This window comes from Zea mays, chromosome 4, assembly GCF_902167145.1.
Source record: "Zea mays cultivar B73 chromosome 4, Zm-B73-REFERENCE-NAM-5.0, whole genome shotgun sequence".
NCBI lineage: Eukaryota > Viridiplantae > Streptophyta > Magnoliopsida > Poales > Poaceae > Zea > Zea mays.
In genome coordinates this window covers 162435520-162507608 of record NC_050099.1, presented here as the reverse complement: position 1 = coordinate 162507608, position 72089 = coordinate 162435520, and the positions used below count along the sequence as shown (strand labels likewise).

The following is a 72089-nucleotide window of genomic DNA, read 5'->3' as shown; positions in this document are numbered from 1 at the left end:
GACCTTGGTGAGCCTGACATCGCCGACAACGGGGTCGACGACGAGCGGGTATTTCCCCGGGCTCGGCACATGATCGGGGTGGTCGACCTGGTCGAAAGTGATGGGCTTGTCGGACCAGTCTAGGTAGACTGGCGCCGCCACCTTTACCAAGCAGACCTCCCGGCGCTCTTGCTTGCGGTGCCGAGCCGAGGTATTCGCCGCATGCCCTCCATAGATCATGAAGCAGTCGCGGACCTCGGGGAATTCTCCTGCTAGGTGTTCTTCGTTCTTGTCGTCGTCGCGGGCCCTGCCACCCTCGGCGGGTAGCCCGGCCCTGTGGAAGTGACGCCGAAGCATAACGCACTCCTCGAGGGTGTGCTTGACGGGCCCCTGATGGTAGGGGCACGGCTCCTTGAGCATCTTGTCGAAGAGGTTCGCACCTCCGGGGGGCTTCCGAGGGTTCTTATACTCGGCGGCGGCGACAAGGTCCGCGTCAGCGGCGTCGCGTTTCGATTGCGACTTCTTCTTGCCTTTCTTCTTGGCGCCGCGCGGAGCAGACGCCTCGGGAGCCTCTTCCGATGGGCGGCCCTAGGGCTGCTTGTCTTTTCGGAAGATAGCCTCGACCGCCTCCTGGCCAGAGGCGAACTTGGTGGCGATGTCCATTAGCTCGCTCGCCCTGGTGGGGGTTTTGCGACCCGGCTTGCTCACCAGGTCGCGGCAAGTGGTGCCGGCGAGGAACGTGCCGATGACATCCGAGTCGGTGATGTTGGGCAGCTCGGTGCGCTGCTTCGAGAATCGCCGGATATAGTCCCGGAGCGACTCTCCCGGCTGTTGCCGGCAGCTTCAAAGGTCCCAGGAATTCCCGGGGCGCACGTATGTGCCCTGGAAATTGCCAGCGAAGGCTTGGACCAAGTCGTCCCAGTTGGAGATCTGCCCCGGAGGCAGGTGCTCCAACCAGGCGCGAGCAGTGTCGGAGAGGAACAGGGGGAGGTTACGGATGATGAGGTTGTCGTCGTCCGTTCCACCTAGTTGGCAGGCAAGGCGGTAGTCCGCGAGCCACAGTTCCGGTCTCGTTTCCCCCGAGTACTTTGTGATAGTAGTCGGGGGTCGGAACCGGGTCGGGAATGGCGCCCGTCGGATGGCCCGACTGAAGGCCTGCGGACCGGGTGGTTCGGGCGAGGGACTCCGATCCTCCCCGCTGTCGTAGCGCCCCCCACGCCTGGGGTGGTAGCCTCGGCGCACCCTTTCGTCGAGGTGAGCCCGACGGTCGCGTCGATGGTGCTCGTTGCCGAGGTGGCCCGGGGCCGCAGGCGCGGTGTTGCGCGTGCGCCCGGTGTAGACCGAGGCTTCCCGCATGAATCAGGAAGTCGCGGCATGAGGTTCCGAGGGACAACCTTGCCTTCGGGAGGCAGTGCTCTTGGCCCGCCGGGCCGCAGCGCCTTCCAGGAGATTCTTGAGTTCTCCCTGGATTCGCCAACCCTCGGTGGTTGACGGCTCCGGCATCGCGCGGGTGAGCATTGCTGCGGCTGCCAGGTTCTGACCAACCCCGCTGGATGCGGGCGGCGGCCTGATCCTGACATCGTCGGCGACGCGGTGCTGGAGACCTCGGGGCAGGTGACGTATTTCTCCGGCCAGGGGTTGGCCCACCCATGCCTGTCCGACGTCCCGACGGATCGGCTCAAGCGCTCCCGTTCCCTCGTTGAGCCTGGCCTGCGCCTCGCGGACTTGCTCGAGTTGTGGGTCGTAACCCCCCGCCGGAGCGGGGACCACAGCTAGCTCCCGTGGGATGTCGGCGCGAGGCGCTGACCTAGGGAGATCACCGTCCTCCGGCATGCCAAGATGGTTGCCTTCGGAGGGATTCCCTAGCTCGATGTGGAAACATTCGCGGCTTGGGCCGCAGCTCTCGTCGCCAAGGCTGCGGCTTCCATCGGAATGGTCGGATAGGCAGTAGTCACATGCGGTCATGAAGTCCCGCACGGCACTGGGGTTGCCAAGTTCGGAGAAATCCCAACCGATGCTGGGATCGTCATCTTCCTCGGACCCAGAGGGCCCGTAGGTCGAGACGTCTGTCAGTCGGTCCCAAGGCGACCGCATGCGGAACCTCAGTGGGGTTGCACTCGCCTCAATGAGAGCGCCCGCCAAAATGAGGTCGTTTGGCGGGTTGAGGCCGAGTCGAAATGACGCAAGATGGGAGTTATTCGTTACCTTTTGGTCGACGAGGAGCGACGTAGTCACATCGGGGACTGGTTGCACCATCATCTCTGGTCCGAGGGCGACGTCCTGCAGGCTTTCCGCGAGCGCGCCGGCGCCGTCTTCTTGCTCGGGGTCGGCGTGCCGCGGGGGGACGGCGCTTGCCTCCGTCTTGAACGCGAGGTCGACGTCCGGCGTGCCTTCCGTCGGGGTGTCGGGGGCGTCGATTTGCTCGACGGCCGACGAAGCGCGGCCTCCCACCTGGCCTTGACGGCCCCGTCTCCTCCTCTGTTGGCGGGGGAGAGAACGGAGCGAGCCCGAATGTTGCCCTTCCACCACGCGGGGAAGACGTCGTCGATTCCGCCGCCGGCTGGCGGGTTGTCGGCCGCCATTGTCGTAGTCGCGCGGCGGTGGAAGGAGTATCATGTCGTAGCTGCCGTCGAAGGACATGAACTCAAGAGTCCCGAAACGAAGCACCGTCCCGGGGCGGAGAGGTTGCTGGAGACTGCCCATCTGGAGCTTGACGGGGAGCTGTTCGTCAGCACGCAGCAGGCCCCTACCTGGCGCGCCAACTGTCGGTGTTTCGAGACAGGGGGGTCCCTAAGCCGACGAGTGAGTGTGCTGCGTGCCCCAGCCCAGATGGGTCGAGCGCGTGGGCGAGCGCGAAGGGGGGAGAGGCGAGGTGGCCGGAGTCGAGCGTGAGAGAGGTGGAAGTCTCGCGGCCTTCGTGTTCGTCCCGCGCCCAGGTCGGGTGCGCTTGCAGTAGGGGGGTTACAAGCGTCCACGCGGGTGAGGGAAGCGAGCGGCCCCAAGAGAGCGCCTGTCCCGTCCTCGGTCCCGCGCGGCCAACCTTCTCTGAGAAGGCCCTGGTCCTTCCTTTTATAGTCGTAAGGAGAGGATCCAGGTGTACAATGGGGGGTGTAGCAGAGCGCTACGTGTCTAGTGGAGGGAGAGCTAGCGCCCTAGGTACATGCCAATGTGGCAGCCGGAGAGATCTGGGCACCCTGCTGGTGTGATGTCGTGGCTGTCGGAGGTGCGGCGGAGCCTGGCGGAGGGACAGCTGTTGGAGCGGTCGAGTCCCTGCTGACGTCGTTCTGCTTCCGTAAGAGAGCTGGGGGCCGCCGTCGTCATAGAGCTTGTGGAGCGCCATCATTGCCCCTCTGGCGGAGCTGGCCGGATGGGACGCCGGTCTTGTTCTCCGTGACCCGAGTCGATTCGGGGTAGGATGATGATGGCGCTTCCTGTTGACGTGGCGGTCTGTGCCCTAGGCAGGGCGACGTGGGGGTTCCTCCGAAGCCGAGGTCGAGTCCGTCTTCTGTTGCCGTGGCCGAGCCCGAGCCATGGGGTCGGGCGAGGCGGAAGTCGTTCGGCCGAGGCGAAGCCCGAGCCCTGGGGTCGGGCGAGGCGGAGTTTCGTCGTCTTCCGGGTCTTAGCCCGAGTCCGAGCCCTGGGGTCGGGCGGAGCGGAGTTCGTCGTCTTCCGGGTCTTAGCCCGAGTCTGAGCCCTGGGGTCGGGCAGAGCGGAGTTCGCCGTCTTCCAGGTCTTAGCCCGAGTCCGAGCCCTGGGGTCGGGCGGAGCGGAATTCGTCGTCTTCCGGGTCTCAGCCCGAGTCCGAGCCCTGGGGTCGGGCGGAGCGGAGTTCGCCGTCTTCCGGGTCTTAGCCCGAGTCCGAGCCCTGGGGTCGGGCGGAGCGGAGTTCGCCGTCTTCCGGGTCTTAGCCCGAGTCCGAGCCCTGGGGTCGGGCGGAGCGGAGTTCGCCGTCTTCCGGGTCTTAGCCCGAGTCCGAGCCCTGGGGTCGGGCGGAGCGGAGTTCGCCGTCTTCCGGGTCTTAGCCCGAGTCCGAGCCCTGGGGTCGGGCGGAGCGGAGTTCGCCGTGGCGCCTTTGTCAAGACCTGACTGCCGGTCAGACTCACTCTGTCGAGTGGTGCTGCAGTCGGAGTGGCGCAGGCGGCGCTGTCCCTCTGCCAGACTGGTTAGTGGAGCGGTGGAGTGACGGCGGTCACTTCGGCTCTGTCGGGGGCGCGTGTCAGGATAAAGGTGTCAGGCCACCTTTGCGTTAAATGCCCCTACAATTTGGTCAGTCGGTGTGGCGATTTAGTCAAGGTTGCTTCTGGGCGAAGCCAAGGCCTCGGGCGAGCCGGTGATGTGTCCGCCATAAAAAGGGGGCCTCGGGCGAGACGGAAGTCTCTCGAGGTCGGCTGCCCTTGGCCGAGGCTAGGCTTGGGTGAAGCATGATCGAGTCACTCGTGTGGACTGATCCCTGACTTAATCGTACCCATCAGGCCTTTGCAGCTTTATGCTGATGGGGGTTACCAGCTGAGAATTAGGCGTCTTGAGGGTACCCCTAATTATGGTCCCCGACACGGATATTGTCGGTAACGATTTTTTGTCGGATACCATGTAAGACATCATTCCACACATATCAAGTTTGTAATCATGTATCCACTCCTTGAGTCCAAACATTTTAAGCAGTATATGTGTACATATGTCGTGTTTTTGTAAAATTTCATGAATTTTTAAGCTATGTGTGTATTATTAATTTATTTTGCATAAAATCATCAAAATACAAATAAGTCACCAAGACTAATAAGCATTCTATAAGAATATAACCTCAAGTCTCCACATGAAAATGATAAAGTGAACTATTGATTGTGTTGAAACTTGGATACTTAGAGTGATTTCACGTGTAATTCACGCAACAAGTGAAAGTGAAATGAAAGAAAGACTAGCATATTGTGGATTTTATGGTCCAAATATTTTAGAGGATTATATGTACACATATGTTATGCCTCCATAAAATTTCATGAATTTCTGAGGCTATTTCTATATTATTAATTTCTTTCTACAAAAAAATCAATAAAATGCACAGAGCTATCAAGATAAGATATATGGATATCCAAGAAGATTTATCCAAGAAAATATCCAGATATTCGATATCCGACGGATATCAGACATATTGTATTCGAATTCGATATCCGAACAGAATATTCGTATTCGTACCCGTTATCCGGAAAGTCCCGATATCTGAAAATTCCATCTGAACCGGTGTTCACCATCTTTGAATATGGATCCGGACGAATATTTTCTGAACCATATTACATTCGAACGGAATACCCACTTGGTACCTACAACATTTTGGTTAGGACATGACACTAAGTGCCAAACCTCATTCCTCATTCTCTAAGTACGTCTCAATCCTGTAAGGCTCAACAGAAGACACAAAAGAGTAAAGTTTATATAAATGAGCAATACGAGAGCGAGTGGTTACCCCTTTTGAATGCCACCAAGAATGGAGTCGACGGGGTGGTCTCATTGAATTGCTTGATGAACCCTTAGGTGAGGTAGTCTTTGTGCCTGAATCTCTTGCTCATCCTTCTTCTCTTGCTCAACTTCATCTCCCCCTTGATCAATGCCATTATCTTGAGGTGGCTCGTTGTCTTGGATTTGATCCTCTTCTTCCTGAGCGTGTTCATTATCTTGTGTTGGTGGAGATGCTTGAATGGAGGATGGAGGTTGATCTTGAGTTGGTGTAGGCTCATCAGGCACTTGTTGGCACACATCTCTAATGGACATGTTACTTAGCATGGTGCACGGGGCCAAAGATGCATAATTCCTGTCCCGCCTAGGTCTGTAGGAAGAGACCACAAATTTCCCCTGAATGCAGGCACCAAGAACAACACTAGAGCGTACATGCATTGAGAAGAGACACAAGAATGAGATCCCTCACCTTCGTATCACTCTGCCTGCTCGGAAAGATACGCGACCTTCTTTCGCTTCTCCATCTCCTTTGCCATTGATCCCCCTCCCGTTGGCTCCTTCTCTCCCAACTTCTCGGCCCCCTCTCCTGACCTCGACTTCCTAAAACAGAATGACATTGGGGCATCGCACGCGGCGCCCTCGAATCCCACAGACGGGTGATAGTGTTTGAGGAGAGGGAGGAAGGTGGGGCGGGGATGGTGGGCGACGACGTTTGAGCGGAGTGGGGTTGGATCTCCCGGTGGGATGCCTCAAGGCATGTCTGGAAAGTTTCGGGAGGGGGAGCGATTTTGACGCTGGAAGCATCATGGTGCCTGGTGCGTCGCGTAATCATTGATGCGAGATCCGACGACCTATTTTTTTGCTGACATGCCACCCTAATCGAACGTCGGGGTGCCGTTTTTTTGCAATTTGGCCCCTTTATCGAAAAATTTCACATTTAGACCTTTGAACGACTTAATGTCGTTTTTAGACCCTTTGCTCGGCGCTATAAGTCATGGCGCCGAGGTAACACGACTCGGCGCCATAGCTTATGGCACCGAGATACCTCGTGCGCTGGCGTCTCGAGACATACTGACGGATGACGTGGTCTAGCTCGGCGCCATAGATCACGGCGCCGCCGAGCTAGACAATATCCGTGTAAGCTGTAGCAGAAGCCGCACTTGTCGCAGCACGCAACACGTCCATGAGTCTTTGTGCGAGCGCTGCTCCTTTTTGCTCCTTGCCTGCGACCACCAAAGATTGGTCATCCGTCATCCCACCCGGTTGAGCCAAACATCTCGCCTTTGATGAGTGGCAGAGCTCTCAGGACGGTTATAACGGAAACAATTGGCTGCAGCGGTCTGCAAAGCAACGTTTGTACAGGCTCGTTGGCTTCCTTCTGGCTTCGACATGGCGGTATGGAAGATAAGGCTAGGCAGTTGTCGTATTATGCGCCTGTGCGGTAAAACACAAAAAAGAAAGAAAAAACAAAAGGAAGTGGGCGGTTGGGTCTTACGCCCGTGAAAAATAAGAAAAGTTGAGAAAGATAAAGACAAAAAAGAGAAGGCGCTGGACCGCTGGTACTCCACGGCGCCTGCGAGGATGGGCGTGCATGATGCCTGATACGACGACTCGACGAGGCCTCGAGCAAACACCTTGGAGACGGCCTGGTGGACGTCGGTCGGAGATAACCCAGTCCCCGCCTGGAACCGTGTGATCGGTCGGAGACCACCTCTTGAAAACACTCTAGCTCATATAACGCTGGGAGCACATGGATATTTACTAGCTCCGCGCCGTGATATGTGGCATCGAGCTAGCCCACGTCAGCCGCCAGCATGTCCTAAGACACCAGTGCACTAGGTATCTCGGCACCATAAGCTATGGCGGCAAGCCGTGTTACCTCGGCGCCATGACTTATGTCGCCGAGAAAAGAATCCAAAAACGACATTAAATTGTTTAGGTGTGTAAACGTGATATTTTTTTAGAAAAGGGCTAAATTAAAAAAATTGCGTTGTGGTGCAGAGCTTTTACATATTTCCTATTTAACAAAGGCGGTTCAAACCAGGGACAACCACGGTGTCCACGTCAGCTAGTACATTTTCAGTCGTTGGATCTGTAATCAATGGTCAATACTTAGTCTTGGACTCTTGGCTTTTCCTGTATTGGTTTGACTGCATTTCTGGATCCTTCTGCCGACAGTACGCACCCCTGGTTTCTTTTGGGCCTAGCACGGGGCTGCTGCTCGCCATTGCTCCCTTCACCGCCTCAGTCCTCAGCCGGCCGTCTCCTTCACGTAAGCTCTTTGCTACTCGCCATTCCTCCCTCCGCTTCCTCATTCCTTTGCTGCTCTGTGCAATAGGTTTGTTCCGTCCGCTATTTCGTCATCGTGGTTCTAGGGTTCGTGTCCGCTGTCTCCGATTCGACGCTAAGGTTTGTTCCGTCCGCTTTTCCTCCGCTATTTTGTCATCGTGGTTCTAGGGTTCGTGTTCGCTGTCTCCGATTCGACGCCATTCTGCTCCTCAGTATGTGCACCCTGTCCGACTTAGTCATCCTAGGGTTTAGGGTTTCTACCGACAGCTGCGTGTTGTGCTCCATTGGTGTCCTCCGTTTGTGCAATCTTTGTCCGACTTCGTCGTCCTATGGTTTGGGGTTTGTACTGGCAGCTGCGTGATGTGCTCCATCGGTGAGTTCCGGTAGCGTTAATATGTGTTCAAATGTGTCCCCTTGTAGTGTTAAGATATGTTCCAACCTATAGATCAAGGCGTTGGCTGCCTCATAATCTTCAAGTACAGCTTGACTTATGAGATCTTTCCTGTCACACTTGAAACGACCAGATTGAATGGACTGAGAGATGTAGTGGAAGGCCTATGTGCTGTCAGTTGTTTTTCTTTGTCTAGTGTCAGTTCATTTAGCCAGATTCTAGCTCTCCTAAAGACATCTGTTTTTTGGTGACAGACTGTTTGATATTTTTAGTTGAGCTTAGAACAAGATACAATGGTTTCGTTGGATGACCGTATAGTCTAGTGTCAGTTCATTTAGCCAGGTTCTATCTCTCCTAAAGACAGCTTTTTTTGGTGGCAGACTGTTTGATATTTTTAGTTGAGCTTGGAACAAGATACAATGGTTTCATTGGATGACCGTATATATTTTTTGGAACTGAAAATGTCTCTTTCATATATATGTTGTCTAGTAACAATCTAGTAACAGCTTGACATTTCTTTGGGCAGATTGTTACTAGATTGATGATGTACTGTCCCTATTCCAGAACAGCTTGACTTATGAGATCTTTCATGTCACACTCGGTTATGGACAACATATACATAAGATGATTTAGTACCATGACCCGAAAGATGTAGTGGAATGCCTATGTGTTGTCAGTTTTTTTCTTTGTCTAGTGTCAGTTGATTTAGCCAAAATCTAGCTCTCCTAAAGACATTTTTTTGGGTGGCAGACTGTTTGATATTTTAATTAAGCTTGGAACAATAGACAATGACTTCATTGGATGATCGTACATTTTTTTGTAACTGATAGAGACATTCCTCTGGGCGTGTTATGCGTACAAAAGAAATAGATTGTTACTAGATTGAGAATATGTGATGTCTGTACATTAAACATATGTGCATTGTTTATGATCACAAATAAACTGGTTCCGACGCCGTGATTTTTTTTTTCATCGTCGATTTACATGTTATTTGGTTTGTAATTCAGTTTCTCTTCTTCACCTCAGTGAGGTTTTATTTATGGTTACAAATAAACTGGTTCCGACAACGTGTTTTTTTCGGTTTCACTTATTTACCTCAGTGAGGTTCGGAGACTCCGGAGAAACCCCTTAACACTGTCTGCCTTCAGGTGCCAAATGGCGATGCCTTCCACTATATACATATAGTGTTCATTATGTGTTGTAGGATATAAAGGTGTTCATTATTTGTCATAAGATATAAATGTTTTTGCCTGAACCTGGAATAAGTTTTTGGCTTTCATTTTTTCAAATCGAACAACATTGATCAAAGTTGCATTTGTTTCCTGCCTTTATAGAAAAAAAAGAATTTGCCCAGCTTCTAAATTCTCAATTTTCATCATGTAGATCATATTCGTCCTCCGCTGAAGACAAAGTTCGTGAGGAAGAAACGAGCTGTTGGAATTTCTCCATACATGGACGTAAGTCTTTTTATACCTTCTGCTTCGAAGTGCCTTGTATTCTATTACACTGCTGCGTGAATTATTCCATTTTATAGCATTTCATCCCAACCCACTTGGTTGATGTACTACTTTTGCTATGTACTGTGATCCCTTTCTAACAACAAATTTAATAGTTTTGTTCATACACTTTTTCTTAATTAGCGACGAAGGCATCAACCTATTCATACACTTTTTCTTAATTAGTGACCAAGGCATCTGATGTGTATATGATTTCTCTCTACTTCATCCTCTACCGAATTGACTAATTAGATGTGTACACCAAAAGCACCATGAATAGTTCGTTCGAAAAAAGGTACAGTTAACAATCAACATAGATGTATACATACGTATGTATGTGTCCAAATTAATCTTGCTTGGTTTGCATTTACCCTCGTGCTTTGTAAACTGTTAACACAACCATGTGGTTATACCTGTCTGATGATCACTATATAATTGATCTGTACAGACATGTACATATTATATATATATATATGTGTGTGTATAGAGAGAGATCATACGAACTATATATATATAGATGCATGTATGATCTTGGAGATCTATATAATACTATCCTATTCTCCATCTACAAGTTGCAGTGATATTGATTGACATATATAATTAAGAAAAATAGGTGCGAATTTATGGGAACTACTTTGACATGGACCCCTTAAATCCAAATAGCTACAGAAAGCGGAGTAAGTCCTTTAGTACAATCCTTAATAAACAACAACAGCCTAGCTTTTGATATGCTCATGACAAGTTTGTCGTGACAGATTATAACAATGCATGCTACGCCCCATCAACTTTATCTCATGCAGAAGCAAGGCGTATACGTAAGCGAGTGTTAGATCAGCGAAAACTAGCATCAGCAGGTAAGACAATGAACACACCTTTTTCCCCAATAGTTTTATCCAATATTGAGGAATGAGTACAACTGTACCAGGATCAAGCATGCCCTCTCATCATACTCCCACATTGCAATGCGGACACTTCGATCCAGATTTCGTAAAAACGATCAAAGGTAAATTGCAAACATTAATCAGTCCATTAATTACTTAAAGTTGCTAAGAAGATAATTACATAACAGATAATAATACTACTTAAGAATCGTAAGGTTAGAACGAAAGATTTTTTGTTAATAAATTCTTACTAACCTTTTCTAAATTTCCTTCATTATTTCTATACATGGTGACGAAATTTGCAGCTTCATACCATGATCGATCGTATTATGGAAGACCATCATACCAATGTATTCATTGCTCTGCACTTTTTTGGTACAATGAGAGAATAAGGTCATCTGTGGGAACACGATCCGTCATCTACAATAATTGTTGTAAGGGTGGTAAAGTCCGCATACCTGCTTATAGACCCAGGCCTGAACCATTATTGTCATTAGCAAGGTTTGATGGTGATGTGGTTTCAAAGACCTTCATGCAAAATATAAGGCAATACAATTGCTTATTTGCATTTACATCTATGGGCGCTCATATTGATAGATCATTGAATGATGGTCGCGGCCCACCAGTCTTCAAGGTATGTGGTCAGATCCATCATCGAATAGGCTCACTACTACCAATGACCGACCAGCCCCCCAAATTCCTTCAGCTTTATGTATATGATACATCACATGAGGTAAACAATCGAATACGGTCTTTATCAAGTGACGATGCTCCTGATTCTCCTATACAGCCACAGATTGTTCATGAACTATTACAAATGTTGGACACCCATAATCCTTTTGCTAAAAAATTTAGAATTGCTAAGGAAAGACTTACTGAACACGCAGATGAGGAATTTATCATCAGAATAATTGGAGCTAAAGAAGGAGATCCTGTGCAATATGACATGCCAACAACTGATGATTTAGCCATGCTTCTTATCGGTGATTTCTCCCTCGAAACCTTCAAACGGGACATTATCATAGAAACCAGAAATTCTGAATTGAAACGTATTTCAGCGTTACATCCGGCTTATATGGCCCTTCAATATCCACTCCTATTTCCATATGGAGAACGAGGTTTCCAAATTGGTGTTATGTATAGCGGGATACAAAATAGACAGGCAAATTCAAGAGTCCATATGACAATGCAAGACTACTATTGCTATCAATTTCATTATAAGCCTGGGCAACCCAATCAGTTTCTCTCTTATGGGATATTATCAAATCAGGCTAAGGTCGATGCTCGTGCCTGCATTGATGAAAATAGGCTTACTTACATTCTGAATAATCAGGACAAATTAAGGATAGAAAATTTACAAGGTATATCAGATGCTGTTAGTAAAGGTTGCATAAACAGTGAAGAGATGGGGAAAACAATTGTGCTTCCAGCATCACATATCGGTGGAAGACGATACATGATACAAAACTATCACGACAGCATAGTTATCTGCAGAGTTCATGGCCCACCTGACTTCTTCGTAACCTTCACATGTAATGCAAAGTGGCCTGAAATTATTGAGAGTCTTTACCACTGTGGACAAAAAAATTCTGACGCACCTGATATTGCGATAAGAATATTCCATATGAAATTACAAGAATTGTTACAAGATATAAAATCTGGAAACTTATTTGGACCATGCAAAGCAGGTGCGAATATTTTTTTGTTTCCAATTTTATAAAAAAATAAACTTCGCTTTAATTGTTGATTTAAAATTATTCGTAAACAAACTTTCCTGTACTCATTCGTTTTTTCTATTTTATCTACAGTAAAAAAACACATTACAAATCTTTATTCCAATATTGCTACTTTACCATCTATACTGCCAACCCACAATTTGAGTATAAAGGCTAAATTTACTTATTCATCGTTTATACACTAAGTTTAGATCACCTTGTCTAATATAACCTTCTTAGCTTCAGTACGAAGGTTAGATTTACTTATTAATCCATGATCCACTAAACATATATCACCTTGTCCAGTCCTTTTTTAAGAATACAATCCTCTGACCGAAAACATTTACATAATACATATTAAAACCTTGATTGTCCAAACATTTAATACAAATGCACAGAAATGTTGACAAGACCGTTAATAACATTGACCTAATACAAACGCAAAATTACTTACCAAGAGTTTTCCTACTATTTTCGTGCTTTCCCCGTATGCAACCTTCCGTACAATGCAATCCTATAAACAATGTTGCCATGTCTACTAATACCCTTGCTATATTATACATAGTCAACCTTATTTACCGAAAGTTTTGTGCTCCTTGTCTCTTTGCTCCATTTGCCATTTGTGTGAATAATATTTTTCATGGTTGTCAACATGAGTTGCACTATACACACTTTAACTTAATAAACAGAAAAAATTAGTAACCCCTTCTTTGTTTGGTTTGTTCTTTTCTTAGTAGACCTATCAGTGACACGAATCCATACATAATAGTGATAAGTCTGTTAATACCATTACTACAACAAATGTCAGAACTTAACTACTATAGTTTTTTTCTAATCATTTTATCTCTTTTTTACGCGGTGCAGTTCTATATACAGTACGATTCCAGAATCATAGAATACTTCATGCGTTTTTCTAATACTTTCATCTCTTTTTTTTACGCGATGCAGTCCTATATACAGTAGAATTCCAAAAACGTGGATTACCTCATGCACATATCATTCTCTGGGTGTCAACTGATACCTCACAGCCAAGTGCTAACCTTATAGACTCTTACATAACTGCTGAGATACCAGATCCAGCTACTGATCCATTAGGATATGCCTTACTTGCAGAACATATGGTCCATGGACCATGTGGATATCACAATCAAAATTCGCCTTGCATGAAAAGAAATCAATGCTCCAAGCACTATCCTAAGCTCTTTAACATTGAAACTGTAGTTGATATGAATGGATTTGCAGTTTACAAACGATCAAAGAATGATAGATTCGTCATGAAATCTAACATTAAGCTAGACAATAGATGGGTTGTTCCCTACAACATGACATTACTCAAAAAATATCAGGCCCACATCAATGTAGAATGGTGTAACAAAAGCATATTCATTAAGTACCTTTTCAAATATGTTACAAAGGGTCCAGATCGCAGCAAGTTGTATTTGAAACAGATTATAGATGGTCAGGACACTCCTATTGATGAGGAGACAAATACAAGGAATGAGGTCAAGGAATATTTAGATGCTAGATTTATATGTCCATATGATTCATGTTGGAGGATTTTTGGTTTTGAAATCCATCGGCATTTTCCTCCCGTGGAGAGATTGCCAGTTCACTTACCTAATGAAAATTACATTACATACCATGCTAATGCCAACATGTCGCAAATCCTATCACAAGAATTCTTACGTCGAACCATGTTGACTGAGTGGTTTGTTGCTAATCAAAGACATGAGAACGCTAGATCCCTAACTTACCCTGACTTCCCATCCGAGTGGAGATGGGATGAAAAGAAAAGATTATGGGAGCACAGGCAACGCCATGGTAAAATAGGCCGCATACATTTTGTGCATCCATCTGCAGGAGAAAGATATTATGTCAGAATGCTTCTAATGGTTGTAAAGGGAGCTCAGAGCTATGAATCATTACGAACATACAATCATATTTTACATCCAACATTCAAAGAAGCTTGTAGAGCACATGGACTCCTAGAAGATGACCAGGAATGGTACAACGCCTTCGATGAGGCCGCGTCTTGGGCCACATCAAATCAGCTTCGCCAACTTTTTGTCACGATGCTTCTTTTCTGTGAAGTAGGTGATGAATTGTCTTTCTTTGAGAAAGTTTGGAGATTATTAGCTGACGATATTCAATATAACACTCGACAAACGCTTAATCACCCAGAGTACCAGATGCCTGATGAAACACTTAAAAATCAGCTCATAGAGGAACTTGAAACTTTATTTAGCAAAAGAGGAAGTCGAATTCAGGATTTCAACTTACCATCTAGAACAAATTCTTCTTTTCAAGTGCCTACAAATCGCCTAATTGATGATGAACTTATATATGATATTAATGCTATGCAATCTGAATCAGAAATGCTTATCTCAAGGCTAAACAATGATCAGCTACATGCTTTCAAAACTATTACAGAAACTGTTCTAACAAAGAGACTAGGCTTCTACTTTGTCTCTGGTTACAGTGGTACAAGCAAAACGTATCTATGGAACTCCATCATAACATTTTTACGCAGCCGCAAACACATAGTGTTATCTGTCGCTTCTTCAGGTGTGGCTTCTTTACTCCTACCAGGTGGTCGAACAGCACATTCTCGTTTCAAAATACCATGTGAATTAGATGAAGGAACAATATGTGACATCAAACGTGGCATAATGTTGTGTGAACTAATTCAATCTACATCTTTAATAATATGGGATGAAGCTTTGATGACACATAAATTTGCATTTGAAGCATTAGACAGATCTTTACGAGATATCTTATCATCTTCATCTCCTATGGCTACCAATTTACCCTTTGGTGGAAAGGTTGTTGTTCTTGGAGGAGATTTACGGCAAATTTTGCCAGTAATTGAAGGGGGTAATCGTTCACAGATTGTAAATTCAGCAATAATCAACTCTTCTCTTTGGTCTCATGTTCATATCCTACGTCTTACCCATAATATGAGGCTTTCGTCAACATCATTGTCACAAGAAGATCAAGAAGAATTGTCTCAATTTAGTAAATGGATGCTCAACATTGGAGAGGGGAAGATACATGCTACATCACGAGAAGGCGAAGATGAGCCAACATGGATACAAATACCCGAAGAATTTCTTCTAATGCCTCAAGGTGACAAAACTGCATGTATTGTTGAAAAGGTCTATGAAGACCTGCAAACTAATTACATGGACCTTCAATATCTAAAAGCTCGTGCCATATTAACACCCACAAATGATGTTGTTGATTCCATAAATGATTATATTGTTTCCCTTATCCCTGAGCAAACAAAGGAGTACTTAAGCTGCGACAAAGTAATCAAAGCACCTAATACACATGACTCTTATGATCTTTTGTACCCCGTAGAATTTTTGAATACATTGAATGGAAATAATTTTCCACAACATCGGATAGTCTTGAAAAAGGGTACACCAGTAATGCTACTTCGAAATCTGAACCAATCTGAAGGCCTTTGTAATGGAACAAGATTGCTTCTAACTTCTTTAGGTGACAAGGTTATTGAAGGCCAGATAATGACAGGCACTCACAAGTCAAAAAATGTGCTCATTCCTCGTGTATCATTGACATTGAAAAATACAAAATGGCCATTTGTCCTTCAAAGACGCCAATACCCGATAAAAGTGTGCTATGCAATGACAATCAACAAGAGCCAAGGACAAACACTTTCAAAGGTTGGCATATATCTCAAAAAACCAATTTTTACACATGGTCAGCTCTACGTTGCCATATCAAGAGTTACATCAAAAAAGGGTCTTTCTATTCTCATTGAAGATGAATCAGGCAATTGCAGTTCTATAACCCGAAACATAGTATACAAAGAGGTTTTTGAACGTATTGCCGAACAAGATCCTCATGAATAGCGTTATGTATTTGCTCTCATGCTTATATACAAGAACATCAAACATGATATATAATATATATATATATATATATATATATATATATATATATATATATATATATATATATATATATAAAGCATACAAACTACCTCATATATGATAGGTAAGACATATATATTATATATTATTACTAATCTCCTTGTTCGTTTTGTACAATAAAACTTTATATTCGTTTTTTTGGTACCTTACCAACAACTTATTAAAATATCATGTTTCTTTATGTGCAGGTATAATAACTTTCAATAATGTTGTTCACGCCTATTGCAGAATTGGATCCTAAAAGTACAAATGCTGCAATAAGAGTGCGTATCATTAGAAAATGGGAATTCCGAGGCGCAACAAATGATGGGCCTTTGCGCCATGTCAACCTCATCTTAGCTGATGAACAGGTACTACATTAAACAATGTACACTGCACCACAACTTATTCTATACAATACAATTCTTTACATGTTTAACAACATTGTTTTCACCATAGAAATTATTTTCCACATGTAACAATAACACATGCACGCAGATAACATTCATAGTTCTAAGATGGTATGTGTATCACACCATGCGCATTTGTGAACTAAAATTCATATAACAATGCTTAAAAAAAATTAACCATCAGTCATACAATGTAATTATAAACATTGACTTCATATCATTTCCAGGTACTAAGTTGATTACACAAACTACAGATTTATAAATAAATATATTCAATTCACATTTAGCACACTATAGACTTCATGCATTATAGCTTTTTTTGTTAGTGTAGCTGCATTACTTACTATACTGGAACATCTTACATACTTATCCTAGCCTATTTTAATACCAGGGCACAGCCATCCACGCTGAGATTCAAGCCGCCCTAGTAGATGACAAAGGCTCACTAATCCAAATTGACAAAGTCTATGAGCTCAAACGCTTTCGTGTTACTCCATCCAGAAACTATTACAAACCTGTTGACAACAGTATGATGATACAATTCACTCTTTACACTCAAGCAAAGGTAGTCGAAGATCCGCCACCCACCTTTCCAAGATACGCCTACAAACTCACATCTTTCGAAAATATAGGCAACAATGTTGACAATAAAACATACTTGATTGGTAAGACACAATTCATAAATTTTTATGCCATTGTTCCCTATGCAAAGTTGTTTACTCTGTTAAATTCATATATTGCTTCTTTGGCAACTGAGCAGATGTTCTAGGAATCTTGACAGAAATTGGCTCTCTACACCATGTTGGTTACAACAACTCAAACATCATTAGAGACATATTTCTCAAGGACATAAAGTAAGAATAGCTTCACTGTATTCTTGCATTATTATCAAATCATGCAAAAAATAATTCTTTCATAGTAACGTTTTCATCAATGTGTTTTTTTGTTGCACAAACACTTTTTAATTTTATTGCACCAGCAATACCTCTACAAAAGTGACGCTTTGGGGACACCAAGCATCTAGCTTCTCTGTCGACAACATCTACGATGACAATGACAACAAACCTGTTGTCGTACTATTTGTTGGATGCCTTGCTAAGCGATTCAAAGGTAGTGTACTAAACACTTCTAAATTACAGTTACACTATCTACATTTACAGACACAATACAAGTGTGTTACTCCCAATGTAGGAGAAGCATATCTAAGTGCCACGGCAGCATGTACATGGTACTTCAACCCAGACATTCCTGAAGCCCAGGTGTATTACAGCAAGTAAGAGGAAAAAAAATCAAACATTACCTATCTTTGTAGCTATATTTTTATTCATAAACAGTTTCCACACCATTGCTCCTCGTATAAAAAATTATTGGTACGCCAAGACCTTGTAAGCTTTGACCTTTTTTATATTTTTTAATACACAACTGGTTGCATGCTCATTAAATACCCTTTAAATAGCATATAATACATGCAATTATTTATTAGTAGCTTCAAAACTGAACTATAACAACTCTTTAGTCTGAAGTTGTTAAAACATTTTTGTTGCTCAAAACACATACTTCAAATTAAATTATTCAAAATATGCTCATAATTTAAACAACAAAATGGATACTCATTAAATGATTATTTATCTTTACATTTAGTTTCACAAACCTTTTATAAAAAAAGGCTGGTAACATAGTATAAAACAAGTAATGTGTACTACAACCTAGTTAATTTTGCCAAAGCCATTCTCTTTTGTTATAAAACTCCATTATTTACTACCACAATTTTCTAGACAATTCTTCAAACTCTGTCTCTTCTCAGTACATATTTTAAAACTGGTGTACATTTCAGAATTATCTTAATTTTTCTTTCATCTTTTATAGACAATACACACTTTGCTGCTACATTATTCCAAGAAAAATAACAATGCTTCTCTAATCCATTCAATACCATTACAACAACAAATTTCTACACAATTCGTAAATAAAAACATAAATGTTTACTTTCCTTCCTAATTACACAATTCTTTGATAATATCTCATCATTCTTACTATATCCTTTAAAGGTTGCTAAACACTAAGCTTCAAATGATACGCCCTCAAGCAACTGAGAAAGAATTGCAGGCTTCTCAAACACTCAACATCGAAGACAAGACCATTGAAGAACTACTTCAGCTAGATCCGGATATGTTCCCTGTAATAACCACATATTTCTCTATTATTATATTTCATCAGTATATAAAGTGCAATATAATTATTGACAGCAGACTTCTTTTCCAAAATGCAGGAACACGGTTTCAAATGCACCGTCACTATATCACGCCTCGTACAAGATGGTAGATGGTGGTTCCCATCCTGTATCAAGTGCAACAAGTCTTCATCCCAGACATCTACTGGGTACCAATGCACATCGTGCAATGGGACAGAAACTGGGTTCAGGTAACCGTATGCACAGACACCAAACCAGTTATAATTTTGCGTGTAGACTTAGTTATCTAATAACTGCTATACAACACTAACAATTCCTAGCTCACAGATATAAACTCAACTTCATTGCCACTGATGGAACATCCGAAGCAGAATTCTTTTGCTTTGATAGTATAGCTAAACGAATAGTAGGAAAATCTTGTCAAACCCTTTTTAGCACATCAGATGTTTCTCGTGGTCCTCCTCCAGACCTAGCTGCCATTATCTCCCTCAAATTCACATTTGTTGTTACCATCAACATGTCTGCATTCTCTGTCACAAATCGAGTCTTTTCTATCCTTTCTGTCCTAACAAGTCATGGAAGACAAGCATCGATACCATGTGCCACACAAAACCTTTCCCAACAACAGATGTTAACACAAGACAACATAATTGATGTCACAACCACACAAGAATCTCCAGCAACATCGATTGCCAAACTATCCACATCTACCAAACAAGAAAGTGTGGTAAGATATTTCTTAATATTAACTACAATTATTCTGTATCAACTTATATATACCTATATGAACTCATCAACTGTATTTTGGCAGCCACGACGCAGACTTACGTATTCTGAGATGCTACAGGACACAAATGTAAGTATGTTATTTTCATACATTTGAATTGCACATATTCCTACAAACTCTCAAATAAAACATGTTTAAGCATTAGGATTACATATGTTCTTACACTAAAACAATTGTCTATTCTTATTGCAATAAAAACACATGTTACAATCCACTCTTGCTTAATACATATCTTTGAGGTTGCATATGATTCTTAATTTGAAATGAATGAATCTGTTCATAAGATTTGGATCGAAGAAATTGCCCTACCTTCTTCTTAACCTCGCCTTCGAAAGAAAGCGAGTTTCTACTTTCTCTATCCATACTCTATCCATATCTGCCACTAACATAACATTGTAACATAGCTGGATCCTTAGTAAGAAAAAACAAACTAGAAAACAGGACTAGATCCTAATGGCCAATCACCCTGGCAACACTTCTATTTTAGTTACCAATGCTGAATAAAGGAATATCTCCTCAGGATGGGAGGATATCCTCTTCTAAAAATAGTTTAGTTCCATCTGTTATTTATATGCACATGCTTCCTGCTATAAATTTGGTTTCCAAGAAACACTAAATACTTTAAAAATATGCTTGTGTAATTATACATGAATTAGGACCAATTTATCTAAGTCTGCAAAATAAATCCAGTGCTTTATATCCACCGCCATTTAGTTTCAAAAGGTATAACACAACAGGAAGTATTTTAAACACAACTTTTCTTGTCTTATCTTATCTTGCTACCTGAACTTTCAAGATAGCTTTTCTTATCTTATCTTGCTACTTGGACTCAACACAATCATTCATGAATGTGGGACTACATTCTAAAAAATTATTACAAATATTTTTGATGTGACCTTCATCTCTATTTTACATTTATTAGTCTCCCCGTGTTCTATCATACTCTCCAGAATTGTTGCCAAATATTTTTGATGTGACCTTCATCTCTATTTTACATTTATTAGTCTCCCCATGTTCTATCATGCTCTCCAGAATTGTTGCAGCTCAACAAATACCTTGATCTTGGCCATGTAACAAATAGGCAGACGACTGGGCCGCTGAAAGCCCCAGTCCGTCACCCCCCTCAGCGAATGCCACGAAATGAGGTTGCAAGCGCGATAGTATGTTTCCGACCACACAAAGAAATATGCTTCCGATCACACAAAGCCAAGAATCTAGACCAACAGTCTGACCAGAACCACAACAGCCAATGCAAAAAAAAAGGAACCGCCACCAGCCAATGCCAAAAAATAAAGAAATAGAGGAACAACAATCAAAGAACACGGATAACGAAATTCCAACCGGAACGGTGTTTTGAATTAAAGCAAATTAACTCTAGTACTGGTACATTCAACTCGAATATAATCCAAAAATACTCACGGCAATATCACTGCCCACACAAAGCAGACATATAGCTATGGTGTTTTTTGTTTGATGTCATCATATGAGTGGTCACTATCAATAGGAGTCCAGTACACTGTTTATTGGTAATTCATCTAGACTTTGTATAATACTTTGTATGATAACTCAGAGTTGCGATGCATCAGCCTTAAAGAATATTACCAAACATATGGGTGACTTTGATAGATAATCATCAAATAGACCAAAATGGACTCAGTGATCCGTTCGCTAAATCTGTTTAGTACACTATATGATTCCAAAGCAACTGTGTGACCCACCAATATATGCAAATTAATATCCTGTGTTTCTTAACCTATGGCAATCTTTTCCCTTTTTTAACTATCAAATATATGTATGTTATTCCATGTCAGTTTAGTGATGTACGACTGAAATAGGTTATGACAAAATACGCCATATAATAAGAAAGACAGTTTCATGCTGACACTTATTTTTTTGAAAGGTTACTTGACACTTCTTAGCCCTGAAAATAGAAAAGGTTATTTTCCGTAATCACCTACACATGTTGTATGGCCTTTTTGACAATGTTGTATGGCAATACCATAAAATAAGAAAGGCAAAGTATGCCATACAATAATAGTTTGAAAAACATTGCCAAAAAGGCCCCCAAAAAAGATTTCTTCACTTTTATTTTATACAGACAATATTACTTAACAATTCTTATCCACTTATTTACAGGTTGATGAACAGGTTTCAGCTGAGCTCAATGAAGACAGCCTCGCATCACCTCCTAAGAAGTATGTATCTACAAAAAAATTGAAGCCAAATCATAAACACTATTTAAATTCTGCAGGTATCAATCCTGATTTATACTAACGCTAACAAACATGTAGGATCAAGAGTACACAGCTAGGTTCTACATACCCTGACAACCTTAATCATTAGATCATCAACGATCTGATGATGTTCTCATGAAGGTATTACATCATCTACTCTCCTGTTGTATACATAATTTCTAATCAATATAATCAAAGTATTCTTCTCCTAGCCATACAAAAAAGACACAACAACTTAAAGACTCTTTAACAGCTTAAAGACTCTTTAACAACTGACGCTAACCTTTTTTTTTGCACAGGTACTATGACGAGAATAGTCACTTTTGGGCGAATCATGACTTTTGGAGCATGAATGCTTTTGTGTATATATAACCAAACTGCTAAAACTTTAGCGGCGTTGTATATATTTAACATATCTCTAGTCATCGAACCGCTAATGATGTAATATATAAGTTTGTACAAACCTACGAACAAGTCGGTTGACTATGCAACTACCATACCTGCTATAATTATCACCTCTGCACAATGTGCAACTCTTTTATACATTGATCCTGGTTTCCTTTGTCTTTACTCTTATATCCTAATTTACTTACTGTCAATCATATAATCATCAGATATTATACAATAACGCTAAACGGTTTGCCATGCGCGCATGTGCGCGCTTCATACACTAGTGTAAATGTAAATACGAGCAACTAATTCACCTATTCGGGTCCAAAAGATCTTGTGCTTTGCTTCCTGGGCCTCTGGTCCTCTTGACGCAGCCCATGTGGCACTGTTTCACTTCCGGCACGCCTGTGCTCCATCCGAGAATCGCCAACAAGCTGGTCCGGTCCATTAGCCCCAGGTAATACCCGGCCCATCCTTCCTGGTCCTCACTCCTCAGCCAATCTCCCATCCTCCCCGATGCGTCCTGCGACTCTGTCCCCCGAGGCCCCGGCGCTCGTCCGCCCGTCGCGTCGCTTCGATGCCCCCCTCGCAGTCGCGACTCACCTCCTCCTCCGTGTTCCCCATTCATCCTAAAAGGCCTAAACCCTAGCCTCCTTGCTCCCGCGCTCCGGCCGCTGGCGCCGGTGCAACCACGCGCCGCCGCCAGTGCATCTCGTCCAGGGCTGCACGTCCACCTGTAGTGGGTTGTGCGGCCCCAACGCGAGTTCGGCGCCGACCACCACCGAACCGAAGTGATCTGCCCGTCCCAACGCGCGGCAGCGCCGCCGGACGGTGCCCGCCACTTCGGCAGTGCGTGCTGCCTCCGGTATAGCGGCTGCCAGATCCCGCCGCGGGACCTGCAGGTTGGTACTTTGACTGGTACATAGTTTAATGCTTTAATTTCAACCTAGCTGGACTCTTAGACTGCCATACTTAGCTCCATTTCTGGGACCACCACTGCTGGACGTCATGACGTGGAGTGGAGATCTGATCCATCGGACTTGAGATGCTTCTTGTTTGGGCTATAGGGCCCCTAACTTGCTTGGTCGGATTTCCAATTTTGCTTTGAATAGTCACTTTCCCTTCCTTATGGCAATCCTTGAAATCTTTTTTCTTCTTCCCAGCCCGTCCAGACTGCTTGTGCAGTGCACGTGATTTGCTTTATTTCCCAAGCCTTTGGGCAAGTGAACCTCCACAACCCACGTGATGTCAGCTGCTGGCTGTAGACTGGAGCTCCTCCCCGTGGCTGTTTATCTCTGCTGCTCTACCTTGGGGTTCTATTATCCATTCCAGATGGGTTTGCATATGGGGATTGAAGTTTGCAATGTTTGGGTTTTGAGGTCCCCTTGTGTGTGATTGCAATGCTGTAGGCATTTGGAGTTTGAACAATGCTAATGTGGCTACAATGCATGATTTTAGGCGAACATAACATCAGTACATTTGACTAGTTCTGTCACAACAACAAAACCTTTTAGTCCCAAGCAAGTTGGGCTAGGCTAGAGTTGAAACGCAACAGAAACTACAAGTCAAGGTTCAGACATATAGATAGCTGTTTTCCATGCACTTCTATTGAAGGCTAAATCTTTGGGTATATTCTATTATTTTAAATCTTGTTTTACTGTCTCTTCACATGTCACCATTGTATCTCTTCCCATTGCTATCGTGCCTTACAATCCCACTACATACTACTGTCTTTGAAGGTCTATATTGGACATGTCTAAACTATCTCAATCGGTGTTAGACAAGCTTTTCTTCAATTGGTGATACCCTTAACTTATCGCATATCTCATTGTTCATGACTCGACCCCGTCTTGTATGGCTACACATCCAACATAATATACACATTTCCGCAACACTTACGTGTTGAACATGATGTCTTTTTGTAGGCCAACATTCTGCATTATACAACATAGCAAGTCTAATCACCGTACTATAAAATTTGCCTTTTAGCTTCTGTGGTACCCTCTTGTTACACAGAATGCCAGATGCTTGACACTACCATCCACACTGCTTCGATTCTATGGCTAACATCTTCATCAATATCCCTGTCTCTCTTTGTAGCATTGATCTTAAATAGTAAATACTGAAAGGTATCCTTTCTAGGCACTACTTGACCTTCTAAATTAATGTCTCCTTCCTCATGTGTAGTTGTCAAGGTTATTAAAGCGATAAAACGCTGAAGCGCTCATGAGAACTTTTTAACTTTAAAATGTTTAAGCGAGCTTTAAAACGTCTTTTTAAACAACATGGACAAAATATGAATATAACATAATTTCACATAATAATGTAACATGTCCATAACCACACTACCACAAATCCACAATAACACAAGTTCAAGTGTTCAACCAGGGCCGGGCCAGAGAAATTTGAGGCCCTGTGCCAAATCTAAAGCAGTGTAATGTATGTTTTTATTAAAAATCAGTAATAACAATCGGCAAGTTACAGTAATATATATTGCAATAGAATATCTAAAGAAACATTTCTATTTTATTTGAATAACATCGTTCTTTTGGTGGGTTTTAAAGAAAATATTGTACAATATGCTTATATTCGATCTTATCCAAAGCTTCACTCTGCTATTGTGGCTAAACAAGGTTCAGCTAGGCGCTAGGCGGAATCTAGGCGGTGACCCATTGCCTAGCGCCTAGTCGGGAGTACTCGGTCTTAGGCGCTTCTAGGCGCTTTTCTAGGCGTTTTGGCAATATAGCCATAAATTATATATATTATGTATATAACTATATATACGTATATAACTACTATATATGACTATATGAGTCACAGACTCACAGTAAGTATAAAAAGAAGGCCAGTAGACATATCTGATTCCTAGCTGAGCTTACTCTTGCTGTCTTGCATGTTCCTAGCTCCTGCAAGGCTGCAACACATTTTGACAGCTAGTAGTTAGTAAATTAGTCAATAGACAGCTAGCTGTTCCTGTTCATAAAAAATAGAAAACACTAAATTGTGACTTATCTGGATGATTTCAGCAGCCTCCCATTCATGAGCAGTTGAGCACACTGCACACCATATCAGCAGCTGGTAATTACAACACAAGTGGATAGGACAGTAATACAAGTGCAGAACACAATTTATAAATAAAGGACAACACAAGCACATAGTTCTTAGTTCAGGTCTCACACAAAAGAAGACACACAGACACAAAGTGACACAGCTGCAGTTCATAAGACCAGGGCATCACAAAAGGCTTCACTACTACATGGAGATGGTCCAGATCATATTTCATCTTCACTGTAGCACAAATCTTCATCTTCATACTCTTCTTCTTCAGACTCAAACTCTTCTCCTTCATAGAGCTCTCTCACTCTTGCACTTCTACGAGGCTCAAGCTGTTCTTCTGCCCCCACTGCCTCTCCAATAACAGACCAAGGTATCCCTGTACCTTCCATCTCATCTTCCTCCTCATCTCTAAAGACAACTTGTGCACAATCATCTCCACCGTCTTGGAGAAAACCTTGAGCTTCAGTTGTATCACTAGACAAGAGAACATCAGTGATTTTCTTTGACTTAATCTTTTCTCTGTTATTCATCAGCCTGTTATTGAACTGAATATAGACCAACTTGTTGAGGCGGGTTGTAGTCAGCCTATTTCTCTTCTTAGTGTGTATCTTTCCAACATGGGCAAGATGTTCCTTCAACCTATAAATCCCTCCCCTCATCTCCTTGTCACAGAACTTACACTTCACCTTGTCTTTGTTGTTAGCATCAACAAGAACACCATATTCCCATCCAACATCATCTGAATTTCTTTTTAGGAGATTCGCTCTAGCTGCTTCAGTTTCAGAAGGTGTAGCTGCATTTTCTGATGACATCCTTAAACCTTAATCCTTTGATTTCTTTCACTTGTACACTGCACAGGGGAGGAAAGCAGTTTCAGCAGGGGAGGAAAGCAGGGGAGGAAAGCAGGAAAGCAGGAAAGCAGGGGAGGAAAGCAGGGGAGGGGGATGAGCAGGGAGGGGAGCAGCCGACGGGGGAGGAGAACTCACCGGCGGGGGAGCAGGGCGCCGGCGGCGGAGCCGGGCGGTGGAGCAGGGAGCCGGGCGGTGGAGCAGGGGGCAGGGAGACTGCGCTAAAACTGCCCTGCGCGCTAAAACTCACGCGCGCTAAAAACTAACGCGCGCTGCGCGCGCTAAAACGCGCGCTCTCCCGCCTGCGCGCCCGCATGCGCGCCCGCGCGCCCGTCCTGCGCGCCCGTCCTGCGACGCCCGCCTGCGCGCCCGCTTAGGCGCTGCGCGCCGCCCACTCGCCGCCTAGGCGCGGCTGAGCGCCGCCTAGGCGCCGCGGCCGCCTAGAAGACGCACAGGGCGCTAGTCTACGCGGCAGGCTGCCGACTAGCGCCTAGGCGGGCCTAATCGCCGCCTAGGCGGCGCCTAGCTGAACACAGTGGCTAAATAATACGTCTTTTTTTTATCATAGTAGAACACAAATATGAATTTAGTAGCTTTAATTTAGAGAACTTTGTTCACGCGGACAGATATGTTAAGATTCTATGAAGATTTATTCTTTAGTGCAGCGCTCGGTAGTTTCGTTTCAGCGCAGAGGTATGGTAGAAAGAAAAATATGTGCTACATATTAACATGTGTAGAAGATCATAAAACTAGAATATATACATCTGCTAAATTTTGGGGCCCTCAATTTTTGAGGCCCTGTGCGAGCGCACGGCTTGCACATGCCCTAGGCCCGGCCCTGTGTTCAACTAATAGCAACTAGCAAGTAAACACTCACAAACAAAGTGGAATGAAATGTGCAATAGTCCACAAGCACAAGCATAACACAAAAACAACTAAAGTGAAATGCAATGTCCACAACCACAAAGGCACAAACATAGCACAAAAGCAACTAAAGTAGAATACAATGTCCACAATTGCAAGCACACAAGCGTTATTCAATCTCCCTCTATCATATCTCAATAACCATCATCCAAATCATCTATACCACCATCATTCTTGACTTTGTCTTGCTCATCATCATAGCCAACACTATTGTTTGTTGCTTCATCATCATAACCAAAATCAGAGGAGAATGTGAGCAGATCAATCGGGAAGGGGAGAAGGATGAGAGCAGGGGCAGGGGAAGCAAAGGGAGGCAGTGGCGAGCGTGAACGGCAAAGGGACAACGAGCAGAGACAACAAGCTAGAGCACTGGAGTGGCGAGCACGAGCGCTGAGCAGGGCTGTTAGCCAGATACGGAGCGATGGTGGCGAGCGCCGAGCAGCATAGGGAGGTAGCGGCGACGCCGAGCCTGAGCAGGACAAGAAGCGAGCATGGCCAACGCAGGGAGCAACGCAGGGAGGAGGGGAGGGAGGCAGCGAAGCCCAGGGACGCTTGAGGACGGAGCAAACTCGTGGTCCGTGATGGCTGGGGCGCGTCCGTGACGTTTGGAGAAGGACGTCATTGTTTTAGGTTAGGAGAAATTGGCTGGGTTGGAAATCTGAAAAGCGACAAAACGTGGCCTTTTTACGGTCTAGAGCGTTTTAACGCTAAAAAGTGGCGCTTTAGCGCTTAAAACGAGCGCTTTACGTCGATTCGTGAAACGTTACAACGCTTTACCACCTCAGTAGCGCTTTAGCACTTAAGCGCCTTTTTAATAACACTGGTAGTTGTGTCGAAGTCAACAACAACAAAGCCTCTTAGTCCCGAGCAAGTTGGGGGAGGGATGACAATGGGGAATTTCTCGTCGAGGAATACCTCCCCATCCCCGTCCTCGTGACGAAAAAAATTCCCACGGGGATCCCCACGAACACTTGCGGGGGAGGTTTCTTCCCCATCCCCGTTCCCCGCGGGGATAAATCTCCGGCGGGGATCCCCGTTCCCGCTTAAATTATAATTAGGATGTACATTCTTTGTTATCAATGTAAAACATTGTCACTTATACACATTGTCAGATAAATCATTATATGTACATCAAAATGAACACATCTGTACAATGAGTAATCTCTTGACAAGATAATTATTTATTTTTATCAATAACTATTTCATGAAAACATCGTCACATGCAAATTTAATGGGTCCTCATCCCCGTCCCCTATTAGATGAATTCTTCGCGGGGCATCGGGGATCGGGTCCCCATTGCCATCCCTAGCTGGGGCAGACTATAGTTAAAACCCAATGAAACCCACATGTCAATATTCAGGCACATGTATAGTTATTTTCCGCGCACTCCTATTCAAAGTTAAATTTTTGGGTGTAGTCCATCCTTTTAGGTCTCCTTTTATTACCTCTTCTCATGTCAACTTTGGTCTTCCACTTCCTCTCTTCCTATTGCTACCACGTCTTAGGATTCCACTACGCAACTGGTGTTTCTAGAGGTCTCTATTGGACATGTCCAAACCATATCGACCGATGTTGGACAAGCTTTTCTTCATGGTGCTACCCCTGTCCTTCCAAACTCGATCCCTTCTTATATGGCCACAAATCTAACACAACATACACATTTCCCCAATGCTTATTTGCTGAACATGTTGTCTTTTTGTAGGTCAACATTTTGCACCATACAATATAACACGTCTAATCGCCGTCATATAAAACTTGTCTTTTAGCTTCTGTGGTACCCTCTTGTCATATAGAATGTCAGATGCTTCATGCTTGATACCACTTCATCCACCCTGCTTGATTGTATGCCTAACATCTTCATCAAATCCCCTCTCTATAGCATTGATCCTAAATACTTAAAGGTTTCCTTCCTAGGCACTACTTGACCTTCCAAACTAATATCTTCTTCCTCATTTGTAGTAGTATCGAAATCATATCTCATATTTAGTTTGAGTTCCATTGAGTCTAAAACCTTTGGACTCTAGAGTCTCTCGCCACAACTCTAGTTTCCTATTTATTTTTGCCTGGCTTTCATCAATAAGCACTACATCATTCGAAAAAAGCATACACCAATGGATATCCTCTTGTATTTCTCTTGTGACCTTATTCATCACCAACGCAAAAGGTAGAGGCTCAAAGCTGACCCTTTGATGTAGTCCTATTCTAACGGGAAAGTCATCTGTATGCCCATTATTTGTTCAAATACTAGTCACAACGTTGTTGTACATGTTCTTAATGGGTCCAACGTACTTTGTTGGAACTCCAAAGTTCACGACATAACATCCCTTGGTATTTTGTCATAATCCTTCTCTAAGTCAATGAAAACCATGCGTAGATCCTTCTTCTGCTCCCTATACTACTCCATCACTTGTCTTATTAAGAGAATGGCTTCCATGGTTGACCTTTCGGGAACGAAACCAATTTGGGTTCAAAAGAGTTCGTCGTTATTCCTCTCAGATGATGCTGGATAACTCTGTCCCATAACCTCATATTATGGCTCATCAACTTAATTCTTGGGTAATTAGTATAACTTTGAATATGTCCCTTATTCTTATAGATTGGTACCAATATACTTCTCCACTCATCATGCATCTTGTTCGACCAGAATATATGGTTGAACAAATTGGTTAGCCATACTATTCTATGTCCTTGAGGCGTTTTCACACATCAATTGGGATACCATCAGGGACCATCACCTTACCCCTTTTCATTCTTCTCAATGCTTCTCTAACCCTAGATTCTTGGATCCTACACTTAGTGTCATCAAAAGAGTCATCCAACTGAAAGGTTGTGTCCCCATTTTTCCCATTGAACAATTTGTCAAAATACTATCGCCACCTATGTCTGATCTCACCCTCTTTCATCAAGAGGTGCTTCGTTCCATCTCTAATACACTTAACTTGGTTGACGCCCTACCCTTTCTCTCATGGACCCTAACCACCCTATATACGTCCTTCTCTTTTTTCTTCTTACTCAAACATTGGTAAAGATACGCCCTACCCTTTGCCACACTTATTGCTTGCTTCACAGTCTTCTTTGTTACCTTGTACTTCTCTATGTTGTCCACACTCCTATCATGGTACAAACGTATGTAACATTCTTTCTTCTTAGTAGTCATTTGGACTTTCTCATTCCACCACCAAATATCTTTAGCTTTGCCTTCGCTCCTTTTAATTGCTTCACGCACCTCTAAGGCCACCTTTTGAATGTCTCTCACATGTTGTTTGCATCTTCTTCCTTCTAAGGCTGAGTCCAATGGATGTCGCATGCGCCAACGCAACCACCGCACCGGAGCTCCAAATGTGCAGGCGAAAAAGCAAACCGTCCAATAGCTTGCGGATGCGAGTGCACATCCTCTCTTGCAGAGGAGATAGAAAGCGTGGATATGCACGATCATGTGGCTGACTACACATTTTATGCAACAACATCCGTGACGTGTTGGAAGTGTGAATAGTGCGTCTCGGCCGTGCAAAATGCGCATGCGAGAGCCGATTCACACTCCGCTGGACATAGCCTAAGTGTTCTCTTCGATGGCTCTTTCCTTAAAGACTCCTATGTTATTCCCTTTCAGTTTCCACCACTTTGTTCTCGCAATCTTGGTTTGTTTATCTCTACAGACACACATGAAATGGAAAGATCGCCACCACAAGCTTATGTTGAGAGACAACACACTCCCCATGTATCACCTTACAAACCAAGCTTACTAGTCTATCCTCTCTTCTTGTGAGGATAAAGTCAATCTAACTGGATTATTGACCACTACTGTAGGTTACTAAATGGGATTCTCTTCGTAAAGAAAGTGTTGGCTATCAACATGACAAAAGATGACGCGAAGTCCAAGACTTCTTATTCCTCTTGATTCCTACTACCATACCCAAAACCTCTATGAACCGCCTCGAAGTTTGCACTTGTTGTGTCTACATGCCATTGAGATCTTCTTTGAAAAGCTTCTCACTAATAGGTATAGTTCTAACCATGTCATCTACATCTTTCTAGAAAAGTCTCTTAGCACTCTTATTATGACCTACTAGGGGGATACATGCTAATTACACTCAAGACCAAATCACCGCCACCAAGATTGACTAAGACAATCCTATCTCCTTGCCTTCACACATCCACCACATCATTCTTAAGGCTCTTATCAATCAAAACTTCTACTTCATTTCTATTTGCAGTTGTCCCCGTGTACGGAGGCTTGAATCCTGTCTTGTCCACCTTCTTGGCCTTCTGACCTTTCTATTTAGTCTTTTGGACACATAAGATTTTTACACGTCTCCTAGTTGTCGTCTCAACAAACTCTATTAACTTACCTGTAAGCGACCCTCCATTCCAACTATCTAGACGAATCCTTGTTGGTTCGACTAGCTTCCTTACCATTCACACCCGTTGATGATGTGAAGGCCCTTGCACATTTTTTCACTACACCTGGGCGTCAATGTAGTGCGCCACTAAGTAGCGGCTTGATCCTTGCTCACTTGACACCATACCCAGATCGTGACACGACGTGTCACCAAGGGAGTGTCGATCGATCCTTACCCATTAACACCATACTTGGGTTCTGATACGGTACGTCGATAAGAGGGTTACGTCCTAACGAATTTCTTTTAGGTTTTATCTCCATTAGAATGGCTAGGTTTAATGTTGGCTCACCAACCCTATCACAACTCTCCTTTACCAGAGCTTAGGGCCTGCTATGTCAAGACAACATAGGCATAATAGTGTTGAAGTCACATCTCATATATCCGATCTTAGTTCTACTGAGTCTAAAACCTTTGGACTCGTCTTCCGCCACAACTCTATTTTCCTATTTAGTCTTGCCCGACTTTCATCAATAAGCACTACATCGTCTGCAAAAAGCATACACCAAGGGATATCCCCTTGTATGTCCCTTGTGACCTTATCCATCACCAAGGAAAAAAGGTAAATGTTCAAAGCCGATCCTTTGATATAGTCCTATTTTAGCTGGGAAGTCATTTGTATGCCCATCACTTGTTCAAACACTAGCCACAACATTTTGTAGATGTCCTTAATGAGTCCAACATACTTTGTTGGAACTTTATGTTGTCCAAAACCCACCACATAACATTTCTTGATATTTTTATATAAGCCCTCTCCAAGTCAATGAAGATCATGTATAATTCCTTCTTCTGCTCCCTATATTGCTCTATTAACTGTCTTATTAAGAAATTGGCTTCCATGGTTGACCTTCCTAACATGAAACCAAATTGGTTCATGGAGATCCTCGTTATTTTTCTCAGGCTGATATACTAGTTAAGGGTCAAAACTGATGTGCAATCAAGCTTACCGTGCAATTGTTGTGCAATGAAACTATCAAAATTATTGAAAAATCCTAAAAAAAGTCATAGTTGTACTTCGTCATATACCCTACCAATATATCAAATTTTAAGTTCTAATTCATCCTATGCTAAGAGAGATAAAAAAGAGAATCCTATGTCGCAGAGTAAACTCCAACCGGGTGGCGGAATGCACCCACCTAATCCTAGGAACAGGGGCAACCTAGGGTTTGCCTGATGAGATGGACGGACACGAAAACACACAAGGGTTTAGAGTGGTCCAGGCCACCGGAGCGTAATACCCTACTCCACTCTGAGTTGTATTGTTGAGAGCTTGAGAAAGCCTGTGTCTGGATGAAGATGTTCCCGAGGGAGTTCAAGTGAGCTTGTCCCGTCCCCGAGTCCTTGGATGGGCTCGAGAGCGGTCTCCTTGTAGCGTATGTGCCATCCCTTTTTTTAGCTCAAGGGTGGCACAATACAAGGGTACTGGGCCCCGACAGGTGGGCCCAGGAATATAATAATATGAAGCGTGGAGCAACAGATAGACCTGGGTGGACCAAGGTCTTCTCTTGCGGTGGGCAGATATTTTCACTTGGTCACCGTGTGGATTCTCTAACCAGATTCACCTTCGTCTTGTCTTGTTATCGTGTGGGCGAAGGCTCTAGTGTAGTTTTTTTTCGGAAAACGTAGGAGAACTGCGTCTCATTATATTAAGGAGAAAAGGTCTAAGAAGACCAGGTACAACAAGGTAGACTTCCTTACGGAGGACGAAAAACCAGAAAACCAAAATAATCCATCCGAGAACAGCAACCTACTACTGGTCTAAACCCCCTTCGAGACTAGCCCTCAAGGAGAGGGGCATATAGGTAGGAAAGGCCTTTAGCCCCGGCCATTTCCCACATTCATCTTTCCTCCAAAGCCATCCTAATGGATAAAGACACATTAGGGTTCCAGTTATCGAAGACACATTTGTTGCGATGGTTCCAAATAATGTATGCCCCCAAAGCAATCAGAGAATTGAGCCCCTTTCTAACAAGACTTCTGACCGAAGAAGAGGCTTCTTCCCACCAGCTCATGAAGAAGGACAAACCAAGTTGAGGGGCTCTGGTGTAGGTTGCGACGTAGATTGGTACATCGTCTTGTGTAGAGGGGTACATGGACGGTGTCGTCCTGTCCCCTCCGCCTGTCTTGCAGCGGGAATAGTAGAAGTCATGATGAGGGTTGTCCATGCGCGGCGCAGAGAGTCAATGGTCTCGCCTCGGTAACACGCCGGTTACTGGCGCGACCCATGCCTTGCGTACCGCACACGACTGTTGGAATATAATATAAGTAAATTGTCCACCTCTTCTTATCGGCTTAAGCTTTTGGTTTGAATTGGTTGGTGCATGCAACTTAATATGGTATCATAGCCAGAGGTCACGAGTTCGAATCCTGGTTAGCGCAATTAAAATAAAATAATTGTTGCTCGCTCCTATTCCACGTCTGAGACCCAAGAGAGGCTCGATGTGAGGGAGAGTGTTGGAATATAATATAAGTGACTTGTCCACCTCTTCCTATCGGCTTAAGCTTTTGGTTTGAATTGGTTGGTGCATGCAACTTAATAACACCTGTCACTTGTGTGAATAGGCGCGCATCTTGCCCGCATTTAATGTGGATGGCCCCTACGCTTGTGGCACGCGTCGGGCCATGCCTGGCGGCTTTCGCCATGCGCCACATGCCACGTGCCAGCACCGGATCTCTGCCTGAGCAGAGAGCAGAGGCTGGGAACGTATGCAGACGTGGCACCCCTGGACCTCCTCTGGCTAGGGTTTTGGAGGACACTTGTGGAGGCCCGAGTCCCATCCGTAACGGTCTGGACACGTGGCGCCACCAGACCTCCCCTGGTCGGAGTCCCGAATGTCACACGTAGGGATCCGGGACCGTCCCATGGGGGTCGGGCCCCAGGCTGTAATTGCTGAGCAATTATACCGACGAGACCCGTGGTGACACCGTTCCGGTGGCCTTGTTAGACGGGCTCAGGCTCTGAGTCGTGGTAGATTGCCCGTCACCCCGTGGCTATGGATAGCCACACGGGTCTCGCCTTGACCCAGCAAGAGTGGGTACCCTAGTTTAGGGGTACCGACATCCTATCCAACAAAAAATGATAGATTTTTTTGTATCTCTTAACATATGATGAATTAGAACTTGAATTTTGATATATTGTTAGAGTATATAATGAAGTACAACTATATTTTTTTGAGATTTTTTCATGACGTTTGGTAGTTTGATTGCACGATGATTGCACAATAAGTTCACAGCAGTTTGACCCACTACTTAATCCTTGTGCCCAGGTGTTTATGAGTAGCTCTTATGTTATATGTTACTATGGGTTTGGTACCTGCTTTTAACATTCAATTTTTCTTTGGCTCATTGCAACAATCTGAAGGCATAGTCCACCGTCTACTCTTCAACACATTGGCGCATATTTTCCTGGGTCATTGATTTTTTTACCCAAAACTATGGGTAAAACCCTCCAGCATGATCAAAATTGACAAATCTAAAGCTCCGTTTGGATGTCGATATTGGAGAGCAAGAATTGAATTGGGTTCAATACCAAATCAGCCATAGAATTGAAATGAAATATAATTCTAATTCTATTGTTTGGATGTCTCTGAATTGGAGTTTAGAATTGTGCGGTCTAATTCCACGCAATTCAAAGGGGTGACACTTTGTATTGGGAGAAAGAGTTTCTAGTTATAGTCCAATTTCAGGAAATTGGGTCTCGGATTCCAAATCTCAATTCTATCTGCAACCAAACAACAGAATTCAGAAAAGCTGGTTCCAATTCTCAATTCGGTGCTCCAATATCTACATCCAAACGGGGTATAAAAGGATTTTATGTACAAGCAGGCTACAAAGAACTAGGGGGATTACGGAAAGTGAAATAAGTTTTTTTTTCCCATGCTACTCGCTACATATTGCTAGACTTATGCAGTTACTAATCAGTAATCACTAACAGTTTTTGCATTGTTGGTGTGCCAGTACCAGTTCGGTGCTCATGCTCTAAGATATGATATAGGATTGGAAAGATGGCGTCAAAAGGTCCCCGGTCAAAGTTAGACCATGAGACAAGAGCTAGGCGTCAGAAGGTTAGCTCATAGATTTGATGTTGCATGAATCCATCCACTGTATATTTTTCTTCATCTCTGAGCCAGTTTACTTGACATATTGTACCTGCACACTGCCATTTTTATGTTGTCATGATCTGTAGTTTGAGAGAGGAAACATAACAGAAATTTGTTATTCTTTGTGCATTTTCTCTTATATTGTTTAATGTCAGTAAAATAACTACATTTTCTTTAATGTCAGTAAAATCACTACATTTTCTGTTTTGTTCTGATTATGTTACCTTAAACTGTATCTTATTGGTGCAGGCTCTTGAAGCTCCAAGGGAGCCTCGACGACCAAAAGTTCACTGGGACCATGTCCTTGCTGAGATGATGTGGCTGTCAAAGGTTGCTTTATTATTATATTATAATCGGCTTATTGCAATCCTTCTCATTGGAAAGCCCCCACTTAAATTTATCGTCAATTTGTAATTATTTTTTCTTTTTGCAAGCTTAAAATTGTGTATGCTGCAGGAGTTTGATTCTGAGAGAAAATGGAAGTTGTCCATGGCCAAAAAGATTGCTCAAAGAGCAAATAAGAGCATAGTTGACCAAGCAACAAAGGGCGAGAGAAAACAGAAGGTTCGATTCTTCTGTCACAATGTTTATAAATCACATAATTGAACCTAGCGGCCATCTGACTGACAAGGAAACTACTCATGATTAGTTGTGGACCAGACTGATTAGTCGAGACTAGTCAGTCTTAGTTGTCTTATATATTCTGGACATACATACTATATATATACACAATAAACTAAGCATCAAGACTACATTCAAGGTCATGCATGATCACTTCCACCACTGCATGCCGCTGTTCCACATCTTCACATGTACGCAACAGCTGTACAGCACCTCAGGATGGAGATACTCACCATTTGAGGAGTACATCACGAAGAGGGGTGATGTCTTGAGAGTGTGGCGGTGCCTTGATGGCTTTACAAGAGGAGGAACAACACATGGGAAACGTGGAATATCATGAGAGAGGAGGATAGGCACGCGGGAGACGAAGAATAGCGCGGGGGAAGAGAGGAATCATGCACGAAAGGACTTGCGGTGGTGTGGGATAAAAAATTCAAGCACGACTCCGTCCTCTGCGTTTTGCTTGAGTTGGGGCACAATTATGTTAACCGTAAGAGGCCAAATTGGCAGTCCATAGCCCACCTCTAAGCAACTAAGCCCAGTTGAGCAGGACTGTGAAAGGACAAGCCGTCACAGCATCCAGCCAGGGGGCGTCTCCCTCCTAGTCAGATGACTGGAAATCAAGTCAGGTTTCTAGTCAAGCTAATTGCCTCGGTGTCCCTAGTTGACTTCAAGGGTCCGATTAGGCTGATTAATCAGATGACTTGTAAACACTGTTCTGTCATATATCTTATCTATGGAATGTTAGCTACGATTATTTTCTGTAATGCCTTTGAATGAAGATATGGTTCTCCAGTAATAAACCCAAAGTCGAATTATGTAAATAATGAATTAAGAGAATTATTCCAGTATATGATGATTCTTCTTCTGCAGGAGAAAGAACATAGAATGCGAAAAGTTGCCCTTAATATTTCAAAGGATGTGAAGAAGTTCTGGATCAAAATAGAAAAGCTGGCAAGTTCATTTTTGACTTCTAATGTCATGGTTAACTGTGACACTACTTAAGGACATTCCTTTTTGGAAGAAAACTGAGCTATGTTTTTGTATTTGAGAGAAAGCAGGTTGTTTATAAGCACCAGCTGGAGCTTGAGGAGAGAAAGAAGAAGGCACTTGATAAGCAACTTGATTTTCTTTTAGGTCAGACTGAAAGGTATGTCAGTCTCATTATGGTTCATCTGACCTGTAGCCTCTTTAATTTTGTTCCTAGTTGTATATTAACCTTCTGTTCTTCAGGTATTCGACAATGTTGGCGGAAAATCTTGTGGATATGCCCTATCCCGAAAACCTAGAAAACAGGACTTCACAGATAAACCAACGATCCCATCAAGAGGAAGTACCAGAAAAGAACTTAAATGCAACCATTTCTGATGATTTTGGTTTGTAGCATAGTGATATATTTTGCATGTGTCAAGATTTTATTTTTGTTCTCTTAGTTTAAACAATTTTTCTTTGCAGATAATATGGAAGTCGATGATGATTATGAGAGCTCCTTGGACGAAGAGCCAGTAAGCCATTTCAGTTACCTGGTTTAGTTTTTCTTTTGTCACTCAGAAAGTAAATGTAAGGAATTCTATGTATCAGGGTGCATTATGTTCTTCGTTAATTTGAGAAGGATCCTTTTCTTTGAGGCTGTTACTATCCATAGTATATACTTAATATTGTACTGTTACATGGCAGTAAATATATTTTCCTTTATCAATTATTGTTTAGACCAGCAAAAGTTGGTGATAGATTTTTTGACATACTGTTAACTGTAATCAATTTGTAGTAGACTGCATAAAAGTATTGGAATGGAATATTTATAGTCTTTTTTGATACCGTTATTCACATGAATCATACTTTTATGTGTGAATGCTGCAGGAAGATGATGAGCACACAATTGATGAGGATGAAGCTCAGATCACTGAAGCTGAGCGCAACGAAGAACTAGCTGCTTTAGAGGCAGAAGCTGATCTACCACTTGATGTTATTCTCAAGATGTACACAAAAACTAAAGGTGATCTCCAACAACAATTCTCTCTTATCCACTTCCATACATAGGTCAGCTTATTTTCATTGTTTGACATTGTTTGACACTCAATTGATAATTTGATCAGTTCAATATGTCTCAGTTAGCAGGGAAGGCAGTCCAGATAGCAAAGACATGCTAAGTAACTTAGGTTCGAAGATTTTGATTGTAGGTGAGATCATGTAGAGTATTAGGAAGTTAATCAGACTATTTGATGGCATTTCTTATGATTGATGTGGATCTTGCCCTTCTATTTTCAGATTCTTTGAAGCAGGCTAATGGGCGTGATCATGAACCTGCTCACTCTTCAAGTGAAGATGGCAATTCTTCTGAGGAAGTGGATGATGGCCATTCTTATGCTGAGTTTGTGAAGAAGAATCATGTACGCTTGTTTTCTTTATCTTATCTGTGCTCAATGTGTTGCCTTTATTCTTTATTCTTTGGATGAAATCCTCGACATTGCACATTATCTGATTGTAATGCAAAACCTTTTTTTTATTTTTCCAGGGTAAAAGTAACGGAAATATTTCTTCTATCAATGACCAGGCATGTTCTAGTCGTCTATGCTGTTTATGGTTTTCTTCATCCTTTATCCCACTGTTATATACTTATATTTTTTCTTTCCTATCGCTGCCTGTGGGTGATGTCTCTGGGAACAATCCTTATGGGTAGGAAATGAGAGTTTGTGGTGGTCATGGATCAATAATAATTTTAACAGTCGCTATTCGTGGACTACTACTTCACTTGATAGTACCTGCATAACTAAGCTTCTTTTGTAGACCAATTAGCTATTGCATTTAGAAAATGATACCCCTATCACATGAGAGTTTATCTTTTCAAAATTCAACCTCCACTAACAACCTTTAAAAGTAGAGGAATAGTTGTGAAAGAAATGCAATACATTATTGGTTACTGAATGTGGAAAATTTAAACTGCAATTTCAGTAAATATAGCTATAATCAGCATTTGACATCGATGTATAATTGCAAAAATTAGGAAGGCTGTGGAATCTTCAAACAAATTGTTTCATCAGTTTTGATGTTGACTGCTCAGTTAGCATGTGTTTGTTTCCTAGGATGAAATGGGGTGGGATGGAACGAGCACATTTGGATGTGATGCAGGGGAAAGTGTCATCGTTGCTGGAGGGATATTCCTCTGATATTCAGGACTAAGTCGTCCTTCCTAATTGAGGGGACGGACTTGTCCCATCTGGACGACATCATGCTCTGTCACCGATTAGCGCTGTTCCTGCCTGTTTCAGTCTTCCTCTTTGGCAGTCCTCACCAAGCACCGCCGCCCTCTGGTCCTCCTGGTTCTTCCGGCTCCCCCCCCCCTCGCTGTAGTCCTCTGATGTGCCCATCCTGGCAGGCAGCACCTGACATGGCTTGCATTGCATCACCGGCTTCTCGTCTGCCTGCAGTGCCCAACATCATGAGTGTCACTGGCACAGTGCTGTGTACCTTCCTGGTGCGGCGCCTTCGCAGTTAGGCTCATGGCTCTATCCTTGGCTGCAGCTATCGTAAGTCAAGCCTCACACCACCATCTGTCCTCTGATCTCCGCGTCTCCGTGCTCAAATCAAGTGTGGCCTGGGAAAGCTCAAGGCAAAGGGCACTCTGCACCTTCCTGCTGCTGTACGATCCACCTTTTCTCGCGTGTGAGGCGCCCTGCACCTTTTTGGCGCAACCATGGTCATCTCCTCTGCTTCTCAGTGGTCGACACCTGTGTCCCACTGCTAACACAGTGGTTGACGGGATGAGAATCACCGTCCATCCTCATCCTTTCTACCAAACGCAAAACTGGAATTGTCACATCCTCGTAACCAAACAGGTTAGGCCTTGTTCGGTTATTCTCATTCCACATGGTTTGGAGTGGATCACTGGATTGAGTAGGATTGAGATGTATTTTGACTTACTATGGATTTAAACCGACTCAATCTCATCCAATCCACTTGGATTGACGTTAAAACAAACAAGCCCTTTGTGGGATCATCCCATATTCCCATCCCAAAAAAACAGGGACCATCCCATCCCATCATAGGCTGTCTCCAAACCTACTCATGGTTAGTTTTCACTATTGCACTGGAGGTTCGGGATATTTAGCCTTGGCCTCTTCATGGCAAGGGCCTGTTTGGGACCGCTCCACCAACTCTGCTCCACAAACTCAATCTTGGAACAGCTCCACAGAAAACCTGGAATTTCCAAAGCACCCCTTTAGGTTCTCTCAGCTTCAGTTTTTTCCTGGAGCAGAGTTTGTGGTGCTGCACCTGTTTAGCTAAAAAATATGGAGCGGAAATGTGGAGCGGAGCAGTCCCAAACAAGTCTTAAAACTAGATCAAATGGTCTGTTTTTTAACTCACTAGATGAATGTTCCCCAAAAACACCGCTTTCTAGTACTCCAATTTGTGTATTTTATGATTGTGTGGTTAATATAACTGAGATTTTTTCAGGAGGACAAAGATTACATTGCTACTGAAGAAGTAAAGGTAGCATTGCCTTTTTCATCTTGTTTCCTGTACAGTTTTTTCATTATGCCATACTTCCTGTATGGGAGTCACTTGAAGAAAATTTTGGAAAACTATAGCCATCTAGTAAAAGGTGTCCTGTATATTGAGTCCTGCTATATCGTGATACATAATAATGATCATCTCTGATAGGATGATGAAGCAACTTTGTCTGAAGAGGAAGAATTGGCAAAAAAAGAAGATCCTGATTATCTGGAAGAGGTGATTGCTGCCATGAATCCTTAACATCATTAAATTGTTTGCATTGTCATGCTGAAGTGTTCTAACATTTTATTGCAAAGAGCGTAAACTTAAACTTAGCAGTACATCCGGTCTTGAAAACTGATTCAATAGCATTGTTATCATATGCAACTGTGTTAGGCTATTGGTTTCTTTTTCTGAAGTTTGCTTCATTCATTTTGGTCTTGACATTAATTATGGGTATCCCTTATCTGCTACCACCTTTGGTTCCACAAACTTTTTATGTTATTTTAGAACATACAAAGATTTCTTTAGTCACACAAGTTTGTTACTGGATGATCCCCAATTAAAAGCAATGCCCTTAAAGTTTTGATAAGTTGATAAGGGATTTGATTATCTATCTTCTGCATGTAAGTTACTCAATGTGCATACTAGCGATGCATCCATTTGGCTGTCTGTTTAGGAAAACACCCTTATATTTCTGCAATTATTGGGGGCTAACTGTAAATTTGCTTGCCTTCTGTACCTTATTTTGTTTTCTGAAATTTAGCAAGCTCTCTCTGGTGCATATTTAAACCAGTAGGATCATATACAATAGAACCATGTCTAAAAGCCAAAATGTGAAACTGATCTATGCAGAGGGCCCTGGTGGTCAGCGTTCCTCCATTCAGAATTTTATGTAGGCACATACACACAGTGTGGTGCATAATAAGTAGGACCATACCAATATTATATATTATTCAACAGAACCATGTCTAAAAGCCAAAATGTCACAGTATATTGGTCTATGCAGAGGTCCCTGGTGGTCAGCATTCTTCCATTCAGAATTTTATGTAGCCAAATTCTTGTTTTCATTAAAGGTTTCAGAGGTTGGAGTCGGACTAGAACTATTTTTGTAGTCATAGTCATTAATTGCAAATACCCTCCCAATTTTTGTAGCAATTGGTTTCACGATTACATATGTTCCAAAAGGGTTCTGCTAACTACTTTTTGGTGACCATATGTTCTTTCAATGTAGGTTAAGTTACTGCAGAAGGAGAGCGAGATACCACTAGAAGAACTTCTCGCGAGGTACCGAGAGGTATAGTTAGATGTTCTATTGCTTTCTTCGAACAACATACTGTGGTCCATTTGTAATACCTTTTTTTTATATTTAGGATGGCTGTGCAGATCATGAAACAGCGGAGTTGAAGAATTCACCCCATTTTGTTGAAGAGGTCAATACTGACATGTCTTTGGATGATCAATCTGTGAGCATTTTGGAAGCGAAAAGTGATTTATTTGTGGATCACCAATCCAGGGATGTGCTGGAAACTGAGGACACGGCTCCACGATCAGAAATCGCATCAGAGCCTTGTGCTAAACAAAATTTTGATGAAGAGAATAATCTCACTGATGTTAAGACAGTCAATGGAGATAAGAGTGATGATGTAAAGAGTGATGATGTAATTGCTGATGCTGCAGCTGCTGCAAGATCAGCACAACCAACTGGCAACACCTTCTTGACTACAAAAGTGCGCACGAAATTCCCATTCCTTCTTAAGCATTCTCTTCGTGAATACCAGCATATAGGGCTGGATTGGTTAGTTGCTATGTATGAGAAGAGGCTTAATGGAATTCTAGCAGACGAAATGGGTTTAGGCAAGACAATCATGACTATCTCCTTGCTTGCACACCTTGCGTGTGAGAAGGGGATATGGGGTCCTCATCTTATTGTCGTGCCGACTAGTGTTATGCTAAATTGGGAGACTGAATTTCTTAAGTGGTGTCCTGCTTTTAAAATACTGACTTATTTCGGAAGCGCAAAGGAGAGAAAGCAGAAGCGTCAGGGCTGGATGAAACCAAATTTCTTCCATGTTTGCATCACAACATATAGGCTTGTCATACAGGACTCTAAAGTGTTTAAGAGAAAGAAGTGGAAGTATCTTATTCTTGATGAGGCTCATCTGATAAAGAACTGGAAATCACAACGTTGGCAGACTTTGCTCAACTTTAATTCAAAGAGACGTATTCTTCTGACTGGAACTCCACTGCAAAATGACCTTATGGAACTTTGGTCCCTCATGCATTTTCTGATGCCTCATGTGTTTCAGTCTCATCAAGAGTTCAAGGATTGGTTCTGCAATCCAATTTCTGGGATGGTGGAAGGTCAAGATAAAGTAAACAAAGAAATTATAGATCGGTTGCACAATGTCCTTCGTCCATTTATACTGCGTCGACTGAAAAGAGATGTTGAGAAACAGTTACCAAAGAAGCAAGAGCATGTCATATATTGCCGACTTTCTAGAAGGCAAAGAAACTTGTATGAAGATTTTATTGCTAGCTCAGAGACTCAAGCAACACTGGCAAGTGGGAATTATTTTGGCATGATAAGCATCATTATGCAACTTAGAAAGGTCTGTAACCATCCAGATCTTTTTGAAGGTCGGCCAATAATAAGCTCATTTGACATGGCTGGGATTAACATGCAGCTCAGCTATTCAGTCTGCATGCTCCTTGATAAGAGTCCATTTTCTCAGGTGGGACTGTCTGATATGAATTTAGTGTTTACGCAAAATGAATTTAGCATGAGTTCCTGGGAAGCTGATGAGGTCATTTCTGCCTTTCCTTTGAGTACCACTTCCTGGAACCATGACCTTGATACTTTTTGCTCTAATAAGGATCGTCAGGGAAGTAATTTGACAAACATTTTTGAAGATATTCAGAAAGCACTACAGGAGGAGAGAATAAAGGAATCCAGAGAAAGGGCAGCTTCCATTGCATGGTGGAATAGAGTTAGATGCCAAAAGAGGCCTGTCTATGGCACAAACATGATACATGTTTTGACTGTAAAGCATCATGTATCAAATATTCTTGATAAGAGGAACAACCCTTTGTGCCACATGGACTATTCATCAAGCCTTGCAGATCTTGTTCTTCCATCTGTGGAACGCTTTCAGAAAATGCTTGATATTGTTGAATCATTTACATTCGCAATTCCTGCTGCTCGAGCTCCTCCCCCTGTTTGCTGGTACAGCAAAGGAAACTCTCCTGTTTTTATTGATCCAGCATATAGAGAAAAATGCATGAACGAGTTTTCTCCCATCCTGTCTCCTATAAGGTCTGCTATTGTTCGACGTCAAGTCTACTTTCCTGATAGGCGTTTGATCCAGTTTGATTGTGGGAAGTTGCAGGAACTTGCTATTCTGTTAAGGCGCTTGAAGTCAGAAGGGCACAGGGCCTTGATATTTACTCAGATGACTAAGATGCTTGATGTCTTGGAAGAGTTCATAAATCTATATGGATATACATATTTACGTTTAGATGGTTCTACTCCCCCAGAAGAGAGGCAGACTCTGATGCAGAGGTTCAACACAAATCCAAAGTTCTTCCTTTTCATTTTGTCCACTCGAAGTGGTGGTGTGGGAATCAACCTTGTAGGTGCAGACACTGTCATCTTCTATGACAGTGACTGGAACCCTGCAATGGACCAACAAGCACAGGACAGATGCCACAGGATTGGTCAGACTCGTGAAGTTCACATATATAGACTCATTAGTGAAAGCACTATAGAGGAGAACATTCTCAAGAAAGCAAATCAGAAACGAGCTCTTGATGATTTAGTGATACAACGAGGTAGCTACAATACGGAATTCTTCAAGAAACTTGATCCTATGGAATTCTTTTCCGGGCACACATCTCTTCATGCAGAAGATCAGGAGAAGAATTGCTCTACAACCTCAGGAGTTTCAAATGATGTTGATCTGGCTCTGTCAATTGCAGATGTTGAAGCAGCTATTAGACAAGCAGAAGATGAAGCTGACTATATGGCTCTCAAGAAGCTGGAGGAGGAAGAAGCCGTGGACAATCAAGAATTCAGTGAGGAGGCTGCGGGCAGACAAGAGGAGGATGAATTGGTTAATGAGGAGAATGGAAAACCCGATGAGCACATTAACGAAGAACAAAAATATAACTCTTCTGATGTAGAGAAGGAGAAGCACATTACTCTGTCTACCAATCGATTAAATAAGGAAAAGGCTCTTACATTGGCTGTTGGTGATGAAGATACTGACATGCTTGCTGATGTGAAACAGATGGCAGCTGCAGCAGCTGCAGCAGGACAAGCGAGTTCATCATTTGAGAACCAGCTCCGGCCAATTGATAGATATGCAATGCGCTTTATGGAACTCTGGGATCCAGTAATTGACAAAGCTGCTTTAAATCATCAAGTAAATGTTGAGGAGGAAGAATGGGAGCTTGATCGTATTGAAAAATTCAAAGAGGATTTAGAAGCAGAAATTGATGAGGACCAAGAACCACTTTCTTATGAATGTAAGTACTTTGTGTCTGCTATAATTTCTTTCTTGGCACTTTGGAGCAGTCTGTTCATTATCACTTTGGCATTCTGCATTTTAGCTGGAGCTTTGTGTTCACCTCAATTTAGGTATCCTTCCTTTTTATGCTTTAGTAATATTGAGTTATTGACATCATCTTTATTTCTTGCAGCATGGGATGTTGATTTTGCTACGACAGCCTATCGGCAACATGTTGAGGCTTTAACTCAAAAGCAGGTCGTTATTGACTTGCTAACTTGTATTCTTACGTGTTTCACTTGAAACACAGTGCCTTTCTTCTCTCTTCTGACTTGTTATAATACGTGCAGTTGTTAGAAGAACAGGAAAGGCAAGCTCAGGAAGCAACAAAAGAGTTGGAGGAGAAGAATGATAATATGAGGTACTAATTGGAAAATTATTTTTCTGAAACACGAACAATGGTTGCAAATTTTGTTTTGTGATTGTCTCAGTTGCTCTTTCTTATATGTCAATTGGCAATATTAGCATGTTATGTGCCCACATTATTTCTAATGGATGTTTTTCTGTCTGTTGATTTTTTTTTGCTTAGTCTATAGCTTCCCTTTGATATACTATTGAGTATTGACTGTACATTTTGGCATTCATCTGCAGCAGTCACCACAGAAAGTCAAAAAAGAACAAAAAGAAGACAGGCAAACTCAAGCCCCTGAAAAGAGTGCGTCTGTCGCCTGAATCAGAAGTCATACTGGAGGAAACCTCTGTAGATAATGCACCCTCACCTGAGCTTACAAGTGATGAATCGCCACACCATTATTGTAACAAGCGTAAGAAGATTACGGTTGCCACTGAGGAAAATAGTAACAGCAGAAGTTTAAAGAAGCTCAAGAAAACTACTAAATCAAGTTTTATTTCTGAAGCCTTGTCACCTAGGCTGAAGGAGGACCTTAATGATTCAGATTCAAAATCAGTGGGTAGAACTAAAAGTGATGGCAGATTTTTCATCCCTTGCATGCCAGTGAAACGTGTTATTGTAATAAAGCCTGAGAGATTGAAAAGGAAGGGAATATGGTCTCGAGATTGTGCTTCAGACTCATGGTCATCTGAGGAAGATGCAGTTCTTTGTGGAACTGTTCATGAGTATGGTCCACTTTGGGAATTGGCAAGTGATTTTCTTCATTTTTTGCCAGGCGGTTCCTTGTATAGGGGAAGATATCATCATCCTGTGCATTGCTGTGAGAGATACAGAGAACTGTTCTGCAAACATGGAATGTCAGCAACAGATAATTCTAACAGTGAAAAGGTTCCTTCTGGGACTGGAAAGGCTATACTTAGAGTGTCTGAGGTGAGTTGATATCTTGTATTTACGTTAAAAAAAGTTGATATCTTGTCTTCCTATTGCACTGCCTTATCAAAAAGAAGCTTTGTAGTGTGAAAATTTGACAAAGATTGACTATATTATTGTTGTTTTTTCAACAATGGATTAATTTTTATTATGATCTCCCATAATAGTTATGAGATCATGCAAGCAAACATACGATGGACAATACACTTTATTCATAGAACCCCTCAGTTTTAAGTATTTTTGAAAGATCTGAACCTTTGATTCCAGCTTATATTAAGAAAATTGGCCCAGTTTATAGGGGAAACTAGGTTAGTTTAAGTAAAAAACTCTTAATCTTTAGCTTCTAAACTGGCCAGTTTGTGAGGAAATATGGCACAGGATATACTAGTAAGGGTAACTGCCAAGGACAATCTACTGTGTTATTCCTAGTATTACGTATCTTTTATGGCCAATTACCAATCCAGTGTTAGAGTAACCCTTGTGTTTACCACTAAAAACTTGGCCAGGGAGGGAACGACCGCCCTCCTGGTATAATATTAAGAAGAGACCGAAACATTGGTCCCGGCTGAGAAAATCCCCGAACCCTGCCCCCCATTACTAACGAGCCGGCGTCAACCGTCCACTCTGCAACGGCCCTTGTCCTAATTAGCTAGCTGCAACTCGGTTTCTTTTTTACTTGGTAAGCTAGTATAAAAGGCCCAGGCTAGTGGCCAACTCTAGTCTCTGTACACTTTACTGCTCTGATAGGCGCTGTTAGACAGCTAGTAGTAGTAGCAGCCTCCCCCTTTTTGCTAGTGTACAGCTGCTAGGAATAGCAGGTGGGTTTGCAAACCGACTTAGCACTGTGCTATATATATGTATGCATATGCAATCAATATATTTAAGCCAGCTTGCTTCACAAAACAGAACCGGTTCTAACCCCAGCCCCAGCTATTCACGTCTGCTCATCCTGTAGCTGCCGCACTACTAAGATTTGGTATCCAGAACATATGTTAGAATGATCCATCATAGCCTCAGCTCTGGCAGGTAGTGGTCCAAGCCGCAGCCCACAATGGTGCCCACCTACTGTCGCAGTTCCCCTTCCACGCAGCCAAGGCGTGGGCGGTGCCATCGAGGCCCAGATATGGTTCATCCAACACGCGCTGAAGGAAATCGGTGGCATGCCGTACCCGCAGCTGACGCGCAACTATGAGGATTGTAGCCTCCTCATGAATATGAAGTTGGAGGCCTCCGGAATGCGATTGAGTATGATGACGCGATCACATAGAGGAACATGTCTCTTGATGCCATCCTCTTCGCTTTGCTATCGGAGATATTATCCGCACGCTGGCGGTGAAGAAGACGACCAAGTCTCCATCCATGTTGGTTCGAAGCGCACATGCAAGTCTACACTACAATGGTTTTGGAGGGACCGAGAGTTGCTCTCATTCCATGATGGTGAGCACATGTATGACTTCGTGCTCCACCAAATTGGGATGGTGAGCTCCCTCAACCTCTACGACGAGGACATCACTGAGCAACGCACAGTCGAGAAGATCCTACATGTTGTCCCTAGGTAGTACAAGCGGTATCGTGATCGACACCTTCCTCGACACCGTTAGACCTCTCGATTGAGGTGATTGGCCGACTGAAGGCAGTCGACGATAATGATGCAACAACTTCGGGTCAGCTGATCCACTTTGGTGGCAAACACTACTTCACCAAAGAACAGTGACTTGCGCGGTTGAAGCAGAGGCAAGATGGCAAGGGCAATTTGAAGCGTCGTAAACTGTGTGGCGGTGTGTGCCGTTGCTCTCATGGTTGGTGCAAGAAGCAGCACCACACTATGGACATTAGACAACAAGGATGACATCGTTGATGGAATAAGTCTTGAGCATCTAGAGGACAACATGAGTTTTTTTGACTGTCCTCTTTTAGCATCTTAGCATCTAGAGGACAGCAGGAGCTTTTTGACTGTCCTCTTTAGTCTCTTTAGCATCTAGGGGACAACAGGAGCTTTTTGACTGTCCTCTTTAGTCTCTTTTAGCTTTTAACATCTAGAGGACAATCCTGTTGTGTAGTATGTGTGAGAAAGTGTGGTAGTGCAGCCTCTAGGGTTATAAATATGTGTCTCCAACCCTTAGATGAGAATGACATTTGAGTAGTGTGTGAGAAATATGTGTCTCCAACTCGTAGTGTCATCCTCTGGATGAGAGTTAGAGTCCCTCTGCTTAAAATACGAAAATTGCCCCAACTCGTAGTGTCATCCTCTGGATGAGAGTTAGAGTCCCTCTGCTTAAAGGACAGATGCCGAAATTGTGTTTGCATTGGGCCTTGGGCAATGGAGTGCAACAAGCCCAAGAAGGTGCAAGCGCACCTTGCCCAAGCCGATGAGGAAGATGAGGGGCCCACTCTCATAGCACATGCTTGTGTGCTCTTGGTGGCATCGAAGGGTGTGCACCTCAACGAGACATGTGCGCAAGCATTTCTTGCCACGTGGAGACGTTGTACACCTAGAGGGATGGTACTTGATCCGGGTGCCACCAACTACATGACATGCCACATGAAGCCTTCACCGAGCTTGATTGCTCTATGGTTGGCACTGTCAAGTTTGGGGATGGCTTAGTGGTGAGCATCCAAGGCTGTGGTTGGCTCTATTGTCCTCACCAGCAAGCAAGGTGTGCAAAAGGCCCCCTCAGGCATCTTCTACATCCCACGACTTCATGACAACATTGTGAGCCTTCAACAGCTTGATGAGAATTGAGAACTAATAGAAGTATTAGGCTTGATCTCCCGAAAGGTAAGTCGATTGAGGTAGAAATCTCGATGTTGATCCAAGTCTTCAAACGTATGGCTTCTTGCAATCACTACACCACTGCTCTATTGGTTATCATCCGTGCCACACGGATGACCTCACCAAGAAGGTTTATTCCTGTAAGCGCAATCGAGAACATAAACAAGAACAGGAAAGTGCAATCAACTATATTGATTACAGAGGTGGGGTTCAATAAACCGATGATCATCGATATTGTTCTTAACATATTGAATCTAAGCTAAAATCTGAGCCCTAATGCGGTGGTTGCTACTAAATATATAAGGGTTGAGGGCATGCAAAAACACCTAGACGTGTCCTTAATGCACCCCAATATGATACATGGCCCAACGAGCTAAAATATGGCAACACAACACAGGGACATATTCTAGGTGGTCTTATTTTGACGATTCACGTTGATTTCGAAGGAATTTTGAAGTGAGATCAGTTGGGTTGAAAAGCTTATCTAAGCTTTACATGCATATAAAGAACGTCAAAATCGGAGTCAATATGTGTTTTGTGCATCAATTTTGGTGCGACGTGGCCGTAGAGTCCAAAGAGGAGTCAAAGGCGAGTTAGGTTTGGACTCCCGCACGATGTAGACACCCTAATTGATCCTCCTCGATTGGCCTTTTGACCTTTTCGAGGTAGGTTCCTAATAAATAAAGCATATTTTCTACCAACCATAAGGTTAGAAAAATAATTAACTAAGAAATAATGTACGCAGAAATTTAATTGACGTGCTCACGCTCTTGTAACTAGACCTTGCAATGTATCCAAAAAGTGATAGCATATCATGCTCTCCATCTTGAAGTGGAGTCATCCTCGACTCACGCTCAGCTTACTCTCCCAAGTATGGCTTCAAATCTGAAATGTTAAAGGTGTTACTAACCCCAAAATCTGGGGGCAATTAAGTTTATATGCATTATCATTGATCCTTTCAAGAATCTTATAAGGTCCTGCAACACGTGGCAAGAGTTTAATCTTTCCGCAGTTAGGAAACCTATCTTTACTCAAATGAACCCACACCAGATCACTTTGTTTTAATTTGACCTTACTACGTTTACTACCAGCAATTCTACACTTCACATTCGTATTTTCAATGTTTAACTTAGTTGTTTCATGTGACTTCAAAATAAATTTATATCACTATGTAGCATCTAAGTTCACAATTTTAGAAGGCGATAAAGATAGTAAATCATTAGGAGCACGATTGCACGAGGATTAACCATGAAGGGACTCAACTTTTTTGTGGAGTGAATGGATCTAAACATGCGGTAAAAAACTACAACAACCTCAAATTAACATAGTAGATAATGTACGATTAACTATCATAGTTTGTCATTAGTTTTGGGATGACAAGTAGTAGAAAATAATAATTTAGTCCCCAATATATACCACGAAGTTCTCCAAAAAAAACTTAGCATCCCTATCCGAAACAATAGTGATTAGCACGGCATGTAAACAAACAACCTTAGTGAAAAACAAATCAACTGAAAGTGTTGAAAGGATTTTAATGTCGTCTAGAGGGGGATTGAATAGGCTAATTTAAAATATTGCTTTCTATGAATTCAACTTGTTTATACCGGTGCAGTGTATTAGACAAGTCCAATAAGCACCTGCACTTCACAAACACATACAAAATATGCAATATGAAATGCAATTAAATGCGCAAAGGGACAAACAAGTGATTTATCCCGTGGTTCGGCCAACCCTCATGCTTGGCTACTCCACGTTGTTGAGAATTCTCAACCGGCTTGGAGTCGTTTTCAACTTCCTCCGCTTCTCAAACTTATCACCACCGCGATAAGCCGAGGTTTCTACTATGATCACTTTGATGCTTCATAAACTATCCCGAGGCTCTCCACAAGCTCAGGAGCTCTCCAACGAGTGTGCAAAGCGTATGGCCGTAGCTCTGACAATTTTCTCAAGGTTGCCTTGCTCTTTCTAAGATTTCTCTAGCTTCTACAAGCAACACTTTAGCTCAATGCTCAATTCTCTAGCTCTCTATTCGCTCTCTAACACATAATCTCACACTAAGCAGTTTCTCTCACAAAGAGAGGGGTTAAAGAGGCTTTGCAACTTGCTAAGAATGAGTACACACAATGTTGGACATTTGCTTGCTTCCTTGAACTCGTGGGAGGGGTGTATATATAGCCTCAAAGCCAAACTAACCGTCGCCACAATTCTGCACATTCTGGTCACACCGGACACGTCCGATAGTGCACTAGACACCACACTGTCCATCTGACCGATCAATAGTCGTTCTGAAAAGTTGTCATCTGTTAGAGTGCACCAGACATGTTCGGTGGCACACCATACACCACGTCAGTCGACCGTTGGATCTTTTGCTTCCGACTGTTGGATCTTTCGCTTCCGACCGTTATGTTCATTGTGCGCTCGGTGGCACACCAGACACATCTGGTGTGCTGAGATGCCGAAGTCCAAAAACATGCTCTTTGCATGTCTCGTCCGGTGGGACACCATCGTGCGCCAATTTGCCAAAGTGAAAGTCGCCTATAGGGGGGGTGAATAGGCGAAATCTGAAATTTACAAACTTTGAACACAAACCTGACCCCGGGTTAGCGTTAGAACGAGTATTAAGTAAATCAGAGTGCGGGAGAAGAGTTCTTGCTTAGAGTTGCTCAATTAATTGTGGATTACTTTGGGAGCCAACTCAAAAGGATTACAAGCAAGAGAACAAGAGAGAGGGGAGAGGAAGAACCAAATCACAAAGTTATGATCAACGCAAAGAACGCGACGATTTGTTTCCCGAGGTTCCGCTCCAAAGAACGTACGTCCCTGTTGAAGAGTCCACAAAGGACGAGTCTCTTTCAACATTTTACCTTTCTCACAGTCATGAAGACTGGATGAGTTTTCTTCACTGTCTCAGGGACACTAAGTCCCACAATGACCTACACACAAAGAATCAGAGTCTCTTGCCTCACTTTACAACAAAGAGAATGGGGGAAGGGAGTGATAATGGAAACTCAAGTCAAGACCACAAGATCTCGCAATTCTTGAATGCGCAAGCTACTCAAATGCGGCGCATAATTGTCTTTGGAAGCCTGGAGATGTTGCACTTAATGTATAGTAGGTTGGAGTGAGTCTTTTGTTTTCAATGTGCTAGTTGGGGGGGTATTTATAGCCCCCAACAACCAAAAGAGTCGTTGGGCAAACACTGCAAAATCTTCTCTGTCGGGTGGTGCACCGGTCCCCCTACAGTGCTGGTTCGGTGCATCACCAGACCTTGTCAGTATGACTGTGCAGCTATCCGTTGAGCTCTGGCAGACGACCGTTGGAGGTTGGCAGACGGTCCGGTGCGCCAGCCCAAAAACGTCGATTTACATGCTCCCTGCATACTCGGTCCGTATAGCCATCGGACAGGTCTGGTGCGTTAGCTAGTTTTTGGCTAAGTCTGAGTCCTCTGCACGGACGGCTCGGTGCAGGACCGGTCCGGTGCCCCAGCCAGCAGCCAGATTTTCCTCTTTTTTGTCCAAGTTTTCTTCAAAGCTTTTTGACAGACATTGAGGATGTTACTATGACTTAGACAATCATATGTAGAGACTTTCCAATTAGTCTAGGTCATGGATCTTGGACTTTTTGTTCTCTCCAACTTAGGATCTTGTTTTTGCTCAAACTAGCTCAAAAAGTGGTACTTTGCGAATTTGAGCTAACCAGCCTTAGATGTATCAAATAGGTTTCTAGAGGTGTATACAACTTATCCATAGTGTAGAACTAGGCAAAGTTCCTATATTCCAAGTTTTACCCCCTTTTGTTTGGTTTTGAGCTGTTTCTGACTTAGAATATGATTTGTTGAACTTATGAACCTGTGAATCTAAAACTATACAAACTAGCTAATCCATAAGGTTGTGATGGTCATTAAGCACCAAAAGCAATTAGAGAAAATGGTGAACACCATTTCCCTTTCACAAGGTCTAAAAACACCCTCTCTGTGTGCCCTGTCCGGTGGCACGTCTAGTGGCACACCGGACAGGTCCGGTCTGCCTGAATCGGCCCATAATTTTCTAACTTTGGTTCAACTTCTTTGGCTTCACTTGGCTTGTGTCTTCGACACTTCTATGACTTAGACAAATGTTTCTTGAGTCAATCTGTCATTGCTTTTGTTGTATTTCATCCTCCAAATCAATTTTGCCCTTTTCTGGCAAGTCTTTGCATCACTTGACTAGTTGACCCTCAGAACTCCAAAATCCAAATCTGAGCAAACCTACCAGTTCAATGAGTTTCGATAAGTTTTGATGGTTACCAAGAACCTATCCAACTGTTGAAATGTCCCAAAGTTCATTTTCTTCTCAATTTCCTTTTTTTTGCACTTCTTTTTAGCTTCTATGTTGCAATGAGCCCTTCCAGGTCCTTTACTTTGATACCTCCTCATATAGGCTTGCAACCATTTCCAAACTCTTAGAGCTGACATACCTTGAGCAAGGTGATTTGAACCATCTCAACACATATGAGTAAATCCATGGCTTCAAATCACATCTTCCACTTTTCTGATTCTCAGTTTAATATGACTCTTCACAGCTTGATTAGTCCCCCTCGACTCAATGCAAGTACTCTCCATAGATGCTCATCCTTCAGTTAAGGCCTTCTTCTCGACAGCGGTTTCTTCGGTGGTGGGCAACGGTAAAAACACTATGTTTTGGACAGATAAATGGATTGATGGCCAGAGTCTAAGTCAGCTGGCCCCTCATCTGGTCAAGTCGGTCTCTTCTAGGGCTAAAAAGAGGAGTGTCTACGATGCTCTCACAACAAGGAACTGGGTGCATGACATTCGAGGTGCTATCACCTTATGTGTTCTGTCTGATTTTCTCAAAGTTTGGGACCTCACTGAGACTGGGCCTTACATCCAGACCATGAGGATAAGCACATCTGGTTGCTCTCAAGCTCAGGTTTTTATTCCACCAAATCGGCATATGCTGGTTTCTTTCTTGGAGCAACGACATTTAAGCCTTGAGAGAGGATTTGGAAAGCTTGGGCACCTGGAAAATGCAAATTCTTCATGTGGCTTGTGGCTCACGGTCGCTGCTGGACAGCTGACCGTCTGGCAAAGAAGGGGCTGCCTCACCCTCCTCTTTGTCTGTTGTGTGACCAGGAGGAGACCCTAAACCATTTGTTAGTATTGTGCGTTTTCTCGCGAGAAGTTTGGTTTCAGATTCTGAAATATGTCCGATTGCAGCACCTTGCTCCTAGCCATTATACTTCTTCCTTTGAGGATTGGTGGGAAGGAGTTGTTGCAGTCCCTGGTGATCCAGCATATAAGGGGTTGTATAAGGGCATCAAGGCATCAATTCTTTGATCATACTTGGAGTTTGGGCCATCTGGAATCACTGCAACCGCTGTGTATTCAATGGTGTGCAGCCTTGTTCTAGCATAGTCTTCAAGTGGGTCAAGGAGGAGTCTCACCTCTAGTGTAGTGCTGGAGCCAGTGGATTAGCTAGCATTCTTTTCGCTCTAGCGCACTAATCGGTGACCTTTTGTTTTGGGTTTCCATGGTCATGGGTCTAGATGTTTATACTATTGTTGTATTTCTAACTATCATCTAGTGTGTGTGGGTTTGTGCGGAATTGTAAGAGGTTTCTCTTTTTTACCTCACCTTTTCTTAATATAATGATACACAACCCTCATGCGTTTTCGAAAAAAGTACTCTCCATAGATTCATGATCCAAACGTATGCCAATTTTTTTAAACCAAAGATAATGTTGCCATGTTTACAAAACGCACACTAAAACTTAAAGTTTTTTTTGTCACATGTAGAATAATTCAATGTACTACATCTGTCCTAAAATATTAGTCGTTTTAGATCTTGATTTTTATGTCTATGTTCAAATGGATGATGATGAATCTAGACACACATATAAAACAAATACATTAATTATTGTATGAATCAATGAAAAAGGTACTCTCCATAGATTGATGAGTAGTTTTTGCTAAAGAATGCAACATGTTTAGCTTCGTGAATAAGCATTCCATTGCCGGTGCCACTCGCATCGAACTCAAGCTCGAAGGTCTTATCAAAATTTGGAAGTTGTAGTAGCGGTGCTAGTATGACCTTCAACTTAAGGTAATCAAAAGCTTGTTGCGCAACTCCCCATTGAAATGATACTTCATTCTGTAAATTCGTGGAGAGGTGTTGCAATGATGCTGAAATCCCTTAAGAAACGCTGATAGACACCTAGAAGACCCTTACGAAACCCTAAACCCTAGAAAACTATGAACACATGTGACCAAAGTTGGAAGTGGCCAGCTTGTAATGGAAACAATCTTTGCTTTGTCCACCTCATTGTCTTGCGATGTAACAACATAACCAAGGTTGTCGAACAAACGTTGTCGGTGTTTCAAACCTTCGCTCCGACAAGTAAATTTCTATATGCGCGTTTTGGGCTCTGGACGGTGTGTTCGGTGGGCGCAAGGTCTATACTGGTTCGGACAGAACGTCCCTACATCCAGTCTTCGGTGGCTCGCGCTACCGACACCTTTGTTACTCGATGCTCGTAGTTGGAGTTACAAGCGGACGATAGAGTGAAGAAGAGCTCCCAAGTCTCTTATGCGAGGGTGGACCTAAAGACTACGAGACTAGACTCCTACGCTAAGCCTTGGCTTCGGCCTCTAGGTCTCGTTGAGCGTGTGTTGTTGCCTTCCATTGAGTGTCTCCTTTGTCCCTGTCCCCTGTTCTTCGTGACCGACCTCCTTTTTTAGGCTTAAGGTGGGGGTCGGTCGTCGGTGGCTTCCTCGAGAAGGAACCACAATACCATGGTAATACTGGGTGTTTTACCTTGGTGAAGCCGCGCTGTACATATTTGTCTTGGTTGTCTCTGCTCGTGCTTATTATGTCGGACGATGTGGGCGGCGCGGGCCTTGGTGCCATCATTATTGCCTCTGCGCCACGCCGATCCCTGGCATCCGTAGCTTGGGTTTCGGCGCGGCTCGTCACGTTGCGGGCCCTGTAGTTAGCCCGCGTTCTCATCGCAGGCCATGAGTGGGAGGCAACCGGTCCTCTACTGCGTCTCGGTGCCAGGCTTAGTTAATGTGATCGACCTTTTATGGCGGGTCTGTCTTGGGCTAGGCGAGGAATCCACTCGAGTGTCGTCCCTTCAGTTCGCCCGGCTCCCCTCTAGCTCTGCCACGCCTGACCCTGGGCTCGGTGCCTCGGGGTTTATGTGGGGGTGGGCATTTCTAGGGTGGACGGTTCCCTTATTCCCCCGCTCACCGGTGGTCCCCGGTAGTCTGAAGGTCCTTATCCCATGCGCTCTCTCTGATCGGTGGCCCCAGGGGCCCGAGGATCTTTTCCTCGACAAGCGTGCATCACACAAAACATTAAAAACAACACGTAAATGCTCAAATGTGCATTCACTGTCATGTTGTAAATGAGTTAATCTTTAAAAAAGATCACTACAAACTTATCAATGAATGGACGTAAAGCATTGATCCTAAATCTGCTCATGAAAATGCTAGGTGCATTAGTTAAACCAAAAGATATCACTAACCACTTTTCTCTCGAACACGCAGGAGAGCTGCGTATCATTATATTAAGAAGAAGATATTAGGCCGAACTTAGTTTTAAAGATAGTTTTTCGTTCATCTAAAGCCATATGGGCATGGGCAGGCAGTGCATGTTTTGCTTGTTGGCGTCTACATTGACGACTAGGTTATCGTCGGGTAAATCGGTTCAAGACGAGATCAATCGGTTGAAGGACAAGATGAAGGCACAATTTCTGATGACCGGCCTTGGGCTCCTTTCGTACTTGGGGATTGAGGTACACCAAGGCTCGAATGGTATTATCTTGAATATAGGGGTGCTACGCCTACGCTGGGTGCATCCTCAACAGCTCTAGGATGAGGAACTGCAGTTCCTCACCCACACCTATGGAGTAGCGTCTCAAGCTGTCATGAGAGCATGACAGAGGAGGTTGACACAATCATGTATCAGCGGATAATCTGGAGTCTGTGGTACCTGTTCACACACGTCCTGATCTCGCGTTGCAGTGGGTTGTCAGCCCCTTCATGGAGTGTCCCACGGTGGAGGACATGGGAGTGGTGAAACGCTTTCTGCACTACATCGCTAGCACCAAATTGGTTGGCTACTTGGATAGCGACCTCGCCGGAAGCACCTCTGGTGCTTTGTTCTTCCTTGGTGCTAGCCTGATCAGCTGGTAATCTACAAAGCAACATATGACATCTGCTCATCCTATAGGTTCTGTACTACTAACATGCAGCATAGCTTCAATCCAATTAAACAGGAAGAACATGTGACTTTGCTTGTGCCATGTTAAAACTTGTCTGCAATTTACTGCTGACGCAAAAGTTAGGGCTCTTTTGGGTTCATCATTCCCCTTCAGGATAGGGGGGGGGGGATTAGTTCATTTACCCTGAATCCTCTCCAATTCCATGGGGAATGGGTATATCCAAGGGAGCCCTTATTATGTTGGCAAATATCTGATTTTTTGTTGCATCTTTACTCAGGATCAAGCTCAGATGTTGGTGAATGTGACCAGTGAACTTCCTAACAATGAATTGCTTCTCCAGAAACACTTCATGGCTGTAATTTCGTCTGTTTGGAGATCAAAATGTCACCGTGATACCTCCTGTTTTACGAACACTTACTCTAGTGCATTACATGTGTTTTCTCCTGTGAAGAAACCTGGTGGATCATGTGAGAACTGGCCCATGGTAAACTTTAGACCAAGCTTCAATCTAGTTAGGAAAGCCCTTGCAGATGTTCAGGCTAAGTCTACACTAATGGTGATTCCACCTCCGTCAAGGAATCAGGAATACCCATGCAATTATTTAGAATTAGAGTTAGATTTCTTGAAAGATCAACATGCTTATGATGAAGACATCCCATCTGTAGTAAATGTGTCCATACAGGAACCAGAACCATCCAAACAGACGCCAGAGCCAGTGGAACAATCGTTGTTGTCTGCACTTTCTTGTAGACAGGCTGAGAACCGGCTCAGGTCAGTCTTGAAGCAAGTCCAGATTTTGCTGTTATGATGGTGGTGGCCATTGCCATTATCTTGGTTTAAACCAAAGTGATTCTTTGAATTTCATGGTTTTCCCTAATATGTTGCTGCTAATGTGTCATTTTCGTTTTTCTTTGCAGGATAGCATCAGAAGCTTGTTATGATGGTGAAAGTTCTCATTGGGCATCATCAGCTTTTCACATAAATGATGCTGCCCGCCACAAATCTGGTTCAAAGTCTATAGGAAAGCACAAAGCCGCATTGGAATCTGGTAGACTTCTCAAATCCAAAGTTCAGAAGATTACTGAATCGCATCAGGAAGGGGCAATTGCTATGAGTAGTTTTCTCCGTATGCCTGCTCAACTATTGCCAAGTACAGCTGACTTCCACATTAGTGACTCCCTATCTGACTTTGGTATCAGAGATTCTGAATTCTATTTTTCCGAGGATCTCTTGCAAGAGGTTGACGCCCTTGAGTTCTTCCCAGATCAGGGTGACTCTGGTCTCCTTCCTGGTATTGAAGAGTTAGAATCTCTTTCGGATTTCACAGATATCGGATGAACATAGATGAGCAAATTATTGTTGATGGGATGCCCTCCTATACCAAGAGGAGACAAGATTGCCTCTGGCAGGAGCCCAAGGATACAGGTTGAATTGCTCAGCCGTGCACAGATGTGTTGCAAGCAGCAAGCTATCATCATGGCTGGCTGGAGCAAAGCACTGGCTTGGTGAGGTCACATTGATCTGACAAGCTCGGAGGATGGGTTTGCACTAATGGCGGCATTTGGGTAATTTCCATACATGTATGTATATTGGTAGTCTAGAATCGTAGGATGTAGAAATGCCTCCCTCATTTGTGTTTGAGGGTAGGACCTTGTAACTCGACCACATGGAAATTTTGTTGAGCAGGTACCAACATAGAAGGGAAAAGAAGAGGCCCTCAGCATCACCCATTTGTCGCTGTATCTCTTGTTATGTTCATTCTCTGTTTAATCCAATGCTGTTTGGCTATCTTGCCATTGAAAACATCTCAGATGTCAAGTTGGTGGTGTACATATCTATCAGAAGTTTAGGATGCGGCGTCAATATAGCTGCCAAAGAATGATCAGTCAAGTGCAACTTATGGGCACATTATATATTTGGTCAGGACTCAACGCATGGTATCAATATTGGCAGAAATGGTGTTCCAGATGCACTTGAGGACTGCAATTTCTGGTTTGATTGAGACACCGGAGACAGGTTTTTCATAGGAGGTAAAGAGCGTGGTCATAGTTGTACATGTAATAAAATTATGTAGGGTAGTAATCTCCATCCTGTACTTTTGGGCTTATGGTTCTTTGGACTCTCGGTCTCGGTTATGCACTTGTAGAACAGCGGGCTGCTGCTGTGAGCCTGTAACAATGCTATTGATTGTTCCCCACCATATTGTTGTTTTGGTAAGTAGACTCTGCATCACTGCAAAGCGGCGTTAGATACTGTGACGGGTCTGTTTCGCTCAAAAATACTTTGAGCTTGTATTCAGTCTTGGCCTCCAATAATCTGTACCGCTGTACGCTGGGAATGTTTGGCCAATCCCATTAATGGTAAGCTGAGAATGTCCGGCCAGTCCCATAATATGTAAAAAGCTGAGAATAACTAGTCGGTTAAGATATAGATGCTGTCTGTAAGCTGAGAATGATTGGCCAATCAAGGTCTAGATGTTGTCCATCGGTAAGCATTTTATGTTTCAGAATATTTTTTTTCACGGCAGTTAACCATAAGCAATCAGAAAATAAAACTTTCAAAGGCCGAGCTGTTTCCAATTATTTATGAGATTCTTTGTGGAAGTGCTACATTTTACACTGGTTCTTTTAGCCACCTCCTAAATTTTAGGGACAAACACAAATAGTCTCTAGAGTATCTTGTTTGAGAAGTCTAATTTAGTCACCCTATTTAATTACACCTTTTCTTTCTGGTCGCACAATTTCCCTTCCCGCCTAGCTTCGCCTAGCTGAGCGAAGCGAAATTGACCGGTTGCGACGTTTGATAGAGCTCCCACAACTTCACTCATACTGAGAATCACTTCTACATAGTTAAACTGTTCTACGGTGGAAGCCGAGTAAATTTAGTTTACATTTATACTAAAGAGAGTAAAAAAACCTTCTTTTCCGCCGCTTTCAACCTGCTCCCCACTCTTCAACCCTTTAAAATCACTTCACACATTATTTGCCAAACAATTTTTGTAGATAGATTCACTTCTACTGGAGAATCATTTGAAATCACTCCATAAAAAAATCAACTCTACGAGCTAGAAAATCATAGAGCGGAACTCTACCAAATGAGTCCTAAGTACTCGATATTTATCACCGCACCACATGTATGTTTGTGTTATACGAAGAAAAGATATTTTAGATATATATACTAATAATTTGGAAATAAAAAATATAACCGTTTAGATATATTTTATATATAATATAATTTCTACTATACTTAAAGCACCAGTTTCAACGGTCGTCCCGCGTCAACTTTTTACAAATAACCCCTCACAACTATTTCAAATTAACCCGCTGCACGCCTATAGATGGCCAAACGACGGCCTGGTACGGGCCAGACGCACGCGGGCGAGAGCTCTGGCCCAGGCACGTCATGCCGACTGCTGACTGTGTCGGGTCGCTGCACGCCTATAGATGGCCAAACGGCGTCCCGGCACGGGCCAGACACCCGCAGGCCACAGCTCTGGCCCAGGCGCGTCATGCCGACCTGCTAACTGTGCCGGTCAGACTCGTTAGCCTGTCGGCCCATTTGATTAAATCAGCGTAAAATGTTAAAAAAACGATGCAGGAGGTGGGGTTCGAAGCTATGCCCTGATGAAAGAAGGGCGGGAGACACTGGATGAGTCTATCTAACAAATAGAACATCATGCTCAGATGTTTTTAATATTGAATATATATATATATATATATACACACGTTTTTTATAAAATAAAAATATAATCATGTCGGACCAGCACAGCGTTCTTGGCTCTTGCAAGCATTGGGTCGTTTCTGAGACCACATTGGCGCAATGGACTCCATGGTGTTTGATGTTGCTGAATTGGATGAAGCAACAATGATTTGTCACACTAACAGTAAAATGAAAGGTTATTTGTTGGTTTAAACGTTAGTAATTGTTACGAAGTAACATATTTATATGGAGCGCATCCAGTTTTTATTGATGTCTGACTTTAGCAACTCCATATTTTGATCTATCTTTTTTATAAGTTTGAGTTCATGTGACTTATTTTAGAAACTTGAGCTCACAAACTTTCTATTATTTGGTCTATGTATGGTGGAATTATGTCATTCTATAATCTTTGTTCGTTCAGTCAGTCGTTGTGAACTCTTTTCTAATCGCTCACTTTATTGATCGTGTTGTACCAAGACATATTTGTCGGGGACCATAATTAGGGGTACCCTCAAGACGCCTAATTCTCAGCTGGTAACCCCCATCAGCATAAAGCTGCAGAGGCCTGATGGGTGCGATTAAGTCAGGGATCAGTCCATACGAGTGACTCGATCACGCTTCGCCCGAGCCTAGCCTCGGACAAGGGCAGCTGACCTCGAGGGACTTCCGTCTCGCCCGAGGCCCCCCCTTTTTAACGGCGGGCACATCTCCGGCTCGCCCGAGGCCTTGGCTTCGCTAAGAAGCAACCCTGACTAAATCGCCGCACCGACTGACCGAGTTGCAGGAGCATTTAACGCAAAGGTGGCCTGACACCTTTATCCTGACGCGTGCCCCCGGCAGAGCCGAGGTGACCGCCGTCACTTCACTGCTCCACTGACCGATCTGACAGAAGGACAGCGCCGCCTGCGCCACTCCGACTGCAGTGCCACTCGACAGAGTGAGTCTGACAGGCAGTCAGGTCTTGCCAAAGGCGCCATAGGAAGCTCCGCTGCGCCCGACCCCAGGGCTCGGACTCGGGCTAAGACCCGGAAGACGGCGAACTCCGCACCGCCCGACCCCAGGGCTCGGACTCGGGCTAAGACCCGGAAGACGGCGAACTCCGCTCCGCCCGACCCTAGGGCTCGGACTCGGGCTAAGACCCGGAAGACGGCGAACTCCGCTCCGCCCGACCCCAGGGCTCGGACTCGGGCTAAGACCCGGAAGACGGCGAACTCCGCTCCGCCCGACCCCAGGGCTCGGACTCGGGCTAAGACCCGGAAGACGGCGAACTCCGCTCCGCCCGACCCCAGGGCTCGGACTCGGGCTAAGACCCTGAAGACGACGAACTCCGCTTCGCCCGACCCCAGGGCTCGGACTCCGCCCTGGCCTCTACCGAACGACCTCCGCCTCGCCCGACCCCGGGGGCTCGGGCTCGGCCTCGGCAACGGAAGACAGATTCGACCCCAGCTTCGGAGGAGCCCCCACGTCGCCCGGCCTCGGGCGCGGGCCCGCCACGTCAACAGGGAGCGCCATCATCACCCTACCCCGAGCCGACTCGGGCCGCGGAGAACAAGACCGGTGTCCCATCTGGCCAGCTCCGCCAGATAGGCAATGATGGCGCCCCGCGTGCCCTGTGACGACGGCGGCTCTCAGCTCCCTTACGGAAGCAGGGGGACGTCAGCAAAGACTCGACCGCCCCGACAGCTGTCCCTCCGCCAAGCTCCGTTGCTCCTCCGACAGCCACGACATCACACCAGCAGGGTGCCAAGATCTCTCCGGCTGCCACATTGGCATGTACTTAGGGCGCTAGCTCTCCCTCCGCTAGACACGTAGCACTCTGCTACACCCCCATTGTACACCTGGATCCTCTCCTTACGCCTATAAAAGGAAGGACCAGGGCCTTCTTAGAGAAGGTTGGCCGCGCGGGACCGAGGATGGGACAGGCGCTCTCTTGGGGCCGCTCGCTTCCCTCACCCGCGTGCACGCTTGTAACCCCCCTACTGCAAGCGCACCCGACCTGGGCGCGGGACGAACACGAAGGCCGCGGGATCTCCACCTCTCTCACGCCCGTCTCCGGCCACCTCGCATTTCCCCCCTTCGCGCTCGCCCACGCGCTCGACCCATCTGGGCTGGGGCACGCGGCACACTCACTCGTCGGCTTAGGGACCCCCCGGTCTCGAAACGCCGACAGTTGGCGCGCCAGGTAGGGGCCTGCTGCGTGCTGACGAACAGCTTCCCGTCAAGCTCCAGATGGGCAGCCTCCAGCAACCTCTCCGGTCCGGGATGGTGCTCCGTTTCGGGAGTCTTGAGTTCATGTCCTTCGACGGCAGCTACGACATGATACTCCTTCCACCGCCGCGCGACAACGACAATGGCGGCCGACATCCCGCCCGCCGGCGGCGGAACTGACGACATCTTCCCCGCGCGGTGGAAGAACAACATTCGAGCTCGCCCCGTCCTCTCCCCCGCCAACGGAGGAGGAGGCGGGGCAACCAAGGCCAAGCGGGAGGCCGCGCTTCGTCGGCCGTCGAGCGAATCGACATCCCCAGCGCCCCGACGGAAGGCACGCCGGGCGTCGACCTCGCGTTCGAGACGAAGGCGAGCGCCGTCCCCCTGCGACACGCTGATCCCGAGCAAGAAGACGACGCCAGCGCGCTCGCGGAAAGCTTGCAGGACGTCGCCCTCGTACCTGAGGCGACGGTGCAACCAGTCCCCGATGTGACTACGTCGCTCCTCGTCGACCAAAAGGTACTGACTAACTCCCATCTTACGTCATTTCGAGTCGGCCTCAACCCGCCTAGCAACCTTGCTTTGGCGGGCACTCTCATTGAGGCGAGTGCAACCCCACTGGGGTTTCTTATGCGGTCGCCTTGGGACCGATTGACGGACGTCTCGACCTACGGGCCCTCTAGGTCCGAGGAAGATGACGATCCCAGCATCTATTGGGATTTCTTTGGATTTGGCGACCCCAGTGCCATGCGGGACTTCATGACCGCATGTGACTACTGCCTCTCTGACTGTTCCGACGGTAGCCGCAGCCTTGACGACGAGGACTGTGGCCCAAGCCGCGAATGTTTCCACGTCAAGCTAGGGGATCCCTCCGAAGGCAACCATCTTGGCATGCCAGAGGACGGTGATCTTCCTAGGCCGGTGCCTCGCGCCGACATCCCGCGGGAGCTAGCTGTGGTCCCCGTTCCGGCGGGGGGTCACGACCCACAGCTCGAGCAAGTCCGTGGGGCGCAGGCCAGGCTCGACGAGGGAGCAGGAGCGCTTGAGCCGATCCGTCGGGACGTGGGGCAGGTATGGGCGGGCCAACCCCCGGCCGGAGAAATACGTTGAAAGGGAATTAGGCTTACACCTAGTTCCTAAATAATTTTGGTGGTTGAATTGCCCAACACAAATCTTTGGACTAACTAGTTTGCTCTAGTGTATAAGTTATACAGGTGTCAAAGGTTCACACTTAGCCAATAAAAAGACCAAGTTTTGGATTCAACAAAGGAGCAAAGGGGCAACCGAAGGCACCCCTGCTCTGGCGCACCGGACTGTCCGGTGTGCCACCGGACATGTCCGGTGCACCAGGGGGACTCCAACACAAACTCGCCACCTTCGGGAATTTCCAGAGGCACTCGCGCTATAATTCACCGGACTGTCCGGTGTACACCGGACAGTGTCCGGTGCGCCATGGAGAAGCGGCCTCAGGAACTCGCCAGCTTCGGGAAACTCCAACGGCTAGTCCGCTAAAATTCACCGGACTGTCCGGTGTGCACCGGACTGTCCGGTGCGACTCCAGTGCAACGGCTATCTCCGCGCCAACGGCTCTCTGCCACGCATTTAATGCGCGCTCTGCGCGCGCAGAAGTCAGGCGCGCCCATACTGGCACACCGGACAGCAAACAGTACCTGTCCGGTGTGCACCGGACACCTAGGCGGGCCCACAAGTCAGAAGCTCCAACGGTCAGAATCCAACGGCAGTGATGACGTGGCAGGGGGCACCGGACTGTCCGGTGTGCACCGGACTGTCCGGTGCGCCATCGAGCAGACAGCCTCCCAACGACCACTTTTGGTGGTTGGGGCTATAAATACCCCAACCACCCCACCATTCATGGCATCCAAGTTTTCCACTTCCCAACTACTACAAGAGCTCTAGCATTCAATTCTAGACACACCAAAGAGATCAAATCCTCTCCAAATTCCACACAACTCCATAGTGACTAGAGAGAGTGATTTGCTTGTGTTCTTTCGAGCTCTTGCGCTTGGATTGCTTTCTTCTTTCTTGATCCTTTCTTTGCAATCAAACTCACTTGTAATTGAGGCAAGAGACACCAATCTTGTGGTGGTCCTTGCGGGAACTTTGTGTTCCAAGTGATTGAGAAGAGAAAGCTCACTCGATCCGTGGATCGTTTGAGAGAGGGAAGGGTTGAAAGAGACCCGGCCTTTGTGGCCTCCTCAACGGGGAGTAGGTTTGCAAGAACCGAACCTCGGTAAAACAAATCTCCGTGTCTCACTTGCTTATTCGCTTGGGATTTGTTTTGCGCCCTCTCTTGCGGACTCGTTTCTTATTACTAACGCTAACCCCGACTTGTAGTTGTGTTTATATTTGTAAATTTCAGTTTCGCCCTATTCACCCCCCCTCTAGGCGACTTTCAATTGGTATCAGAGCACGGTGCTTCATTAGAGCCTAACCGCTCGAAGTGATGTCGGGAGATCACGTCAAGAAGGAGATGGAGACCGGCGAAAAGCCCACTACAAGCCACGGGAGCACTTCATCGGAAGAGTCCCGCACCAAGAGGAAGGAGAAGAAGGACTCCTCCAAACGGAAGGAGAAAAAGTCTTCCTCCTCTCACCACAAAGAGAAGAAGGAAAAATCTTCTTCCCACAAGCCGCATCGGAAAGGCGACAAGCACAAGAGGATGAGGAAGGTGGTCTACTACGAGACCGACACTTCATCAACATCGACCTCCGACTCCGATGCGCCCTCCGTCACTTCTAAGCGCCAAGAGCGCAAGAAGTATAGTAAGATCCCTCTACGCTACCCTCGCATTTCCAAACATACACCTTTACTTTCCGTCCCATTAGGCAAACCACCAACTTTTGATGGTGAAGATTACGCTAGGTGGAGCGATTTAATGCGATTTCATCTAACCTCGCTCCACAAAAGCATATGGGATGTTGTTGAGTTTGGTGCGCAGGTACCATCCGTAGGGGATGAGAACTATGATGAGGATGAGGTGGCCCAAATCGAGCACTTCAACTCTCAAGCAACAACAATACTACTAGCCTCTTTGAGTAGAGAGGAGTATAACAAAGTTCAAGGGTTGAAGAACGCAAAGGAGATTTGGGATTTACTCAAGACCGCGCATGAAGGTGATGAGCTCACCAAGATCACCAAGCGGGAAATGATTGAGGGGGAGCTCGGTCGGTTCCGGCTTCGCAAAGGGGAGGAGCCACAACACATGTACAATCGGCTCAAGACCTTGGTGAACCAAGTGCGCAACCTCGGGAGCGTAAAGTGGGATGACCACGAGGTGGTTAAGGTTATTCTAAGATCCCTTATTTTCCTTAACCCTACTCAAGTTCAATTAATTCGTGGTAATCCTAGATATACTAAAATGACCCCTGAGGAAGTTATCGGGAATTTTGTAAGTTTTGAGTGCATGATCGAAGGCTCGAGGAAGATCAACGAGCTTGATGATGCCACCACATCCGAAGCTCAACCCGTTGCATTCAAGGCAACGGAGGAGAAGAAGGAGGAGTCTACACCAAGTCGACAACCAATAGACGCCTCCAAGCTCGACAATGAGGAAATGGCGCTTGTCATCAAGAGCTTCCGCCAAATCCTCAAGCAAAGGAGGGGGAAGGATTACAAGTCCCGCTCCAAGAAGGTTTGCTACAAGTGTGGTAAGCCCGGTCATTTTATTGCTAAATGTCCTATATCTAGTGACAGTGACCGAGGTGACGACAAGAAGGGGAGGCGAAAGGAGAAGAAGAAGTACTACAAGAAGAAGGGCGGCGATGCCCATGTTTGTCGGGAGTGGGATTCCGACGAAAGCTCAAGCGACTCCTCCGACGACGAGGACGCCGCCAACATCGCCGTCACCAAAGGACTTCTCTTCCCCAACGTCGGCCACAAGTGCCTCATGGCAAAGGACAGCAAACGGAAGAAGGTTAAATCTAACTCCTCCACTAAATATGAGTCTTCTAGTGATAATAATGATAGTGATGAGGAGGATAATTTGCGTGTTCTCTTTGCTAATCTTAACATGGAACAAAAAGAAAAATTAAATGAATTGATTAGTGCTATTCATGAAAAAGATGACCTTTTGGACTCTCAAGAGGATTGTCTAATTAAAGAAAACAAGAAACATGTTAAGGTTAAAAAGGCTTATGCTCTAGAAGTAGAAAAATATGAAAAATTATCTAGTGAGCTAAGCACTTGCCGTGAGATGATTGACAACCTTAGAAATGAAAATGCTATTTTAAATGCTAAGGTTGATTCACATGTTTGTGATGTTTCAATTCCCAATCCTAGAGATAATAATGATGATTTGCTTGCTAGGATTGAAGAATTAAACATGTCTCTTGCTAGCCTTAAAATAGAGAATGAAAATTTGATTGCTAAGGCTAATGATTTTGATGGTTGCAAAGTTACAATTGCCGATCTTAGAGATAAAAATGATATACTTCGTGCTAAGATTGTTGAACTTAATTCTTGCAAACCATCTACATCTACCACCGAGCATGTCACTATTTGTACTAGATGTAGAAATGTTGATATTGATGCTATTCATGATCATATTAAACAACAAAATGATCATATAGCAAAACTAGATGCTAAAATTGCCGAGCACAACTTAGAAAATGAGAAATTTAAATTTTCTCGTAGCATGCTTTATAATGGGAGACGCCCTGGCATTAAGGATGGCATTGGCTTCCAAAGGGGAGACAATGTCAAAATTAATGCCCCTCCTAAGAACTTGTCTAACTTTGTTAAGGGCAAGGCTCCCATGCCTCAGGATAACGAGGGTTACATTTTATACCCTGCCGGCTATCCTGAGAGCAAAATTAGGAAAATTCATTCTATGAAGTCTCACTCTAGTTCCAACCATGCTTTTATGTATAAGAGTGAGACATCTAGTTCTAGGCAACCAACCCGTGCTAAGTTGCTAAGAAGAAAATTCCTAATGCATCAAATGAACATGCCATTTCATTTAAGACTTTTGATGCATCTTATGTTTTGACTAACAAATCCGGCAAGGTCGTTGCCAAGTTTGTTGGGGGCAAACACAAGGGGTCAAAGACTTGTGTTTGGGTACCCAAAGTTCTTGTTTCTAATGCCAAAGGACCCAAAACAGTTTGGGTACCTAAAGTCAAGAACTAAATTTATTTTGTAGGTTTATGCATCCGGGGGCTCAAGTTGGATACTCGACAGCGGGTGCACAAACCACATGACCGGGGAGAAAAGGATGTTCTCCTCATATGAGAAAAACCAAGATCCCCAACGAGCTATCACATTCGGGGATGGAAATCAAGGTTTGGTCAAAGGTCTTGGTAAAATTGCTATATCTCCTGATCATTCTATTTCCAACGTTTTTCTTGTAGATTCTCTAGATTACAACTTGCTTTCTGTTTCCCAATTATGTCAAATGGGCTACAACTGTCTTTTTACTGATACAGGTGTCACTGTCTTTAGAAGAAGTGATGATTCAATAGCATTTAAGGGTGTGTTAGAGGGTCAGCTATACTTGGTAGATTTTGATAGAGCTGAACTCGACACATGCTTAATTGCTAAGACTAACATGGGTTGGCTCTGGCACCGCCGACTAGCCCATGTTGGGATGAAGAATCTTCATAAGCTTCTAAAGGGAGAGCACATTTTAGGATTAACAAATGTTCATTTTGAGAGAGACAGGATTTGTAGCGCATGCCAGGCAGGGAAGCAAGTTGGAGTCCATCATCCACACAAGAACATCATGACGACAGACAGGCCGCTTGAGCTACTCCACATGGATCTATTCGGCCCGATTGCTTACATAAGCATCGGCGGGAGTAAGTATTGTCTTGTAATAGTGGATGATTATTCTCGCTTCACTTGTTTATTCTTTTTACAGGAAAAATCTCAAACCCAAGAGACCTTAAAAGGATTCTTGAGACGGGCTCAAAATGAGTTTGGCTTAAGGATCAAGAAAATAAGAAGCGACAACGGGACGGAGTTCAAGAACTCTCAAATCGAAGGCTTCCTTGAGGAGGAGGGCATCAAGCATGAGTTCTCCTCTCCCTACACGCCACAACAAAATGGTGTAGTGGAGAGGAAAAATCGAACTCTATTGGACATGGCAAGAACCATGCTTGATGAGTACAAGACACCGGACCGGTTTTGGGCGGAAGCGGTCAACACCGCCTGCTACGCCATCAACCGGTTATATCTTCACCGAATCCTCAAGAAGACATCATATGAACTCCTAACCGGTAAAAAGCCCAACATTTCATACTTTAGAGTTTTTGGTAGCAAATGCTTTATTCTTGTTAAAAGGGGTAGAAAATCTAAATTTGCTCCTAAGACTGTAGAAGGCTTTTTACTTGGTTATGACTCAAACACAAGGGCATATAGGGTCTTTAACAAGTCCACTGGACTAGTTGAAGTCTCATGTGACGTTGTGTTTGATGAAACTAACGGCTCTCAAGTAGAGCAAGTTGATCTTGATGAGATAGGTAATGAAGAGGCTCCATGCATAGCGCTAAGGAACATGTCCATTGGGGATGTGTGTCCTAAGGAATCCGAAGAGCCTCCGAGTGCACAAGATCAACCATCCTCCACCACGCAAGCATCTCCACCAACTCAAAATGAGGATGAGGCTCAAGTTGATGAAGGGCAAAATCAAGAAGATGAGCCACCTCATGATGATGGCAATGATCAAGGGGGAGATGCAAATGATCAAGAAAAGGAGGATGAGGAAGAACCGAGGCCGCCACACCCAAGAGTCCACCAAGCAATACAACGAGATCACCCCGTCGACACCATTCTCGGCGACATTCATAAGGGGGTAACCACTCGATCTCGTGTTGCACATTTTTGTGAGCATTACTCTTTTGTTTCCTCTATTGAGCCACACAGGGTAGAGGAAGCACTACAAGATTCGGATTGGGTGGTGGCGATGCAAGAGGAGCTCAACAATTTCACAAGGAACGAGGTATGGCACTTAGTTCCACGTCCTAACCAAAATGTTGTAGGAACCAAATGGGTCTTCCGCAACAAGCAAGATGAGCATGGTGTGGTGACAAGGAACAAAGCTCGACTTGTGGCCAAAGGATACTCCCAAGTTGAAGGTTTGGATTTCGGTGAAACCTATGCACCCGTAGCTAGGCTTGAGTCAATTCGCATATTATTGGCCTATGCTACTTACCATGGCTTTAAGCTTTATCAAATGGACGTGAAGAGTGCCTTCCTCAACGGACCAATCAAGGAAGAGGTCTATGTTGAGCAACCTCCCGGCTTTGAAGATAGTGAGTACCCTAACCATGTCTATAGGCTCTCTAAGGCGCTTTATGGGCTCAAGCAAGCCCCAAGAGCATGGTATGAATGTCTTAGAGATTTCCTTATTGCTAATGGCTTCAAAGTCGGCAAGGCCGATCCTACACTCTTTACTAAAACTCTTGAAAATGACTTGTTTGTATGCCAAATTTATGTTGATGATATTATATTTGGGTCTACTAACGAGTCTACATGTGAAGAGTTTAGTAGGATCATGACACAGAAATTCGAGATGTCGATGATGGGGGAGTTGAAGTATTTTCTAGGATTCCAAGTCAAGCAACTCCAAGAGGGCACCTTCATTTGTCAAACCAAGTACACTCAAGACATTCTAACCAAGTTTGGAATGAAGGATGCCAAGCCCATCAAGACTCCCATGGGAACAAATGGGCATCTCGATCTCGACACGGGAGGTAAGTCCGTGGATCAAAAGGTATACCGGTCGATGATTGGTTCATTGCTTTATTTATGTGCATCTCGACCGGACATTATGCCTTCCGTTTGCATGTGTGCAAGATTCCAATCCGACCCTAAGGAATCCCACCTTACGGCCGTAAAACGAATCTTGAGATATTTGGCTTATACTCCTAAGTTTGGGCTTTGGTACCCTCGGGGATCCACTTTTGATTTGATTGGTTATTCGGATGCCGATTGGGCGGGGTGTAAGATTAATAGGAAGAGCACATCGGGGACTTGCCAGTTCTTGGGAAGATCCTTGGTGTCTTGGGCTTCAAAGAAGCAAAATTCGGTCGCTCTTTCCACCGCCGAAGCCGAGTACATTGCCGCAGGACATTGTTGCGCGCAATTGCTTTGGATGAGGCAAACCCTGCGGGACTACGGTTACAAATTAACCAAAGTCCCTTTGCTATGTGATAATGAGAGTGCAATCAAAATGGCCGACAATCCCGTCGAGCATAGCCGCACTAAGCACATAGCCATTCGGTATCATTTTCTTAGGGATCACCAACAAAAGGGAGATATCGAGATTTCTTACATTAACACTAAAGATCAATTAGCCGATATCTTTACCAAGCCTCTTGATGAACAATCTTTTACCAGACTTAGGCATGAGCTCAATATTCTTGATTCTAGAAATTTCTTTTGCTAGCTTGCACACATAGCTCATTTGAATACCTTTGATCATATCTCTTTTATATGCTATGCCTAATGTGTTTTCAAGTCTATTTCAAACCAAGTCATAGGTATATTGAAAGGGAAATGGAGTCTTCGGCGAAGACAAAGGCTTCCACTCCGTAACTCATCCTTCGCCATCGCTCCAAGAAAAGGACCTTGTCTTTGGGGAAGAGAGTAAAAGCCCAAAGCAAAAGGACCGGACTTCGTCTTTGGTATAATCTTAACTCATTTACTTATGACCAAAGGGGAAGATAGTACTTCGATGGGCTCTAATGATTCCGTTTTTGGCGATTCATGCCAAAGGGGGAGAAAGTATG

The 72089-nt window shown here is 44.2% G+C and overlaps 1 protein-coding gene and 1 long non-coding RNA gene across 11 annotated transcripts; both read left to right on the top strand.

The window, feature by feature from the left end:
* Positions 1–17602: 17602 nt before the first annotated feature.
* On the top strand, positions 17603–18645 carry LOC109945572 (uncharacterized). Its single transcript, XR_002268813.1, has 3 exons — positions 17603–17654; positions 17736–17817; positions 18593–18645. It is a non-coding gene; the product is annotated as an uncharacterized lncRNA (long non-coding RNA).
* A 3630-nt stretch (positions 18646–22275) lies between these two features.
* On the top strand, positions 22276–59642 carry LOC103653935 (protein PHOTOPERIOD-INDEPENDENT EARLY FLOWERING 1). 10 transcript variants are annotated; one of them, XM_035967370.1, is made up of 21 exons: positions 22276–23048; positions 35330–35436; positions 35722–35802; positions 35929–36036; positions 36967–37047; positions 37155–37243; positions 37327–37469; positions 37549–37598; positions 37954–38089; positions 38212–38273; positions 38362–38483; positions 38609–38647; positions 40549–40584; positions 40756–40824; positions 41822–41884; positions 41961–45114; positions 45289–45353; positions 45446–45516; positions 45750–46437; positions 57710–58203; positions 58350–59642. In XM_035967370.1, the coding sequence occupies exons 10-21, from the start codon at positions 38237–38239 to the stop codon at positions 58768–58770; spliced, it is 5259 nt and encodes a 1752-aa protein (XP_035823263.1). In that variant the 5' UTR covers positions 22276–23048; positions 35330–35436; positions 35722–35802; positions 35929–36036; positions 36967–37047; positions 37155–37243; positions 37327–37469; positions 37549–37598; positions 37954–38089; positions 38212–38236; the 3' UTR covers positions 58771–59642. The 10 variants fall into 10 exon arrangements, with proteins under 10 accessions (XP_035823263.1, XP_008678964.1, XP_008678965.1 ...); XM_008680742.3 differs by having other exon boundaries at positions 45747–46437; XM_008680743.3 differs by having other exon boundaries at positions 38205–38273.
* The last annotated feature ends 12447 nt before the right edge of the window (positions 59643–72089 follow it).

Bases quoted from the DNA above. Each gene is read 5' to 3' on its own strand.
- LOC103653935 (XM_008680737.4), top strand. From the start codon at position 35,377: ATGGCGTCAAAAGGTCCCCGGTCAAAGTTAGACCATGAGACAAGAGCT. The intron at 36,037-36,966 runs GTTCGATTCTTC...CTTCTTCTGCAG, and splicing joins AGGGCGAGAGAAAACAGAAG to GAGAAAGAACATAGAATGCG. The intron at 37,048-37,154 runs GCAAGTTCATTT...GAGAGAAAGCAG, and splicing joins GGATCAAAATAGAAAAGCTG to GTTGTTTATAAGCACCAGCT.